Source organism: Lathyrus oleraceus, chromosome 2, assembly GCF_024323335.1.
Source record: "Lathyrus oleraceus cultivar Zhongwan6 chromosome 2, CAAS_Psat_ZW6_1.0, whole genome shotgun sequence".
In the NCBI taxonomy this organism is placed as follows: Eukaryota; Viridiplantae; Streptophyta; class Magnoliopsida; order Fabales; family Fabaceae; genus Lathyrus; species Lathyrus oleraceus.
The window spans coordinates 349,160,039-349,232,127 of NC_066580.1; the positions used below are offsets into that span (position 1 = coordinate 349,160,039).

At 36.8% G+C, this 72,089-nt stretch overlaps 2 protein-coding genes, 1 non-coding gene and 1 pseudogene across 3 annotated transcripts; 3 read left to right on the forward strand and 1 right to left on the reverse strand.

Annotated features, from left to right (window-relative positions):
- Positions 1–20,315: 20,315 nt before the first annotated feature.
- Positions 20,316–20,772, reverse strand: LOC127121409 (sugar transport protein 5-like; annotated as a pseudogene).
- A 1,892-nt stretch (positions 20,773–22,664) lies between these two features.
- Positions 22,665–56,210, forward strand: LOC127123219 (acetyl-coenzyme A carboxylase carboxyl transferase subunit beta, chloroplastic-like). Its single transcript, XM_051053460.1, has 2 exons — positions 22,665–22,876; positions 55,559–56,210. The coding sequence occupies exons 1-2, from the start codon at positions 22,665–22,667 to the stop codon at positions 56,208–56,210; spliced, it is 864 nt and encodes a 287-aa protein (XP_050909417.1).
- TRNAW-CCA (transfer RNA tryptophan (anticodon CCA)) lies at positions 27,920–27,993 on the forward strand. The gene has a single exon. It is a non-coding gene; the product is annotated as a tRNA-Trp (tRNA).
- A 7,868-nt stretch (positions 56,211–64,078) lies between the features above and the next one.
- On the forward strand, positions 64,079–66,268 carry LOC127123220 (acetyl-coenzyme A carboxylase carboxyl transferase subunit beta, chloroplastic-like). Its single transcript, XM_051053461.1, has 3 exons — positions 64,079–64,415; positions 64,524–65,399; positions 65,550–66,268. The coding sequence occupies exons 1-3, from the start codon at positions 64,079–64,081 to the stop codon at positions 66,182–66,184; spliced, it is 1,848 nt and encodes a 615-aa protein (XP_050909418.1). The 3' UTR covers positions 66,185–66,268.
- Positions 66,269–72,089: the final 5,821 nt, after the last annotated feature.

Consider the following 72,089-nt stretch of genomic DNA (forward strand, 5'->3'; position numbering starts at 1 on the left):
TTCAACAACTGTTGAAGCTCCTTGCGTACTTGATCGCAACGCAAACAGTTAACCAAGCAGACGCGGCACTTGTCGTGGTTATGCTCCAAGTAGCTATACTGACACAGCATCCGATGTAATTCAACCAACGACTGCCTGATATGGCTCACATATCTGACCTTGTACTTCCCAAGGCATTCCTGAATCATATTAACAGACTTCCCATGCGCAGGCAATGGGTTCTTGGTGACGTTCGGGCCTGAATCTTCAAAGCTCAGAATCCCAGATCTCATAAGGTCTTGAACCTTAGTCTTGAGTGGGTAGCAATTCTCTACATTATGGCCCGGAGCACCGGAATGGTAGACACAATGCTGGTCTGGTTTATACCACCATTGTGGATTCGCAGGAATGGCAGGAGGATCCCTGGGAGAAACCAATTTCCTTTCCAACAAGGAAGGATAAAGCTCTGCATATGTCATAGGAATTGGATCAAAGCTGATCTTCTTCCTATCATAATTCACGTTAGCTTGATTGGTTGTACTTCCACGAGGCTGGTAAGCCTGTTGCTGTGGACGTTGCTGTTGTTGTTGGTACTGCGGTTGTTGATATTGCTGCTGATGCTGATATTGTTGATGTTGATATTGCTGAGCATTATCTTTAAAGACAGGTGCTATATGAGCCACCTGGTGCTGATGACCAGCACGACGTGCGGGCTTCCTCTGAACAGAGGGTCTTCTATGTTTGGGCTGAGACTGCACAGCATGTGCTTCCCCATCTTTCCTCTTAAACGCTCCATATCGTTTAGAGGAAGAGCTCTCATCCTTCGCCAACCGTCCTTCGCGGACACCTTCTTCGAGACGCATCCCCATGTTCACCATCTCGGTGAAATCAGAGGGAGCGCTTGCTACCATCCGCTCATAATAGAATGAGCCAAGAGTCTTCAGAAAGATCTTGGTCATTTCCTTCTCTTCTAGTGGTGGAGTGATTTGAGCTGCCAGCTCCCGCCACCTCTGGGCGTACTCTTTGAAAGATTCCTTGTCCTTCTGCGACATGGACCTGAGTTGATCTCGGTTAGGCGCCATATCGACGTTGTACTTATACTGCTTGACGAAAGCTTCGCCAAGGTCGTTGAAGGATCTGATATTGGCGTTGTCCAAGCCCATGTACCATCTGAGCGCTGCACCGGACAAGCTGTCCTGGAAATAATGAATCAGAAGCTGATCATTATCAGTCTGAGTGGACATCTTCCTGGCGTACATGACCAGGTGAGCGAGTGGACAGGTGTTCCCTTTGTATTTTTCAAAGTCAGGTACTTTGAATTTGATCGGTATCTTCACACCGGGAACAAGACAGAGCTCGGCAGCAGACTTGCCGAAGAGATCTTTTCCTCGAAGGGTCTTCAATTCCTTTCTCAGCTCGAGGAATTGGTCGTTCATGGCGTCCATCTTTTCATAAACATCCGGGCCCTCAGACGGCTCGGAGTGATAGATGGTGTCGTCTACCCTTGGCATGGTATGCACGACAGGAGGAGCAGGAACAGGGACCGGGCTAGATGCCGGCATATGAGAAAATGTTGGCGCGGGAATATTCGGCATAAAACCTGGAGGCATTCCCCAAGGGAACCCGGGCGGCATAGCATTGGGCACTGGGGCACTGGCTGGCACAGTCGAAGTAGAGACCTCTGAGATGACTGTCCTCTGAGCAGGCGTTGCAGGCGTCGGAGCAGGTTGATTCTGAGCAGCGAGGAGTTGCTCCATCAAAGCGCCAAGTCTGGCGACCTCTTCCTTCAATTCTCGGTTCTCTTGTTCTAGTTGTTCCATGACTCTCGCAGAGTTGACTCGCGTATAATACCGGTGAGTCAGCTTGTCTTCAAAATAAATGAAGAGCACAGTTAGGACAAGAAGACCAGAAAAGGAGTACCTGTTTATGCAAAGATGATGCATGAAATGCTTGTGCAGATGCTTTGTTTTCAAGGAACCCTTAGGGTATTATTTGCAATATTTTGAATAGTTAAAGCATTTAAATTTCTCATGGAAAATACTTCATTCAATATATTGAGACAAAGAAGTACAACGTTTTTGATTATTACAAAGAGAAAAGGCAAATAACATCCTATGGATCCCTAGAAGCTCGGGATGCTGGAAGACGAGAAGTGCACAACTTCTTGATCTCTCTCTCATAGGCCACTTCCATGTCTGCTTTCTCCTTTGCAAGTCGATCATACCTCCTCTTCCAGAATTTGGATGACTGAGGAAGCAGAGAAGTCCAAGTGTCGTTCGGGTCGTCGATCACTCGGTGCTCGAGGAACTCAATCATAGCGTCCTTTTCCTTAAGCTGCTGCAGCAATTCCTCTCTTTCACGGATCCAAGCACGTGAAAGGTCTTCTTCTCTCAACTCCTCTACACGTTGGGTAGGGAGGGTTGAAGGCCCAGCCACATCCAACGGTGTAGGTCTCGGATGATCATACGGCATCAAGTAGACGACAGCTCTTTGTCTGACCCAAGAGGTGTATGGTTCCAAAGCAATGCAGTTCTTTGGACCCAACTCGTTCCTACTCTTCTTGTGAATACTGCGCCAAGCACGGACAAATCTGGCTTTCAGGCCTTGGGGATCTTTACCCTCCTGAAAGAACACACCTTCTAACAGAATGCTATTAGGTTTATCCTTTAGGGGGAACCCTAGCTGACGTCGTGCAAGAATAGGATTGTAGCTGATCCCACCACATGTGCCAAGAAGAGGCACATTAGGGAATTCACCACAATAGTCAATGATCTGGACGGTATCATACACGCGATCATACCAGGTGATATCATCATTGGTGAGAGACATGAGTCTCTGGGACCACCGTAGACATCCCTTGTTCTCCTTGAAAGCAACTGTCTGCGGCAAGTGCGAAATAAACCACTTGTACAGCAGGGGTAAACAACAGACAATGACTCCTCCACCCTTTGCGTTCCTCAAATGCAAAGAGACATAGGCATCGCCCAACAAAGTCGGAACGGGATTAAGAACTGAGAAGATCCTAATAGCGTTCATGTCCACGAACATGTCGAAGTTGGGAAACAACACCAATCCATAGATGAGCAGCACAAACAGAGCCTCAAAGGCATCCTCACTCATGGCCTTCCCATAAAAGGTAGCTTGGGCAATGAGGAACTCGGAAGGAAAACCCTGAATTCCGCCTTTGGTAGTCAGATTAGCTCTAATCAGATCCTCATCTATGTGCAACAAGCTGGCAATCTCTCGAGCGGTCAGAATACTCTCTAGGCCACTGAACGGCACTTGATCCAGAATCGGAATCCCAATGAGATGAGAATACTCCTCCAAGGTTGGCAACAGCTGGAAGTCCGGAAATGAGAAGCAATGATACAGGGGGTCATAAAACTGAGCCAGAGTGCTCATCAGCCCTTCGTCAACCTGAGTAGTCAGCAGAGGTAGAAGCTTCCCATAGCGAGCTTTGAAACCCAAGGGATCTAATACATACGATGTCAGATTCCTTAACTCTTTTACAGCGGGCTGTTTAAAGCTGTACTTCTTCATATGCCTTTTTGGTCTTTCCATGTCTGAAAATTTTGCAAATAACCCTTTTAAGTTCCTTGAAAATTTTCTTTTTTGTGATGACATGAAGTGCAGATGAATGCATGAATATATGAATGCACAATCACACTCAAGGATCAAGCAAGTCACACCAAAAAAAGGTCGTGGGAAAGCTCATCGTATCCCTAATATCAATCATCCATTTTGGTGGATTTAGGTTTTCACCTTATCGACACCCAAGTTCCATTGATATTAACGGTACATGAACCGGCTCGAACATCCTTAATATCAACCATCCGTTTTGGGGGATTTAGGTTTTATACCTGATCAACGCCCAGGTTCCATTGATATTAAGGTTGTCTGAACGACTCAACCACGAATCACGGGTTTGTTGAGAGTCACGAGCATGGAGTCTCGGTTAAGATTGAAAGAATAATGCCTAACCACAAATAACTTGTGTGACATTATTAATTCAACATGACCTCCACCAAGTGAATGGACTCGCAAGTCAACTGGCTAAGGAATACTCCACACCGGTCAACAAGACTATGCCATTCTCCTATCCTAGAGTGCACTCGAGTTCGGGTATAGAACTCATCTCACAGATCACCAAAGCAAATAGCAATTGTATATCAAGCAAATCAAACATTACAATCAATACAGTTATCCGAAATGGTACAAAAATATGTCATATAACAAATAACAATATAGCACAACAAGGGTGAAAAGTAGGCAATACAACCAGGGATCGAGTGAATCCCCAGCAGAGTCGCCACTTTTCTGTAGCGGTGTATTCGTCGCTATATGATCTATTGATTAAATCATAAGCAAAGCATACAATGAATTCGAGTCGCCACCGCACTTTTATTTATCCAAAGGACTGGCTAAAAAGCGAACAAAAGCCTAAGAAGTTTTACACATAGAAAACTAATGAAAAGATCAGAGAGTCTGGGTAAGGGGTAAATTACGCAATGGGAAGGTGTTAGGCACCCATCACGTCCTAGGTACTCCTAGGGAGCCCTTTTCACACTTGTTGTATAAAATTGTTATTTGTTATGACATAAGTATTGTGCAAACATGATTGGGATGATGAGAAAAGAATGTACAAGTTAATTATTTTTGTGTTCGAACGGATGAACCCGTTGCCTACGTACCTTCCATCAAAGTTAAGGATCAAAACGCCGTAGTTCGGCTAAAAGATTTCCAAAAGTTAGTGGATTCAATTTTAAACACAAGCCCTAAGGTCTTACGTTATCCACGGGAGACAACTCAACCTTATACAAACAACGAGTCCACCATGTGAGAACAGCTTCAAATTGCTAGTGAGGGGTTAACCCTATAATAAGCAAGGAATACTTACAATTCAATCAACTAAGGACAAATAGGTGAGATTGACATCAACCAACTAGGATAAATCAAACCTATGGCTAATGTATGAAAACTTAACAAGAATGGACAAAGCCACAAAACACTTGAATGGGTGAAGTTAATTGATTATGAGTATTCACAAAAGGAGGGTCAAAGTATGATTAAGATTGATTCAGAAGAAGTATTATGAAATGGAGTTTGAAAAAGTCAAGGACTTGGGGTCCAGGTTTTTAATTTGAAAGCATGAAGATGTTTGCACAATATCTATCTCAAGTTTGAAAGTAATGTGTGAAAAGGTTTAGGACATAATGGGAATGAATGGATGAAGATGGATTGTAAAACTTCTTAGAAGGTTCACCTCTTGAAATTATATAGAAGATGATTCAAGTGTGTCCTTTGGAATAGGCAATGGGTAATAACAAAATACTCAAACAAATGATACCGGATGCCACTCAATGGTCTTACTCCAATCTCACAAACAAAAGCAGATACCGGATACCAATAGATGGATTTACACCAATCTCCTAAACAAAGAAACAAGGATGTCGGAAGCCAATAGATGGACTTATTCCAATCTCCTAAAACAAAACGAAACTTGGATACCGGATGCCAATCTGTCTGGACTTATACCAATATCCAACATATGATCATAGGAAAGGAAATGCCAACTTGCAGGGACTTACAATTGCATCCTCACATACAAACAAACAATGCAATATATGATCATAGGAAAGCAAATGCCAACTTACAGGGACTTACAATTGCATCCTCACATACAATCAAACAAATGCATCAAGCAAAGATAAGATGAGTGGCCAATGAGATGGTCTTATACTCACTTCCATATCATAGGAACAATGGCCAATGAATGGTCTTACAATTGTCCTCAATGGGCAAACAACAAAGATATGTCATAAAGACAAATGAGATGATCATGCACTAATGAGCAATTAATGATGATAAATGCGTAAAGCATACAAGCAAACATGTGCATATGAGGTAAGCAATCAATCAATAAAGTCATTCAGCACACACTATAACCAAACAATGAGGCTCATACAAAGGGTTAGGCATTGAAGCCAACTGGAATAGGGTTAATGGTGCTCTTAACCTTGCCATTGAGGGACTAAGGTGAAGCAGATGAAAGGATATGAGGGGTGTGCCTCATTGCTCTTATCCCTGGCCGGGGAGAGCATTTGAATATCAGAAGGTGTGGGAGTTCAGAAAGTAGGAACTCTCTCCACAGGTTATTTACTCAATAGATCTTGGGTTTGGATCTCAATGCTACAACCATGTAATGGGAGCAAGGAGAAGACTCACAGAATAGTAGGAGATAGGTTGCATATCTCTTTGATCTACCAATTGCCTTATTAAAAGGACTTTTCCTGCTTGGGACAAATGTAAACACACACAAGCATTGCCTCTTAAGGAGGACTTCAGACAGTTGCCTGGCCAAGTAACAGGCCAGGTCTTCCAGACTACATGAAGAAAAGGAATTATACCTCAATTCAAATTGCTATTAAAGCAAAGCAAAGCAAGTTCTTAAAGAACTAAGCAACTAAGGGTACCTGAAACCAGTCAAACAGAATCAGTACACAACTCAAAGTCAAACCAAAATAAGATTGGGATCAACAGTCAACACAATCAGTTAAATGTGCAATGCACAAGGCTCAAAGTATATGAGCCAAGCAACCTACAAAACAAACAAGTTAGTCATGATAATCAAATCAAGCTCAATCAATTTGTAATGATCTCTTTGGCGATTACTTCTTAACCTGAAAAAATGAACTCAAACATGAGCAACATGACCACTAGGACAAGCCTAGGGTCAAAAAGAGATAAGAATTCCAAAACAGCAAGTGGGATTCAACCAAAATCAAGTTCAAACAATCAAGAAGCAAACTCAATTGGTTTCATGTTCATATCAATCATCATCATCATTTCATAAGCAAATTAGGTCAAGGCATGGCATATAGAAGCTCATAGAAGTCAACAGCAAGACTTAACTCAAAACCAATCATAAACATTTCAATAAATCATCAAATAATTCATGATCAAACATAATCCATAACATGATAAGCATATCAAATTTCAACTCATTTGGATCAAGGGAAGTAGGTCAATGAAAATCAGAAAGGCAAGGCAAGTTCAAGCATGCTCAAAGAAGTCAACCAAACATGTACCAACTTCAATAAATCATAACTCAGTGACAACATATGAGAAATGAATGGGATCAAAACCATGACAAAGCTAAGGTGTCTACTAATCACATGTCAAATTTCAAGTTCATCCAATTAAGTATGACAATTTCACAAATCAAATGAGAACATGTGTCACAAAAAGTCAACATATGATCAAACAGGGGAGAAAATACCAAACAATTAGGAAATGCCATCAATAATTCCAGAAAAAAATCACATGTAAACTAGACATCCATAAGTATGTTCATGCAAAAATTCAAACCAATTTGAGTTCATTAAGCATGGTAATAAAAATCATGAAGTTGGACATCAATGGTGTGACACAAATTGTCACACCCTAATTCAAAAAATCATAACTCACAAACCAGCAATGATAAATTCACAAACTCTACACCAAAATCACCATGAATGTGTCTAGTTTAAGCACAAACAATTTCAAAGGCATTGGATAAGGTATCATCATTTCACAATTGATTTGGCAAAGTGTACAAAATATGGACACATGAAGAAAACCCTAGCACAATTCAAAAATCCATTCATGCAAAAAATCTGGAAAAATCATGATAAAAAACTAGAGATCAAGCAGAGCATTTTGCAAAAAGTCCCATGAATTTTGGATCAAAAATGATTGACTTATGATTTTTGTAAGATTGTGATCAAAATGAAATATAAATTGTGAAATAAAATGATTAAATGAATTTAATGTAACACGGCATGGCATTTTAGTAATTTCTTGGAACTTTAAGTGAAACTCTGCGTTTCACTTAAAGCAACGCTGCGCTCTGATTGGTCCTGGGGAATAAAACAGTGATTCCATGCACAGCATATACAAAACACGATCCAAGCAAAATTTCTGGGTTTTTAACTAGGGTTTTGGTTAGCTACAGTAACATTCATCTTGTTCAACAAATCGTGAAAAATTTTGGTCACAGTTTTTGAAAACAAGCATGGCATTCGAACCATCAAGCAATGCACATTAATAATACAACATCCATATTCACTAAATCAAGCTAACAAGGAAGCATCGAGCAAAGACATGTTTGGATATGAAACTTTAAAACCAGTTTTCTCGTTCATCACACAACCATTTTGCACGATTTGAAGTTCATTGTGACCAGCAAAGCAAGACCTATCTAATGTATAACATGATTTTGAGAAATGAGGGGGTCGAAAACTTACTTGATCTGGAGGGCAGTGGTGAAACAGAGATGATTAGGCTATGAAAGGTTGAAACAGATGTTCAACAAGCTTCTAGATGATGAATGAGTGAAGGATTTTAGCTCAACCAAGCTTGAAATAGCTCCAAACCAACTTTGCCATGGAGGAGCTTGGAAATAACAGCCACGAGTTCCTTGCTTACAGCTGGGATTTGATGCTCCCAAATGCTTCCAAAGTGAAGGTGAATGATGAAGCAACCAAGGCTAGCTCGTGTTCTTTGAAGTTTTCAGCAAGAATTTCAAACAATGAAGAAATTGTGAGTTTGAGAGAAAAGAGTTTTTGGTCTGTTTGTGAGAGTTGTGGCTAGGGTTTTCAGAGTGTAAATGTGACATATATACTCTGTTTAAGGTTGGTTAATCATGGTTAATGGAAATGTAATTGGAAAATTGGTTAATGAGTGTTTTTTGCTAATTTGTGCATTTCCACTCAAATGAAATGCCCATGTGCTAACAGCTGCGAAAATGGGCCTTGTACACACTCCAAACATGTTTTCTGATCATTTTCAATTGGTAGGAGGTGTTGGAATTGATTATTTTGAAAACTCATTTTTTCACCTCACTTGAATTAATTCATGCTACTTCAAAAATGCCATTTTGATTGGTGAACCTTTGGTGAATTATGATGGAATATTTGGAAAGAGGGCATCAAATATGACTTGTAGCAAAAAACCCCACCCAATTTGGCCAAATGGTTTGGAAGATATGGCCTTTTGAAGTTCAAAAAATTTTGAGAATGATTTAATCATAACTTGCCAACCATAAATGGGAAATGAGTGTTCTTGGACTTTTTGGAAATGGGAGAACAAGATCTTCAACTTTCATGTTGGGCAAAAATTCATTTGAAGCTTGTATCGTGATGTAATGTTGAGGAGAAGAATTTTCCATTTTTGGCAAATTCCAATTACAGGTCAACTTTCTATTTTTGGAAATTTCTTGTCTGACTTTATTTTCTTCACTGTGGATGCTTGACATGTTGTATGAGGCTTATATGGACATGAATGAGACCTCTCAGACCAATTCCCACCATCAAATCACTGATTAAATGCACAATTGACCAAGGTTGACTTCAGTTGACTTTGCTAGGGTTTTGCTTGACTGAACCATGTTCTGATGAATTCCAAGCCCCTAACACTTGATATCTTGATCCAAAATGATGTCACAACTCATGTGAACTCTTGATGATTGATCATGGTGCCCAAATTCTGCAAGAATGGCCACCATCTATCTCAATGACTGACTTTAACTGATTTGACCTAATTTGCTTCATCTGCAAGTAACATGGTTAGAATGACAATATTTTTGTACTTTTGGTTAATAAACATATGAAAAGCAATGATATACAAATGCAAAACATGCTTGGTGATCAAGAACCACACTCACAAGATACCCACCCACTAGGAGGGAAACTAGGGCATGCAAGGATCCTTGAGGCAATGATATGGTATGATATAGGCCATGAGGGATCTTAGGGCCAAAATTGGGGTCTTACAATTACTTTCTCTGATTTGGGGTCCGAGAAGTTGAGAACCGTAGAACATTTAACCCAACTTGGCCTATTCAAGACGTAGTGCGGAGACTGTTCAGGTGTAGACCTGATAAATGTTATTACACGATACTATACTCGGACGAGTTTCTCTTAAGAATATTATGGGTTGATGAGTCAGTCATCCTAACCTATAATATCCGATAGATGGAATTAAGACTCTGCGAACTTTTTAGAATATGATCTACAAGTTTTTATCCCTAGTACACTCCTTTGGGATAGTTCTTAACCTGACTCCATGCTCGTGACTCACTATAAATCCTTTGATTTTTGGTTGATCTGATCAAGTCTTGTCAATATCAATGGAACTTGGGTCTTGATAAGGTGAAAACCATAATCCACCAAAATGGATGATTGATCTTGATGATGACTTGATCCATCCCTTGACCTTCATTTTGTATTTGCCTTGTGTGTGATCCCTTGCTCGTGATTGTTGAATTCATGCGTTCATGCATTCATGCACATCATAACATTCATCACAAAAATAAATTTCAAGGAACTGAGGTCTTATTTGCAAATATTTTCAGATCATGGATTGTGGACGAAGGAACACTAAGAAGTACAGTTTCAGATGTCCTAATTTGAAAGAGCTAAGGAAGTTATCATCTTTTGTATTATATCCCTTGGACTTCAAGAAACGACATGGGAAGCTTTTATTTGTGTTATCTATTGATGTGGTTGAAGGACTCTTGAGTGTGTTGGTTCAGTTTTATGACCCTCTCTATCGTTTCTTCACTTTTCCCGACTATCAGCTTGTGCCTACGTTAGAGGAATATGCCCATCTCTTAGGAATACCCGTTTCTGACAAAGTATATTTCAGTGGATTGGAGAAGATTCCCATATCTCATATCATAGCTGGAGCTCTTCATCTGAAGAAATATGAGATTGAGGCTCATTGGGTAAGGAAAAGAGGTATTTTTGGGTTGACTTTTGAGTTCCTCGTTGGTAAAGCTACTGTCTTTGCTCAAGCCGGTAGTGTGGATGCTTTTGAAGCCATCTTTGTATTGTTCATCTATGGTTTAGGTTTGTTCCCTAACATTCACGGTTTTGTTGATGTTAACGCCATTAGAATCTTCTTGATTGGGAATCCTGTACCTACTCTATTGGGAGACATGTATTTCTCTTTGCATTTGAGGAATTCTAAAGGTGGTGGGACTATTGTGTGTTGTGTTCCTCTTATGTACAAGTAGTTTATTTCACACTTGCCTCAGACTCCTGCTTTCTTGGAGAAAAAACAATGTCTACAGTGGTCTCAAAGACTTATGTCTCTCACTAATGATGATATTTTTTGGTATGATTCTACATTGAGTAGTGTGGATATTATTGATAGTTATGGTGAATTCTCTAATGTGCCTCTTATTGGTACACAAGGAGGAATCAACTACAACCCTGCTTTGGCTCGTCGTCATCTTGGGTTCCCCTTGAGAGACAAACCTAATAACACTCAGTTAGAAGATCTTTTCTATCAAGAGGGTAAGGATTCCCAACATTCAAAGAAGAAGATGATACATGCTTGGCATAATGTTCATAGGAAGGGAAGATCCGAGCTTGGTCCGTGCAATTGTGTAGCTTTGGAAGCTTACACTACTTGGGTGAAGAAGAGAGCTTTGGAGATGAAGATGTTGTATGCTTGTGAAAGACTTATGTCTTTGGTTGTGGATGAGCCATCAACTCTCCCTAACCAAGATATAGAGGAGTTGGAAGACGCGCTGACCAAGATGAAGCAAGAGAGAGATATGTGGGAAGAGCGGTTCCATGCTTTGAACCAAAAGCATGAGGAGTTGCAGCTTGAGTCAAAGGATAAGGATGCACTTATTGAACTTCTTTAAGATCGAGCAGTGAAGAGACAGAGAGAGCCAGAGGGTCCATCTTCCTCTAGTATGCCTCATCCTTCCGATGCTTGGAAGAATATTGTTGATCAACTTGTCCTTGAGAAAGCTCAGATGAAGACATCTTTTGAGTCCGAGATTCGACGCATCCAAAGGAAGTACGCAACCTCAGCCAGATCATTTGACACTGTTTCTAGGAGATCCTTAGGATGATTAGTTTCCTTTTCTCTTGTATTTGTACTTTGGTTTCTGAAATTGTACTCAGTGTAATCCTTCCAAATTGTATGAATAAAAAGAGATTTTATGGTCAATCAAATTGTTACTATATTTGCAAATAGAACTTCATGTGTTCCTTAAAATTAGAAACAAACAAAAATACTGCATTACATACACCATATGCGTAGAAGGTTTTCTTCCGCCAGATTGTCTTTTCAGTTATTCTTCTGTACTTCAGCCAAGCTGACTCACCAATACAACACTCGTGCCAATCAACCCAAGATCATGGAACATTTGGAATAAGAGAATATAGAGCTGAAGGATGAGATTGCACGGTTGACTGTTATGATGGAGTTTGTTCTTGCTGTGCAGAATCAGTCTTCACCAACTCCCGCAACTCCTCCCTAGAGGACTGTTATTTCTGAGGTTGGTACCTCAACTGTTTCTGTCGCTGCTAGTCAGTATGGTCCTTCCATGCCTGCTGGATTCCCGTGGGGAATGCCACCCAACTTTATGCCTGAAGGGTTTGCACACACCTTTGTCTCTATGTCGGCATCTAGCCCGGTCATGTCTGTGCCGCCACTAGTTTTAATACTGTACCTCGTGTTGAGGACACCATCTACCATTCTGAGCCATCTGAGGGCGCAGGTGTATATGAGAAGATGGACGAAATGAACGATCATTTCCTTGAGTTGCGAAAGGAGTTGAAGACGTTGAGAGGAAATGACATGTTTGGTAAGAGTGTTGTTGAGCTCTGCCTAGTACCAAATGTGAAGATCCCGATGAAGTTCAAAGTCCCTGAATTTGAAAAGTATAAGGGAAATACTTGTCCACTAAGCCACCTTTTTACGTACGCCAGAAAGATGTCAATTTAAATTGATAATTATCAGTTACTGATTCACTACTTCCAAGACAGTTTAACCGGTGTTGCGCTGAGATGGTATATGGGGTTGGACAGTGCAAGTATCTGTACTTTCAACGATTTGGGTGAAGCTTTTGTTAAGAAGTAAAAATACAACATTGATATGGCGCCTGATAGAGACCGATTGACGTCTATGTCTCATAAGGATAAGGAGAAATTTAAAGAGTATGCTCAGAGGTGGAGGGAACTTGTTGCCTAGATCAATCCTCCATTGGAAGAGAAAGAGATGACGAAGATTTTCCTGAAGACCCTGAGTTCGTTTTATTATGAACGTATGATTCCCAGTGCCCCTAGTGACTTTACCGAAATGGTAAATATGTGGATGAGGTTAGAAGAGGGAGTCCGTGAAAGACGTCTGTCTAAGGAAGAAGCATAGTCCAGTAAGAAGTATGAGAGTGGTTTCTTCAAGAAAAAGGAGGGGGAAACTAATTCAGTATCTGTGGGGGGGGGGGGGGGCAGAGAAGTCCTCATGTCATAAGGAGTTCTCAACCGCGTCAGCATCAACATCAAGTTTCTTCAGTGATTCCAGTTTTTTCCAACAATTCCAACAATCAATCTGTTCCGATTCAACAACAGCGTCAACAACAACCACAACAAAGAACCAACAACAACAACAATAATAATCAACAACAAAATTTTGAGAGGAAGAAGGTCTCTTTCGACCCTATTCCTATGTCTTACACAGAATTATATCCATCTTTGGTTCTCAAGAACCTACTTCAACCCAGAAATCCACCTCAAATTCCCGAGCCACTTCCATGATGGTTCAAACCTGAACTCTGTTGTGCCTTTCACCAGGGATCCCCTGGCCACGACATTGAGAACTGCTACTTGTTGAAGTACGAAGTACAAAAGCTTGTGAAAAGTGGGATGGTGTCCTTTGAGGACCGTGCACCTAATGTGAAAGCTAATTTGTTGCCCACACATGGTAATGCTTCTGTCAATATGGTATATGGTTGTCCTGGAGAGTATAATATTTATGATGTCCGCCATATCACACAGTCTTTGGTTGCAATCCATAGAGATATCTGTTTGGTCAGTGATTGTGAGCATGACCATGATGGTTGTGTGATATGTAGTGTGAACCCTCGAGGATGTGTTATTGTCAAGAGGGATATTCAGAGGTGGATGGATGAAGGGCTTATCCAAATTTGTCAGTCGAGAGATATAAATGATGTGAATGTGATTGTTCCTGTGTTCAAGACCCCTGAGCGGGTAGTAATCCAATTTGATAGCAGCAACAACAACAATGTTAATAGATCGGTATCGCCATTGGTAATATGGTTAGTAGGCCCTATTCTGTATGCATCCGATAAAGTTGTGTCTTATCAATATAATGCCACTATGGTGGAGAATGGTCAAGAGGTTCCTTTACCAGTTGCAGACTCCATGGTAAATATAGTTGATATTACAAAGGTGACCCGTAGTGGTCGTGTCTTCAGTCCGGTCTTTCTGAAGGAGATAGAGGATGTTTCAGTCAGTAAGAAGATGGATATGCCAGTGGTGAATCCAGTTAGGGATCCAATATGTCAGTCTGGTGAATCCAGGAAGCTGAAGACTAACGATGATGATGAAGTTTTGAGATTAATAAAGAGGAGCGAGTTCAATATGGTGGAGCAGCTGCTCCAAACCCTGTCAAAGATTTTGGTACTGTCTCTATTGATGAATTCTGAGGCACATAGAGAGATGTTGCAGAAAGTGATTGAGCAAGCCTATGTTGAGCACGATGTAACTGTGGATCAGTTTGACCATATTGTTGCTAACATCACTTCCTGCAATAATTTGAGTTTTTGTGATGAAGAGCTTTCCGAGGAAGGAAGAAATCACAATCCGGCGCTACACATTTCAATGAACTGCAAGGAGGACGCACTGTCCAATGTGTTGGTGGACACTCGGTCATCTTTGAATATTCTCCCGAAATCAACTTTGTCCATACTTTCCTATCAAGGTGCCCCTATGAGGTACAGTGGCGTAATTGTCAAAGCGTTTGATGGTTCTCGTGAAATCGTTATTGGTGAAGTGGACCTTCTAGTCAAGATGGGTCCGAGTGATTTTCAGATTACTTTCCAAGTAATGGATATACACCTGGCCTATAGCTGTTTATTGGGAAGACCATGGATTCATGAAGCAGGAGCTGTGACATATACTCTACACTAAAAGCTTAAATTTGTGAAGAACGACAAGCTTGTCGTTGTTGGTGTAGAGAAGGCACTTTTAGTGAGCCATCCGTCATCCTTTTCTTATGTCAAAGCTGAGGAGGAGGTTGGAACACCGTTCCAAGCCTTATCTATTGCTGAAATGAAAAAAACTAGGGCACCCATGTCTTCTTTGAAGGATGCACAAAAGCTATTGAGACTGGTAGCACTGATCAGTAGGGTTGTATGATAGAGATTGATGAAAATAAGAATATTTCCGAATTGGGATTTCAACTAGGGTCGTTCAACGTCAAAACTGAAGATGTGCAACCGAGTTTAAACAGTGGAGGGTTCATTCATGGTAATGATCAACACTCAGCTGATGTGATCGAGGATGGCGACGGTGAAGACGAAGCTTGTGCCAACTTTGTGACGCATGGCCAGACTTGCAACAATTGGGTTTCTGTTGACGTTCTTATTATTGTTCACTGCTCTAAGTAATTTGTTTTTCATTTTAAGAAAAAATCCTTCTCTTATGCCTAAGGGAGAAGTGAACATTGTTAGGCATTTCAATTATCATCAATGAAATACAATTTTATTCATCCACGTCTATGATGTTTTATTTTTACTTTTTGCTTTTCTAAAAATGGTAATCACAAAGAACATAAATAAATAATAATTGTCCACTTGCATAATATTTGGTCACAATTCACTTCTCTAAAATCAAAATATCAAATCATTATGCAGGTTGGTTCCCAAACCCATTGAATACAATGATCCTACTCCTTCTCCAAACTTTGATTTCCCTGTGTTTGAGGTTGAGGAAGAAATTGACGATAAAGAAGTATCTGATGAATTATCCTGTTTACTTGAGCATGAGGAAAAAGCCATTCAGCCGTTTGAAGAGCAGATTGAACTAGTCAACTTGGGTTCCGAAGATAATGTGAAGGAAGGTAAGATTGGGTCTCAATTGTGTCCAGAGGCTAAGAAGGGGTTGATTGATCTTCTTCGAGAATATTCATATGTGTTTTCTTGGTCCTATCAAGACATGCCGGGTTTGGATTCTGAGATCGTGGAGCATAGATTCCCATTGAAGCCAGAATGCCTGTCGGTCAAGGAGAAGTTGAGGATAACTCGTCCTGATATGGTAGTAAAGATCAAAGAGGAAGTGCAGAAGCAGATTGATGATGGTTTCCTTGTTACCTTTGAATATCCGCAGTGGATGGCCAACATTGTGACTGTTCCTAAGAAGGATGGAAAAGTCTGTATGTGTGTTGATTATAGAGATTTGAGCAAAGCTAGTCCGAAAGATGATTTTCCTCTACCACACATTGATATGTTGGTAGACAATACAACTAAATTCAGAGTCTTTTCATTTATGGACGGATTTTCCGGTTATAATCAAATCAAAATGGCACCCAAAGATATGGAGAAGACCACATTCATTACGCCCTAGGGAACATTCCGTTATAGAGTGATGCCTTTCAGTTTAAAGAATGTTAGTGCAACATACCAGAAAGCTATGACTACTCTTTTTCATGACATGATGCATAAATAGATTGAAGTCTATGTTGATGATATGATTGCCAAACCAAGTAATGAAGAAGAACATGTTGAGCATTTGTTAAAGTTATTCCAGCGTTTGAGGAAATACAAACTCCGCTTGAATCCCAATAAGTGTACATTTGGTGTTCGTTCTAGTAAGTTGTTGGGCTTTGTTGTCAGTGAGAAGGGTATTAAAGTTGATCCCGCCAAGGTCAAAGCAATACAAGAGATGCCGACGCCCAAAATTGAGAAGTAAGTCAGAGGTTTTCTCAGCCACTTGAACTATATCTCAAGATTTATATCGCATATGACTTCCACATGTGCACCCATATTCAAGCTTCTTTGGAAAGATCAATCTTGTGATTGGACCATAGATTACTAGAAAGCTTTTGACAGTATCAAAGAGTATATGCTCGAGCCTCCGATTCTGTCTCCGCCGGTTGAAGGAAGACCATTGATCATGTATTTGACCGTGCTTGACGAGTGTATGGGTTGTGTTATGGGTCAGCAAGACGAAACTGGAAAGAAAGAATATGTTATTTACTACCTCAGTAAGAAATTCACCGACTATGAGACTCGATACTCTATGCTTAAAAAGACTTGTTGCGCATTGGCTTGGGCTGCTAAGCGTCTGCACAAATATATGTTGAATCATACTACTTGGTTGATATCTAAAGTGTATCCAATCAAATATATTTTTGAGAAGCCTGCTTTAACTGGGAGGATTGCCCGATGGCAGATGTTGTTATCAGAGTATGATATTGAATACCGATCTCAAAAAGATATTAAGGGTAGTGTCTTGGCTGACCATTTGGCTCACCAACCGATTGAAGACTATTAGTTAGTGCAGTATGATTTTCCTAACGAAGAGATCTTGTACCTGAAGATGAAAGATTGTGATGAACCATTGCTTGAAGAAAGGCCAGAAAAAAGGGCTCCCTAAGAGTACCTAGGACACTTTGGGTGCTAACACCTTCCCTTTGTGTAACCAACCCCCTTACCTGTAATCTCTGGCATTTTATTAGTTTTTATTTGAAAACTTCTTATCTTTGGGTTTTGTTCGTACTTTTCCTTTTTCCTTTGGAAATAATAAAAGCGCGGTGGCGACTCTGGTTTTATTGACGTTAAGCTTATCCATATCTTGATGGTCATGAATTTACCAATACAGTTACCTTATGTAATTTTCTTTCTAACCACTAACCTATGATCTTGTTGACCTAATTTATCAATTGTCATTTATCTTTCTTCCTAATTTACCTTATTGTCATTTATCTTCAAGCACTCATCCTCATACTAATCATCATTGTACATATCTCACACATTTTTATCATTTATTATTTACTTATTGTCATTGCATAAACAAAAAGAACAAAAACATGATAAAATCAAAAGATAAAAAATAATGCATTCATCTGTGACACATTGTTGGACTTAGAATATTTCATTAGGACCCTTGCATGTGGACCTTGCCCTAATTTTTGACCCAATCCACTAACTTGGATTTTCATCTGTAACTTGCAACCTTTTATTGTAAGAATGACATTCATGGCACAACCTTAGGGAGACATGCTCTTAAGCCCATTACCCATTTTTTAGCATAGGTCACTTTGCACACACAAGGCTTTCTCTTGGGTTACATTACAATGAGACCCTTTATTTCTCGCATTTGTTACTTTGTAAATATCCATGTGTATCACCATTTCAAAATCAATAAGCAATAAACCCTTGATCCAATGTCAAGTGGCTTTTTTTATCAATCAACTTCAAAAATACATAAATATACAATTATAGTTGTGCTCCACGAGCCTTAAATGGTAGGGAATGAGTAAGGATGAAGCTTTTCCTACCCTTACTCTAAGTATTTTGGACACAAGACACTTGACTTGTTTGTTTAAAATATTCACCTCCGCCCATAGTCTTTAGTACAATTCTAATAAAAAACATTTCTTTTCAAAAACCCTAAGACAAACATCAACTTATCAAACCTTATTTTTGCGCCTTATGGCATCACTCCGAAAACCCTTTTTCAAGGTAAAATCAACCAACACACAAACATTTTCTACCTTGAACTACGAAGCTCTGATTCTTTATCCCCCGATGAATGATACATAGGCACAAGGGCCTCAATCCTTGGCAAGCACAATAATAAAAAACCAAAATATCATTCTTTCCCCATTTTTTCCCAATAATAAGAAAACTTAAAGGTAAATACCCATGCACGTAGACAACTTAAATGGTTCCTATGGAGTACCATGGACGTGAGGGGTGCTAATACCTTCCCCTTGCATAAACGACTTCCGAACCCATATTTGGTTGCGAGACCAATCATTGTCCATATATTATTTCTTTTATTCTTTAAAGGGTTTTATCGACTATTTTCCCTTTCCTCTCTTTTATACATGAGGAATAAATAAAATCCGATGGCAACTCTATGTCATTTCATTTAATGTTCAGTTCAGTCGGTCGACTTTTTTTGCGGTACCGATAATGACCCAAGTGAGTTGGGATCTAATGTCTGAGAATATTTGGTGTGATTAATATCATGGATCTCTCGTCATAGCATTGGTTCATAATCGTTTTAGTCATCCTTTACAGATGTATTTTGTAATGTTTGGACGCCTTCCTGATCTTTTGACAATAATATTCAAGCTCTTATGAGATTGTTTTAGTTGTAACCGTGTTAGTCCTTTTGGTTATGTAGCCCTAATACATTTTATCTCCTTGATAACAACTTATTTTTTTGAATGGAAATTAGATAAAATGGTCGGCTCCAAGCGAGTCAACTTGTATTTTAGCTGAAGTTTGTACCTTATAGGTTTGAATCCCCAGCGAGTCGGGCCTTAATGATTTGAGGGGTCTTGTTAATCTCGAACAAATACCGGTTAACTCCAAGTAGATCATTTTGACTAGTGATAAGTTAACCAAACCGCTTCAATTCAGAGGTATGTTAACTTTGCATGACCGACGTTCAAAGCTCCATGGGGGTTGACGTTAAATGGAGGTCATAAGATTTTATTTTGCATGACCGATGTTTAGATCCCCATGGGGGTTGACATTAAACTTTACATCACCGATGCCATAGGCTTCAGGTTGTTTGGACGTCAGTTAGGCCAGAGATTTTATTAAACTTTACCCGGCCGCAACCGATTATGCTAGAGGCTTCAAGTTGCTTGGACTTCAGTTAGGCCAGAGGTTTTATAAAATGTTATCTGTCTGCAGCCAATTATGCCAGAGGCTTTAAGTTGCTTAGACTTTAGTTAGGCCAGAGGTTTTATTAAATGTTACCCGAGCACAGTCGATTATATGGAAAGTTCACGGCCTTTGGATGAATTCTCATCGGCTCTGGGCTTAAGCTTGGATCATTATGTGACGTCTTGATGATGTTCTCTTTGAGCTCTTCAATAGGATACAGTTTCCTCTTACTTATAAAAGTTAAAAAAGAGGAGGTGCCTCCCGCCCTCACAGAGGAAAGGAGCGACAACCATTGCTTAAAGTAAATTCTAAACTTGGTCATTAGTTACAAACAGAAGATAAGTTGGCTCGCCTTATCTGATAATAAAGATAGTTAAATTTAAATAATAATATTACGTTCTTCTAGTCTCATGGTTTTACCAATAATTTCACTTGACCCATGCTTCCAAAATTGGTCCTGTTAGTTCGTATTTTAATGCTCATGGTGTAGTTTGACATCTTTAGTAGACAAAGAGGTGACTTATTGTTTTTTTATCTCTTTGCATAATATGTAATGGTTTGCCAAAAAACTGCGTATAAGATTGTGCATAATTTAAATATCAATATTTCTCCATCATATTGTATATAAACTTCACGGATGATTTTCTTGGCCATCTTCTCTTTAATGAACTGATACCAAAATCAGTGTTTGCGCCATATAGTATACAAAGACTCTAAAGGAATTCCCTTAATCTCAGGCAAGGAAAGTATAATAAAAATTTCATCACAACAACTTAACCTCCATAGAACAAAAAGGCCGTAAATTTAAAGTGGCATAACATAGTTAAGAATGTTTGAGATAGCACAAATACTATTAAAAATTGCATAGCAACAACTATGCTTTGTCCAATGATTTTTATATTTAATGGAAAAATCTCACTCGAAATTAACACTGTTAGAGGACCCCATGACCAACCAAAATCGGCAGTGTAGAAACACAATAGCACCAATACCAATATTGAGTTTCCCTTTGATATGACCTTTGTACCATGAACACCAGTCACCATTGTCAGCACAATGGATACCGCCATCAAGCAGTCAAACACCATAATTCCTCCGATTATGAACAAAAAGCTTCGATTGAATCGATCAATAATTCTGGTAAAGGCAGGGACAGAAGAAAGACTAACAACAACGAGTATAATGGCAAAAATAAAGCAGTATTATGTCCCACACCAACAGATTGAAAGAGGCTAGGTGCATAGGAAGCAAGACTAATAACACTGAGTATAATGGCAACAAATAAAGTAGTATTATGTCTCACACCAACACCGTATATTAAGACAATGTCCTAAACATTTAGGGCGCGGTTTTCGGACCAACCCAATCAATAGGGCATAAGTGTTGGTCGATTGGCCAGTATAAAAAATTGCCCAGAACTTTTCTAAGAGTTACCAATTCAACTAGAACGACTTCAAAACATTTTTAGAAATATATTATTAAGAAAAATAAGTTTTAAAACTTGTTTGTGTGTGTATGCATGCGAGCGTGCGTGTGTGCGAGCGAGCGTGAGTTTGTGTGTGCGCGTGTGTGTAATTGTCTTAGTACATTAAAATTGATTATATAATTGATTAGGCCATTAAAATTGACCATGGATTGTTTCCTTTCTTAGATTTCCATTCTCCTATATAAAAGAGGGCCATCTCCTACTCATTTTCCATCTAAATTCCAAATTTCTCTATTTCTTTGGAACTTATCTTTCTTCTTTCTCTCTCTACAATATTTTATTTTCACCTAAGTTGCCTTAATGCCTTGTGAATGAAAACTACATGCAAGGAAGAATTTGTATTGATGTCTTTCCATTATTATTAATCTCAAGAGTGTGATATTATTGAGAAATTGAGTTTGGTTCTTGAGATTAACCAGTTTTAAAAATCTTTGTTTGGTTGTAGAACTTAGGTGAGAATTTTTTTGTTTCATTATTAAGATTAGCCTGTAAACTATCTAATCGATTCGTTAGCTCAGCCTGGGTAATGGATTTCTTTTTGGTTGGGGATAAGCCATTGTAAAATATCTAGATCTGCTTGTATCGAAGGTTCGTGGGAATAAATTGTAAAAGCTCAAGTCTATAGTCATCGGCATCATCTCTTAGGGACAAGAGTAGGTAAAAATTCGTTTGGACTTGGATAAATCCCCAGTGTCATCTCTTTAAACCATTATCTCTTAATTTCTTCTATTTACTCTACCATTTTTATTTTCCATGTGTTCGTTTTAATCTAATCTTAAAGAATACTAACACAGTTCACTTTTTAAGTAACAAACTTTAAATTGAATCATGAATTTTGAATACCATAATTCACCCCCTCTTGTGCTTGAAGTCACTTGTCCTACATGTGGCATTAAATACTAATCATCCTAGGTAGAAAAGTGACTTCAAGTTATTCACTAAATAAATCATCATCCTTTAATGGAGAAGGGTATAATTTTTGGAAAGAGAAAATTAAATTTTTCATAGAAGAGATGGATTGAGGTATTTGGAAGGTCGTGGAGGAAGGTCAATTTCTTCTTATACCCGATGTCAATGGAGTTGTAGTAAACAAACCTGAAAAGGATTGGACCAAAGATGATGAATAAAATGTGTTGCGCGATTTGAAAGCAAAAAATATCATCATTATCGCTCTCGTTCTTGATGAGTTTTTATGATTTTCTCACTCGAGAGTACAAACAAAATATGCGACATCCTCCAAATTATCCATGAAGGAAATATTGAGGTAAAGAGGGCAAGGTTGGGCACATTAACTCATGAGTATGAACTTTTCAGAATGAAACCTGAAGAGAACATAAATCAAATGCAAGCACAATTTACCCATATTGTGAGCCATATGAGATCTATGGGAAAAGATTTTCAAATGAGGAGTTGGTTGTTAAAATTATGAGATGCCTAAACTGTAGTTTACAACCTAAAGTCAGTGCAATTTATGAATCAAGGGATTTAGCAACCATGAACGCACACACTCTTTTTGGTAAATTGTTGAAACATGAGATAAAGCTGAATAGACTTGTTGATGACAAAGAAGGTGATAAGAAGAAGAAGAAATGTATTGAACTAAAAGCTACTAACATAAAAGATATAGAATTAGAAGATAAAGATTGTCAAAGCAAGATTGAAAAATACATGAAACTCATGTTTAATAAATTCAAGGAGTTTCTAAGGCAAGAAAATGACCTATAATGTATCCTCATATCACATGCTCATAAAAGTTGATTTAGATCTTCCTCCAAACATAAACATTGAAGTAGACAGCTTGAATTTGATTTTGTAACTTGGAAATATTTCATCTCATGAAAATTGAGCAAGTTATGACCTTGGGAAGTTGACCTCCAAATTAGAGTTTAGACAAAATGACCTATAATATTTCACCATAAAAAATTACTTTCCAAGCAAAATTAGCTCTAGACCTCAACATGAAAGTTGTTTGGAATGTAATTTAGAGTAACTTAGCTCTTGGAATCATTTTGATATGATAAAAAATGTAGGAGATAGGGTCTAGGAGGCCCCAACTTTGATCAGATGAATTCCTCTGGTCAACCACCATCAACCAACTTGTTAACTTGCAATTATCTTGACTTTTGGGACTCATGGGAGATCATATATGCATAAGATGATGAGATTTAAAGTACCCCTTGAAATATTTGATCAATTGTTGAAGAAGCTTGGTGAAGAAGTTACACAAGATACCCAGATGCACTAGGGTTTCCAAGGCAAACCAATTCCAAACTCTTGAAGGATTCTTGATCATAATACCATGTAAAGACCATAGGGACTCATATATGATGCCTAGAGCCTTTGTGGATAATTTCATTGTTGAGTTCGTAGCAATGAGGGTCTTAAACCCTATATGTGAACTTGATAAATCAAAGGTGATCATGTACCCTACCTACTAAAGAGTTAGACAAATGCAAAGACATATTTTTGGTATTTTAGTTAGTAAAGATAATAAAATAACAAGTATGATACATTCACATAGTGCTTGGTGACCTCTCCCAAGACAAACCCAATGGGTGAGGGGTAAGGAGGATGCCAAGGTATGATCCCAATGCCAATGCATATGATGAGATAGCATGAGGGATCTTAGGGCCAAAATTGGGGTCTTACAGCTACCCCTATTTAAGGACATTCTAACTGAGGAGGTAAAGGTTAAAATCTTCATATCGACTCGGTAGAATGGGCTTAAATAACAACATATAGAAACAAATTTTGGTCCCTAGGAGACCTCGTGATGCATATGATATGAATGCTAAAAATAAACTCTTTGTGGGGGGATATTGCCACAAAGGGAAAAGAATTCAGAGAGACCGAAAGTCTGCAAGAGCGTAATTCAATTCCATAAGGAAAACTCCTTGGGGAGATAGAGACTCTGGGGGATAACGGGTTGTGCATAGGCCAGGCTACGACTTAAAAACTGCTGGGGGACACGAGGAATTTCATGAAAATGGAAAGACTCAGCCAGGGAGAAAAGGAACATCTGCAGGGGAAGCAGATAGATCAGAATAAAACTAAAATATTCTGACCAAGCAGGAACAACGATTTCACTAAGGAAATACGCACTCAACTCAACTGGGGAAGAAACAATCTTCAACACAGGAGGAGCAGAAATATATTATCCACAACCAGTTACTGGGTACAGAGATAATAAAATTTGACAGGGAGGATATTCGTTACCGGTTAGGGTAAACATATAAAGGATGACTCACTGAGGGCCGCTAGGAGGTGTATTCATTACTGGATACTGGGTAAGAATAGACTTGTTGGGGAAAAGCTGAAAATAGGATTTACAACTATCGGTTATTGGGCAAAAGACCAAAAAGGAGAGAATATTCGTCATTGTTTAAAGTGAACATATCAAGGATAGACTCAGCAGAAAGAAAATACGTCATCGGCTAAGATGAACATATCAAGGATAAACTTTCTTAAGGATGTTAAGGAGGATATCCGTCATCGGTTAGGATGAGCATATCAAGGATAAATCGCCTGAACAAAAAAAGTAGGAATTACATCTATCAAATGTTGGATAAAATACCATCAAAGAGAATATCTGTCACCGATTAGGATGAACATATCAAGGATAAACTCCGAGGGGAAGACTAGGGATTACATCTATCAGTTACTGGATAGAAAAACGCAAAGAGAATATCCGTCACCGGTTAAAGTGAACATATCAAGGATAAACTCTGCAAGGGGAGCAAAAGCAGGATTTACAACTACCGGTTACTGGGTAGAAGACCGCAAAGAGAAGGAAACCTGCCATCGGTTAAGATGAACATATCAAGGATTAACTCTCTAGGAAACAAATAGGGATTACAACTACCTTTTTTCTGGGTAGAATACCAAAAAGAGAATATCCGTCACCGGTTAAGATGAACATATCAAGGTTAAACTCAAAGCAGGGGAATAAAATATCCGTCACCGGTTAGGATGAATATATCAAGGATATACTTCCTAGGGAGACATGAAAACGAATCCGCTAGGAAAAAAGGGGTTATTTTTGCCGGGTATTGGGCAAGAAGTAACAAACTACAAATCAAGAAGAATATTACCAGTTACTGGGTAATAGACTCTTAGGGGACCATAAATATATATCTAGGTAAAATCTAGAAGAAACGGTCAATCAAGACTCAAACCAATGAGGATATAACTCAAGGGGAGTGGTTCCATCCAGATAAAAAACTGGGGAGGAAGCTGAAATAATAATCATCCACGAGGAAATAACTCAATGGGGAAATGAGAAAGGTTAGAGTCTTTTTGCTTAAGGGGCTGACACTCTACAATTGAATGAGGACAGACACACCAAATCTGTATGGGGATAAAGTACCACCATGACATAGGATCAAATCACAAGAATGAATCACCAGGTGTGATGATGCAATAATGAAGTTACATGAGTGTATATGTATCTGTATATGTATGTGTGTATATATATGATGATGATTATGTTGACAAAATGATCACAAAGGATACAAAATGTCTCTGATCTGAATCATTGATACAAATCCTAGCCAATCCACAAGAGAGGGAAACAACTGCCGGAGAAAAGATCATCATCTCAAAGGCTCGACCCTAGCTGGGGAAGAAGAGAGGAGGTCTACTGAGGAAACTACTACCAATTCTGCGGGGAATTTTAGATCAACACCATATCAAATGGGAGACAACCCTACAGGGGAGCAAACACAAATAGCTACTCAGAAACCAGGAGGAAACTCTGACTGGGAGAGAATCTGATGGCGACTTGTGGGGAATCAAAGTTCTGCCGAAACTGCTACAACGAAATATCTATCCTCAGTTAGAGAACAAACACAAACTCGGTTGGGGAGAACATCATATTAACAACTGGGGAAATCAACAAACATCGGGTGCTAATCATGTTGTCGGTGGATGAAAGAGGAATCGCACTTACTGCTTGGGGAGAACCAATAATGCTCCACACTTAAGGCTTATTGCTTTCAAACCACTGTTGATACTCCTTTTAATGAAATCGATTGCTTAAAATTAATGCTTTTATATGTTTAAGAAAATATTTTTTTAATTAAAGTTTTAATTTCAAAAATGATCATAATAATATTTAAAACTATTTGGCTGAATTAAATAAGAGTAGAAACAATTGGATAAAAGCTCAACTTTATTTAATAGAATGGTAGTTTGTAAATGACAAGACTCCATAGATCTTTTACAAAAGTTGAAAATGGTAATTTACATGGAAAAGGGCTACATTGAATACAATGATCACTAATTCTTCTACCAACTCTTGATATCCACTGTGCTCTTGATCGTTACTGGGAATCATAATCCGATGATGTGCTCAAGTAACTCTTCAAAACTGAAGATCAACAGGATGTAGTTACTTGCCATAATCCCTAATTTTTGCATAAATTACCCCAAGGTGGGGTACTCAATTTATGTCTCTAACTTTTTCCTGGATCACCCTTTCGGGTTTTCAATCCACCGAGACGCTCATTTTTGCCTAAGCCGCCCTTTCGAGTTTTCAACTTAGCGAGCAGTTCTTTTCCTTTTTTAGGCGAAGTATTTCTTGACTGCATCTGCGTTCACAGGACGAGTGAACTCTTCACCATCCATAGTTGCAAGAATCAAAGCACCGCCTGAAAAGGCTCTCTTAACAACATATGGGCCTTCATAATTAGGAGTCCACTTGCCCCTAGAATCTGGTTTGAAAGATAGGATCTTCTTGAGCACAAAGTCACCTTCTCTAAACACATGATGTCTGACCTTCTTATCAAAACCTTTCTTCATTCTCTACTGGTATAACTGACCATGACACATGGCAGTTAATATCTTTTCTTCAATCAAATTCAACTGATCATACCTGGTTTGACACACGCAGTGATGGGATCTCAACCTCTACGGGGAGCACAACTTCCATGCCATATACAAGAGATAAAGGGGTTACCCCTATTGAAGTGCGGATGGATGTACGATACCCGTGCAAAGCAAACGGGAGCATCTCATGCCAATCCTTATATGTTACAACCATCTTCTGAATAATTTTTTTAATATTCTTGTTTGCAGCTTCAACAACCCCATTCATCTTAGGTCTGTAGGGAGAAGAATTATGGTGTGCAATCTTGAAGTCTTTGCAAAGAGCTTCCACCATATTGTTATTCAAGTTCGATCAATTATCAGTAATGGTCTTACTTGGCACACCATAACGACATATGATTTGATTCTTGATAAACCTCACAACAACTTGCTTGGTTACATTCGCATACGATGCCGCTTCAACCCATTTCGTGAAGTAGTCAATAGCCATCAAAATAAAATGATGTCTGTTCGAAGCTTTGTGCTCAATCATGCCAATCATATCAATTCCCCACATGGAGAAGGGCCACGGGGAGGAAATGACATTCAACAGTGTCGGAGGAACATGAATCTTATCTGCATAAATTTGACACTTGTGGCATTTCTCCACAAACTTGCAACAATCAGATTCCATTGTCAGCCAATAGTAACCTGCTATATGTAGTGCAGCTTGGTAGCGCGTTTATTTTGGGTACAAAATGTCACAGGTTCAAATCTTGTCATCCATATCCCTAATTATTAGTTATCGTATGAACAGTAACAAGAGATCAATTATGAGCGATTCAAATTGGACATACATACTCAATATGAATAGTTCTCCATATTGAGTTTGTATGCATGCAAAAGGTGTATTGCCATCATCTTACATAAAATGATTAAAGAAAGCGCTCTTAGTTCAGTTCGGTAGAACGCGGGTCTCCAAAACCCGATGTCGTGGGTTCAAATCCTACAGAGCGTGATACCACTCTTCTAAAATTGAGACTAAAATAATGGGATAACAGTCTAAGTCTAATCCAAAGTGTTAATTTGATCTCCTGTCAATTAGGATTAAAACAAAAAAATAGGAGGTCAATAAACAAAAGAGACAGTACTAAATCAAATATCCAACTGATCGCCACGTCAGTATTGTAAATAGGTCGTTACAGCGTGATACCACTCTTCTAAAATTGAGACTAAAATAATGGGATAACAGTCTAAGTCTAATCCAAAGTGTTAATTCGATCTCCTGTCAATTAGGATTAAAATAAAAAAATAGGAGGTCAATAAACAAATAATCTAGCAAAGAATATACAAATAATAATAAGATATATATAATAGAATTTATATATGAAAAATAGAATAATTAAAAATATTATTTTAATATTTAATTATAATATAATTCTTTGAATAAAAGAAATAAAATAATAATATTTAAATATTAAAATAGTACTCTATAAAAAAATATCTAATTAATTGTTATACAATTCAATTTGGATTCAGACTTCCCCAAAAAATCCCAGTGGTTTTATTAATAAAAAACATTGAATAATATTCCTATATTCTGTATTATTCTGTATTACAAATTACAAGAAATAACGAAGGAGGATTTGAAATGCGAGATCTAAAAAGTTATCTCTCTGTGGCACCAGTGGCAAGTACTTTATGGTTCGCGGCTCTAGCAGGTCTCTTGATCGAAATCAATCGTTTATTCTCAGATACATTGACATTCCCCTTTTTTAGATTCTAGTTATTGGCACGGGAAAGGGTGCTGAAGATTAGAGATCCAATAAAATATTTGTGACTCAATCCCTCTTCGTTCGATTTTTCTAATTATACTAGAATTAAAATAAGGAAATTAAAAAGGTGGATTTGGCCTCAGCGAAATTTGGAATTTTTACCAAGTTTCGTTTCAATGGAATTGAATTAATACTTCAATTCCATTGCTATTAATAATTATTATTAATAGTCAGACCATAAATGGTCTTGTTAGGGTAGGTAGGGACAATAATATCATACAATATATTTTCATCAAAACTAAAGTACTATACTGTGATTTGAAATCTATTTCGAAAATTTGAAATCTATTTCGAAAGCATTGTAGTAGTGAATTATTACTGTACTATATAAAATTCATTGGAACAAAATATTTCAGAATTTGATTTTGAATTATCAACTTATATTTTTTTCGTTCCTTTTTTCTTCTTCCCTTCGAATCTTAAAATCGAAGAGTTAAGTGAATAAAAAAAACCAAAGGAGGTTCATGGCTAAGCGTAAAGATATCCGAATAACTGTTATTTTACAATGTACTAGTTGTGATAAAAAGAGTGTTAATAAGGAATCTAGAGGGATTTCTCGATATATTACTAAAAAGAATCGACACAATACGCCTAGTCGATTGGAATTCAGAAAACTCTGTCCCTTTTGTTGCAAACATATGATTCACGCAGAGATCAAGAAATAGAGAAAATGGATTACTTGTGTGTCACCCTTAGGAGGTAAATTAAAAAAAATATAAATAACATCAAAATGAATTATATAGATACTAGAGAAATTATCTTAAACATGAAATTATAAATATATATCATTATATAGCATCGATTTTCTTATATAACAAATATATTAGGAGAAAACAAAGAATATAACTAAAATAAATCCTTTTTTTATAACAAACGGGATTTTCGGTATAGGAGTAAACAAACCGTGGATAAATCTAAGTGACTATTTGTTAAATCGAAGCAATCAATTCGTAGGAGTTCGCCCCTAATCCAATCTGGGGATCGAATTGGTTATAAAAACTTGAGTTTACTTTTCAAATTTTTCAGTCGACAAGGGAAAATTTTATTGAGACGTGTTAATAAATTGACCTTAAAACAACAAAGATTGATTACGATTGCTATAAAACAAGCTCATATTTTATCTTTGTTACCTTTTGTAAATTTGTCATCTTTTGTTAATAATGCAAAAAAAGAACTTATGGAATTTCTTTTTTTTTTAATTATTATTCCCTGTTTCTTTCATTTTTAACTAGTTCTTTTTGAAAAATAGATAGAAAAACGAAAAATATTTCAAAATCCAGGACAAGTAAGGAAAAGAAAAAAGATTTTCTTATTCTTCACGTCAAGGATTACGTCCCGAATCATTAGATAGGAATCCGAAAATGAAAAGAGAAACAAAGAATATCACTATCGTGTAAACAAATAGTTTTAAAGTAAGCATTATAAAATCTCAAAGATAATTAAAAAAACGACATAGAAAGAGAATAGATTCTCTTCTATTTCATATTATGTTTCCTTTGAGACTCAGTTTATAAGAAATGAAGTTATTTCAAAAAAAAACTTAAGAAATTGGTTTGTAGTAAGAGTTGAGCCTTTTTTACCATTACCAAAAATTGTATTTCATATCTACAATCAAGATCCACGTATTGGTGGTAGACTCAAATCGAATAATCGAATTTTTATTTTTTTAATGGAAAAAAAGGAAATGATGAGATGATCCATATTTTTATTGTCTATCCAAAAATTACAAGATTTGTAATCACGAATTCACACTGTAAGACTTATCTGATCTTTAAAAATCTTCAAATTTGAATTTTCTAATAAATTCTGACTTTTTTAGGACATTATTCAAATTAAATATCTTATCAAAAACTTACAGCAGCTTGCCAAACAAAAGCTAATAGAAAAAAAAGTAAGGGTATTACTAGCATAAAATCTACAATTGGATTCAAAAAAGCATAAGCTTCAGGTAATTTCCCCAAGAAAAAACTACTTGAATAAAGGGCAGAGTTAACACAAATACAGACCAAGCTAAAGATATTAAGCATAACAAAAATGTTGTTCTTTAAGAAAATGAATTGTATTTTTTTTCATTATCTTCTTATTATATATATTATTATATATATGATATGATTTATATATATATATATATATATATATATATATATATATATATATATATATATATATATATATATATATATATATATATATATATATATATTTATTATTATCCACTTTTTTTGTATTACACTTTTATATTCACAATGAAATATAATTGTATAATACAAAAAATAAAGGTTGATTTTATTTTCAATTTATATTACAATAGATAATATATAGAATAGAAAATGGGGTGTGGCCAAGCGGTAAGGAGGCGGGTTTTGGTCTCGTGATTCGGAGGTTTGAATCCTTCCGCCCTAGGGGAAACCGATTGATGATATCACTGGTTTTCTTCATCAAGCCATAAAAAGGCTTCTTATATAGGGGGTGGGGGATTGGGTCCCGTTAGTAATAGGTTTGAATCCTTCCGTCCCCCGGTGATGATATCACTGGTTTTCTTCATGAAGCCATAAAAAAGGCTTCTTATACGTTTCTAGGGGAGGGGATATATTGTTCATCTAAAGTTGCTCAACCTACATATTAGGAAAAAGTCAATAAATAAAGTTGATCCATAAATACCGTAGACCCTATGAGCTTTTCTACTTATTTTCAATTAGTATATCTTCAAAATATACTAATTGAGAATCGAATTTGATAACTATTCTAAAAAAAATTATCATCTGAAAGACCCCAATTTTGACCCTAAGATCCCTCATGCATTTCATCATAAGCATTAGCATTGGGATCATACTTTGACATCCTCCTTACCCCTTTCACTGGGTTTGTTTTGGGAGAGATCACGAATCACTTTGAGATTATATCATACTTGTATATTATCATTTTACTAACCAAAATACCAAAAATATGTCTTTGCATCTATCTAACTCTTTTTGTATGCAGGGCATGATCTCATTGATTCATTGATCACATCTAGGGTTTGAGACCCTCATGAACAAATAGCACACCCAATAATTGACACAAGAATGGTTATGAGTTATATCTATGAGTCCCAATGATCTCTACATGTTATATTGATCAAGTTTACTTCAAGAGCGTGTGGGTGATTTGCCTTGGAAACCCTAGTTTGACTGGGTATCTTGAGTAACTTCTCCAACAAACTATCCCACCAATTGATCAAATTTCTCAAGTGACACTTCAAGTTTCATCATCTTATGCATATATGATCTACCATGAGCCAAGAAAGTCAAGATAATTGGAAGTTAGCAAGTTGGTTGACGGTGGTTGGCCAGATGAATTCATCTGATCAAAACTAGGTCTCCCTAGACCCTATCTCCTATAATTTTTACCATATGAAAATGATTCCAAGAGAAAACTTACTACAAATGACATTATAAACAACTTTAATATTGAGACCTAGAGCTAGTTTTTATTGGAAAATCATTTTCTATGTTGAAACATTATAGGTCATTTTGTCTAAACCCTAATTTGAAAGTCAACTTCCCAAGTCCATAACTTGCTCAATTTTTATGAGATGAAAGATTTCAAAGTTTCACAATCAAATTCAATGTGTCTACTTAAACTTTGATGTTTTAAGTGAGAGCTAATTCAACTTCTTTTAACATGTGATATGAGGCTACATTATAGGTCACTTTTGACCTATACCATTGATCAAGTGATTTTGCCAAACTTCAAAAATGCATAACTCTATCATTTCAAATCCAAATGACATGAAATTGGTGACCATTTTGAAGTTCTTTTAGAGAGATACAACTTTGATGAAGACACGTTTCTCATTTGAAGCTCCTATGAAAAGTTAAGCAAGGTGGAATATTGAGACATATGGATTGACACTTAGAAAATTTTTGATATGTCAAATTTTTCCAAACTTCCGCCTCAAATATATCCAAGTTCCAATCTCCAAATCAGAAAGTGTTCAACATCAAACTTGTTCCTCTTGATCTCACCTTTCCAAAGAGCTAAAATTCATGCATTTTGGATGAGAAATGCATAGGCTGCACATGGCTTAAACAGGCTAATCTCATTTGGCATGGATCAAACTTCAAATGACAATGCTCAATTGCCTTGCAATCCAATCCATCTCCAAAGCATCTGAACTTCATTTTGGACTTTCAAACAACCATTTCATGGGCCTATGCGCGCCCATGCACCATGCTTTCATCATTTGCCAATTTTGGAAAGTGAAAGTGAGTGTGCAAATATCATCCAATTTCTCTATAAATTGAAGCCCTTATGCTCAGAATTAACACACACACTGCGCCAGCTTTGAATCTCCATTGAAAACCCTTCACATTAAGAGGATAACCCTGATAAATTCATTTGAATTTGAGCTTGAATCTCCACTGTTTTGGAATTCAATTCTCCAGGAGTCCATTGATTTTAAGCCTTTCCATTCCTCTTCTGCAAGCAATTGAAGTGAAACAAAGCACGATTCAGATCAAGATCTAGCAAGCTCAGACCTCAATTGAAGGAAATTTGCAGAAAATTTGATCTCTTCAATTCTCCTTGATTCTTGCTCAATTCCATTGATTCTTGTGTTGTCTGAAGTCCTACCAATGTAGGCAAGGTGTTTGAGGCTAAATGGAAGCAACTCAAATAATGAACCTCATTTTTCAATTCCACATATCTCTCAATATAGTTGGAATTGGAAGAAATGGAGGTGATATTCGTGCTCAGTGATGTTTTCTCTTAAAAATCATGTCCCTATTTGAAATTTTGGTGATGGTTCATGATGACCAGTCCGGCGAAGCTCGCCGGAGAAGACAATCGGAGCTCTGGCTCCGGTGAGGAGGTGTCTTTGGTGTAAATCGTGTGATCCAACTTCCATGTTTTAATCTTAGTCGTGCATTGTGATTACTCATGTTACAGCATTGTTGACTAAGGCATTGGTGGAATGCGCGCTCTGGATCATCAGATCTGCCACCTCAATTAATGAGGGAGATCTGATGGTCCACATATTTTAGCATTTTCTGAATTTCCATTTAATTCCATTTTCTTCAATAATTCATAATAAATTTAATATTGATCCAAAAAAATATGGGACTTTCACCAAAAAAATTCAAATATTTTTCTCTTTCATATTCTGAATTAATATTTATTTTTGGATCATTATTAATATTTTTCATGAATTAATTGATTTTTCATTTGATTTTAATTGTTTAAAAATATTTTTAAGTGTCCAAAAATTATGAAATTTTTTATCCAAGGTACTTTAACCTTGTTTGACCTATGATAAATCTCATGGCCATTTATTTGGTGTTTTGATGAGATTTTAGGATTTGGACAAAACATATTTAAATTTAATGCATTATTTTACTATTTTTAATTGAATAAATGCCATTTTAATTGTGTTGACCATTTTGATTGACTTAATTGAGTTTCTTATTTGTTGTTGGACCTTGGTCAATGTTGATTTGACTTTATCAAGTTAATATTATTGGATTTAGGGGATTGATGGAATGTACATTCCATCTCCCAAAATGAATGAATAATATTAATTTGGTAAAAGTCCTCCTTGGACCAATTTGTGATCTCATTCATCCTTTTCCCTCTTCATCTAATTCCCCTTCTTCATTCATTCATTTCAATTGGTCAATGACATCTCAAAGTCCTAATGCTAGTTGATTGAAAGATTAACATGAGTAAGGATGAGATTATGCCACACCTTTGCATATTTTTGTGTGTGTGGTATGTTTAATGAGCATAGTTCATAATACTCTGTCTCCAACATGCATTAACACCAAAAGTCTATTGCCCGACCTCAAATATTTATGACTTCTACATAAGTCCAATTACGATTGCTTAACATAGCGCTAAATTTGTGACATAAAAGGAATAAGCATTCTAGTTAGTGAGATTGTAAGTCTCCCCTCTTCCATGGTATTATGTGGAAACTTGGCCTTCTTTCCTTCCTTTGGAAGATGTTTTGGTTCAATGATCCATGCTTGTGGTAATTGGGTTGAGTGTTCTCCAAAGAATGTCTTGAAATCAAAAAGCAAAACAAAACTAACTACTAACTTACTAACTATTAACTTTTACTTTCAAGCTTTTACTTTTAATGCAATTTATTTTTAGCACTTTATTATCATTTGCCATTATACATATCATTCTAATTGTTTATGTTAATGCAATTTTTACTTTGTCCACTTGGACCATATTGTGTGATATACTTTGTTGCTTTGTTTGTTTGATTGGTCTTTGACCATGAATACATATAATAATAACAAAAACCCTAAAAGACTTTTGAGTGGACTGTTGTTTTGATCATGCTCAATTGGACTTAGAATTTAGGCAACATTCCTTTGCTAATGGACTTGGCCAATGCCAATTTGTTGAAGAACCAAGCACTTGCAAGTTTGAATTCATTTGATACATCATTCAAGATCTCTCCAAATTCATCTGCAACATTGATCATTTCTAAGCTGTTCTGTTGAACCTGTGACTTCTGGATTTCATCTGCTATATAGGCTATTTTGAAGAAGATCTCTGAAGTGGATAAGCTTGGATGAGGCCATCTTTACTTGATGCCTTTGCTCTTCAAGATTGATATGATTGTGCATTTGTGTGTTGCTTAATTCTAAAAATTCCAAGGGAATTCTGGGTTTCTATTGACGTACTTATCTATTGGATTGCTCCCATTTGGTTAGATCTTTTCAACTTTAAACTTTTAAATTTTTGTGCATAGGGTAGTCTCTTCATCTTCTCCCCATTTCTTTAATTTCAAAATCTCTCCCTCCACTTTCAAAATTTTCTTTGTGTGAATTATTTTTGTTCTAAACTTTGACCACTTTTGCAAAAGGTAGAAACTTTGGCCTTACGCTATTGCATTTTCAAACTTATTTTCTTAAATCAAACTTGTAAATGAACTTAACTATACTTGACTTAAATCTTCAAAAAAGCCAAAAAAAATAACTAACTCATTCAAATCATTTTAGGCCTCTGTGCCTTTCAAGCCAAATTTTTCTTAAAACCAACATACTCACTTTGAAATTTTTAGCACGAACTACGAGGTTTTTATCCCTCATTTTTATGTTGGTACGTAGGCACAAGTCCGAAGATCTTGTCAAACACAAAAATATAATTAATGAATTCTTTTCTCATCCCCCCATTCTATTTATTTGTAAACATCACTTTATACAAAATACATATGCATACAAAAAGGGCTCCCTAGGAGTACCTAGGACACTTTGGGTGCTAACACCTTCCCTCTGTGTAACCAACCCCCTTACCTGTGATCTCTGAATTTTATTAGTTTTTATTTGAAAACTTCTTACTATTTGGGTTTTGTTCGTACTTTTTCCCTTTTCCCTTGGAAATAATAAAAGCTCGGTGGCAACTCTTGTTAATTGATCTCTAGCTTGCCAATAGCTTGATGATCATGAATTTCCCGCTACAGAAATTAAGTGGCAACTCTGCTGGGGAGTAGTCTCTAGTGGGTTTAGCCTACTTTTTATGTGAATATATTTGTATATATGTGATGTTTGTATATATGTACGTGTGATATAATCTGCTTGTTGTTCTTGGTGATCTCTGAGTGGTGAGATAAGTTTTAACCCGTACTTGAGTGCAATTAAGATAGGAGGATGGTATAGTCATGTTCGACTTGTGTGGAGTAGTCCTTAACAAGTTGGCTTGAGATCCATCTGTTCAGTGGAGAATCCTTTGGATTTGGAAATGTCACACAAGTATTTGTGGTTAGGCATGATTATCTCTAATTGGGTCTGAGAAGCTGAGGAATTTAGAACACCTAACCCATCTTGGCCTATTTAGGACGTAGTGCAGAAATTGTTCAGGTGTAGACTTGATAACAGTTGTTACGCGATATTACACTCAGACGAGTTTCTCTTGAGAATATTATGGATCGATGAGTCAGTCATCTTAACCTGTAATATCCGATAGATGGAATTAGGACTCTGGGAACTTTTTAGAACATGATCTACAGGTTTTTATCCTTAGTTCACTCCTTTGGGATGGTTCTTACCCGGACATCATGCTCGTGACTTGCAACAAACCCTTGATTCTTGGTTGATCCAATCAAGTCTTGTCAATATCAATGGAACTTGGGTGTTGATAAGGTGTAAACCATAATCCACCAAAATGGATGATTGATCTTGACAATGACTTGATTCATCCCTTGACCTTTGTTTGTCTTGTGTGTGATCCCTTATTTGTGATTGTTGCATTCATGCATTTCATGCGCATCATAACATTCATCACACAAAAATTTCAAGGAACTAAGGTATCATTTGCAAATATTTTCAGACCATGGATTGTGGACGAAGAAACACTAAGAAGTACAGTTTCAGATGTCCCGACTTGAAAGAGTTAAGGAAGCTAGCATCTTTTGTATTAGATCCCTTAGACTTTAAACAACGTCATGGGAAGCTTCTATCTATTTTGTCTGCTGATATGGTTGAAGGACTCTTGAGTGTATTGGTGCAGTTCTATGATCCTCTCTACCATTGTTTCACTTTCCCAAATTTTCAGCTTGTGCCTACCTTGGAGGAGTATTCTCATCTTTTGGGGATACCTGTTTCTAGTAGAGTACCTTTTAGTGGATTGGAGGAGATCCCCCGATCTAGTATTATTGCTGAAGCTCTTCACTTGAAGAAGTCTGAGATAGAGGCTCATTGGGTGAAGAAAGGAGGGTTATTTGGGTTGCCATCTGTTTTCCTCATCAAAGAAGCTACCACTTTTGCTCAAGCTGGTAGTGTGGACGCTTTTGAAGCTATCTTTGTGTTTCTCATCTATGGATTAGCTTTGTTCCCTAACATTGACGGTTTTGTTGATGTTAACGCCATTAGACTTTTCTTGATTGGAAATCATGGGCCTACTTCGTTGGGTGATATGTATTTCTCTGCATCTAAGGAATTCTAAGGGTGGTGGAACGATTGTCTGTTGTACTCCTCTTCTGTACAAGTGGTTTATTTCTCACTTTCCCCAGACGCCTGCTTTTATGGAGAACAAACAATGTCTAAGGTGGTCTTAAAGACTTATGTCTCTCACTAATGATGATATAGTTTGGTATGATTCGTCCTTAAGCAGTTTGGAGATTATTGATAATTGTGGTGAATTCTCTAATGTTCCTCTCATTGGTACACAAGGGGGAATTAGCTACAACCCTGCTTTGGCTCGTCGTCAACTTGGGTTTCCCTTGAGAGACAAGCCTAATAACACTTTGTTAGAAGGTCTTTTCTATCAAGAGGGTAAAGATCCCCAACATTTGAAGCAGAAGATTGTGCATGCTTGGCATAATATGCATAGGAAAGGAAGATCCGAGCTTGGTCCGTGAAATTGTGTAGCTTTGGAAGCTTACACTCTTTGGGTGAAGAAGAGAGCTATGGAGTTGAAGATGCCTTATCCTTGTGAAAGACCTATGTCTATGGTTGTGGTTGAGCCATCAACTCTCCCTAACCAAGATGTAGAGGAGTTGGAGGACGCGCTCATCAAGATGAAGCAAGAGAAGGATATGTGGGAAGAGCGTTTCCATGCTTTGAGCAAGAAGCATGAAGAGTTGCTATTGGAGTCTAAGGACAAAGATGCACTGATTGAGCTACTTGAAGACTGAGTGACGAAGAGACAGAGAGAGCCAGAGGTTTCATCTTCTAGCATGCCTCAGTCTTCTGTTGCTTGGAAGAAAATTGTTGACCAGCTTGTCCTCGAGAAGACTCGGATGAAGGCTTCTTTTGAGACCGAGATCCGTCGCATTCGAAGGAAGTACGCGCCTTCAGCCAGATCTTCTGACACTGTTGTTAGGGATCCTTAGGATGACTAGTCTCCTTTTCTCTTGTATCTTTTTATTTTGGTTTCTGAAAATGTACTCGGTGTAATCCTTCCAATTTATATAAATAAAAAGAGATTTTTGGTCATATCAAAAGTATTGTAATTTCTATTTCAATTTTTATATTTGCAAATGATATAATAATTTCCTTGGAAAATAAAAATAAGCATTGCATTTCATGCATCATTTGCATAAGCAGGTTTTTGCCAGGTGTCTGATTGGTGTTCTTCTATGCTTTATCCAAGCTGACTCACCGGTACAACACTCGAGCCAATCGTCCAAAGATCATGGAATACCTTGAGCAAGAGAACCGAGACTTGAAAGAGGAGATTACCCGATTGACTGCCATGATGGAGTCAATTCTTACTGCCCAGAGCCAAGCTTCTCCAACACCTGCAACTCCTCCGCGAGGACTGTCATTTCTGAAGTGGTTACCTCAACTGTGCCTGCTGCCACCGCCCACTTCGCTCAGAATCTGCCTGCTGGATTCCCTTGGGGAATGCCACCTAATTTTGTGCCAGACGGTTTCGCTCCCACTTTTGCTTCCATGCCGACATCTAGCCCAGTCATGTCTGTGCCACCTCTCATTGTGCACATTTTGCCGCGTGTAGAAGACACCACCTATCATTCCGAGCCATCTGAGGGCCCGGATGTCTATGAGAAGATGGATGAGATGAACGACCAATTCCTTGAGTTGCGCAAGGAACTGAAAACGCTGAGAGGCAAAGATCTGTTTGGGAAGAGTGCTGCTGAACTGTGCTTAGTGCCCAATGTCAAAATCCCAGTGAAATTCAAAGTGCCTGACTTTGAGAAATATAAGGGAAACTCTTGTCCACTCAGTCATCTTGTGATGTATGCCCGCAAGATGTCAACCCAGACAGATAATGATCAACTACTGATTCACTATTTCTATGATAGCCTGACAGGTGTTGCACTATGTTGGTATGTGGGGTTAGATAGTGCAAGCATCCGCACTTTCAATGATCTAGGAGAGGCTTTCATGAAACAATACAAATACAACGTGGATATGGCGCCGGATAGGGACCAACTAAGGTCCATGTCTCAGAAAGATAAGGAGACATTCAAAGAGTATGCCCAGCGTTGGAGGGAGTTGGCTGCCCAGACCACTCCTCCTTTGGAGGAGAAGGAGATGACGAAAATCATTCTGAAAACCATGAGTTCATTTTACTATGAACGCATGATTGCCAGTGCCCCCAGTGATTTTACCGAGATGGTAAATATGGGGATGAGACTTGAAGAAGGGGTCCATGAAAGACGATTGTCAAAAGATGAATCATCAACTAGCAAGAAGTATGGGAGTAGTTTCAGTAAGAGGAAGGATAATGAGACCAACGCAATAACTAGTGGGAGACAGAGGAGGCCTCAAGCAAGAAGAAATCCACCACCCCGTCAACATCATCATCATCAAGTGTCTTCCGTTATTCTAGTATTTTCAAATCAACAAACAACACCAATACAACACCAATAACATCAGTATTAAAATCAACGTCAACAACAACAATTGCAACAAAGAACAAACACCTACAACAACAATTCCAACAACAATCATCACCAGCAACAGAAGTTCGAGAGGAAGAAGGTCTCTTTTAACCCGATTCCTATGTCGTATGCAGAACTCTACCCATCTTTAGTCCTCAAGAATTTGATTCAACCGAGGAATCCACCGCAGATCCCAAAACCACTTCCATGGTGGTATAAACCTAAACTTTGCTGTGCTTTTCACCAGGGTGCACCTGGGCACGATATTGAGAACTGTTATCCGCTGAAATACGAGGTGTAAAAGCTTATGAAGAGTGGCATGGTGTCTTTTGAAGACCACGCGCCTAATGTGAAAGCTATTCCTTTGCCCGCTCATGGGAATACCTCAGTAAACATGATGGATGGTTGTCCTGGTAAATAGAAGGTTTTTGATGTCCGGTTTATCCGAAGATCTTTGGTGCAGATGCACAAAGATATCTGTTTGGTGAGTGACTGTGAACATGATCACGAAGGTTGTGATATTTGTAGTGTGAACCCAAGAGGGTGTGTTGTCGTGAAAAGGGACATCCAGCGTCTGATGGATGAAGGCATGATCCAGATTGTTCAATCTCGTCATATAGATGACGATGTTAATGTCATTGCTCCCGTTTTCAAGCAACCAGAGTGGTTGGTGATTCAATACGATAGCAGCAAGAACGTCAGCAATAGATCAGTTTCGCCGTTGGTAATACGGTTGGCGGGACCGGACCCGTACGCATCTGATAAGGTTGTACCGTATCAATACAATGCTACGATGGTGGAGAATGGTCAAGAGGTCATGTTGCCTATGACCAGTTCAGTAGTGAGCATTGCAGATGTTATGAAGGTGACCCGCAGTGGTCGAGTTTTTGGACCGGTGTTCCCGGAGAATAAAGAAGAATTGATTATTGGTAAGAAGGCTGAGGTGCCTATTGTAGATCCAGTGGGCTGTTCAAAGGATAAGTCTGGTGAATCCAGCAATTTGAAAGCCAATAGTGATGATGATGAGGTACTCCGACTGATCAAGAGGAGTGAATTTAACGTGGTTGAGCAACTGCTCCAGACCCCCTCAAAGAATTCTGTGTTGTCTCTGCTCTTAAATTCTAAAGCGCACAGAGAAGCACTCTAGAGAGTTCTTGAACAGGCATACATGGAGCAGGATGTTACTGTAGCTCAATTTGATCATATTGTGGCTAACATCACTTCATGCAACAATTTGAGCTTTTGCGACGAAGAACTCCCTGAGGAGGGAAGGAATCATAATTTGGCTTTGCACATCTCGATGAATTGAAATAAAGATGCTTTGTCAAATGTGCTAGTTGATATTGGGTCGTCACTCAATGTGCTTCCAAAATCAACATTGTCAAAGTTATCTTATCAAGGAGCTTCCATGAGGTACAGTGGAGTAATTGTCAAAGCCTTTGATGGCTCGCGCAAGACAGTCATTGGAGAAGTGGACCTTCTAGTCAAGATAGGTCCAAGGGACTTTCAAATTACTTTCCAGGTAATGGATATTCACCCGGCCTATAGTTGTTTATTGGGAAGGCCATGGATTCATGAGGCAGGGGCTGTTACTTCCACTCTGCATCAGAAGCTCAAATTTGTCAAGAATGGCAAGTTGGTGATTGTGGGAGGTGAGAAAGCGTTGTTGGTTAGCCATTTGTCATCTTTTTCATATGTAGAAGCTGAGGATTAGGTTGAACTCCGTTCCAAGCCTTATCTATTGCTACTGAGAAGAGAGTTGGGGCACCTATGTCCTCTCTGAAAGATGCTCAAAAGATTGTTGAAGAAGGTCCTGTTGATTAGTGGGGGCGTGTGGTAGAGGTCGCCGAGAACAAAGGAAGAAATGGTTTGGGGTTCCAGAAAGGCTCATCAATCGTCAGGTCTGAAGAGATGCAACTCACCTTCCGTAGCAGAGGGTTCATTCATGGGAATGAACAACACTTAACTGTTGTGCTAGAGGACAATGAAGAGGAAGACTGCACCAATTTTGTGACGCATGGACAGACATGCAACAATTGGACTGCTGTTGATATTCCTGTTATTTTGCATCGATCTAAGTAATTACTTTTATATTTTAAAATTCTTCTCCTATGCCTAAGGGAGAAGTGAACATTGTTGGGCATTTTAAATTGATCATCAATAAAATTAATTCTATTCATCCACATCTTTGATGTTTTGTTTTCTACTTTTTGCTTTATTCTGAAAATGGTAATCACAAAAAACATAAATAAACAATATAATTGTCCATTTGCATAATATTTGGTCACAAATTCACTTCTCTAAAATCAAAATATCAAATCATTATGCAGGTTGGTTCCTAACCACATTGAATACAATGATCCTTCTCCTTCTCCAAGTTTTAAATTCCTTGTGTTTGAAGCCGAGGAGGAAAGTGATATAGAGGTGAGTGAGGAATTGTCTCGTCTTCTTGAGAAAGATGAGAAGATTATTCAGCCGTTTGAAGAACAGATTGAGCTAGTTAACTTGGGTTCCGAAGATGATGTAAAGGAAGTCAAGATTGGGTCTCGACTGTGTCCAAATGCTAAGAAGGGGTTGATTGATCTTCTTCGAGAATATTCAGATGTGTTTGCTTGGTCCTATCAAGACATGCCTGGGTTGGATTCTGATATTGTGGAGCATAGATTGCCATTGAAGCCAGAATGCCCTCCAGTCAAGCAGAAGTTGAGAAGAACGCACCCTGATATGGCTGTGAAGATCAAAGAGGAAGTTCAGAAGCAGATTGATGTTGGTTTCCTTGTGACCGTTGAGTATCCATAATGGGTGGCCAACATTGTGCCTGTGCCAAAGAAAGATGGAAAAGTCCGCATGTGTGTTGACTATAGAGATTTGAATAAAGCCAGTCTGAAAGATGATTTCCCTCTGCCACACATTGATATGTTGGTAGACAGTACTGCTAAATTCAAAGTCTTTTCGTTTATGGATGGATTTTCCGGATCTAATCAAATTAAAATGGCACCTGAGGATATGGAGAAGACCATATTCATTACACCCTGGGGAACATTCTGTTATAGAGTGATGCCTTTTGGTCTAAAGAATGCTGGTGCAACTTACCAGAGAGCAATGACTACTCTTTTTCATGATATGATGCATAAAGAGATTGAAGTTTATGTCGACGACATGATTGCTAAATCAATTGATGAAGAGGAACATGTTGAGCATTTGTTGAAGCTATTCCAGCGTTTGCGGAAGTATAAACTCCGTTTGAATCCCAATAAGTGTACTTTTGGTGTTCGTTATGGTAAGTTGTTGGGATTTATTGTCAGCGAGAAGGGTATTGAAGTTGATCCTGCCAAGGTCAAAGCAATACAAGAGATGCATGCGCCCAAAACTGAGAAGCAAGTCAGAGGTTTTCTCGGCCGCTTGAATTATATTTCCAGATTCATTCCCCACATGACTGCCACATGTGCACCTATATTCAAGCTTCTTTAGAAAGATCAGTCTTGTGATTGGACCGAAGACTGCCAGAAAACATTTGACATTATCAAAGAATATCTGCTTGAGCCTCCGATTTAGTCTCGACCTATTGAAGGAAGACCGTTGATCATGTATTTGACTGTGCTAGAAGAGAGTATGGGTAGTGTTCTTGGTCAGCAAGATGAGACTGGGAAGAAAGAATTTGCAATCTACTATCTCAGTAATAAATTCACCGACTGTGAGACTCGGTATTCAATGCTTGAGAAGACTTGTTGCGCATTGGCTTGGGTTGCTAAGCGTTTGCGTCAGTATATGTTGAATCATACTACTTGGTTGATATCCAAAATTGATCCAATCAAGTATATATTTGAGAAGCCTGCTTTAACTGGGAGAATTGCCCGTTAGCAGATGTTGTTATCAGAGTATGACATAGAATATTGATCTCAGAAAGAGATCAAAGGTAGTATCTTGGCTGACCATTTGGCTCACCAACCAATTGAAGATTATCAGTCAGTGCAATATGATTTTCCTGATGAAGAGATTTTGTACTGAAAATGAAAGATTGTGATGAACCATTGCTAGATGAAGGGCCAGAACCTGGTTCCCGTTGAGGCATGGTATTTGATGGAGATGTTAATCAATATGGAAATTGCATTGGGGTAGTGATTATTACTCCTCAAGGCATGCATCTACCATTTACAGCCAGATTGACTTTCAAGTGTACAAACAATATGGAAGAATATGAAGCTTGCATCATAGGGCTTGAAGAGGCCATGAATCTTAGAATCAAATATTTGGATGTCTTCGGTGATTCGGCTTTGGTTGTGAATCAGATCAAAGGAGAATGAGAGACAAATAAACCTGATTTAATACCATATAGAGATTATGCGAGGTGGATTTTAACCTTCTTTACAAAGGTTGAGTTTCATCATATCCCTCGAGATGAAAACCGGATGGCAGACGCTCTTGCAACATTGGCATCAATGATTGTTGTAAAGTATTGGAATGAAGTTCCCAACTTATCTGTAATGTGTCTTGATAGGCTAGCTCATGTGTTTGCTATTGAAGAGATCAAGGATGAGAGACCGTGGTATTACGACATCAAGTGTTTCCTCCAAAGTCAGATTTACCCGCCTGAGGCATCTTTGAAAGATAAGAAGACTTAGAGAAAATTAGTCGGTAATTTCTACTTGAATGGTGAAATACTGTACAAGAGAAACTTCGACATGGTTTTGCTCAGATGCGTGGATAGACACGAAGCAGACTTGTTGATGACCGAAGTGCATGAAGGTTCCTTTGGTACTCATTCCAATGGACATGCAATGGCGAAGAAGATCTTGCTAGCAAGTTACTATTGGCTGACAATGGAATCTGACTGTTGCAAGTTTGTGAAGAAATGCCACAAGTGTCAAATTTATGCTGATAAGATTCATGTTCCTCCGACATTATTGAATGTTATCTCTTCCCCATGGCCTTTCTCCATGTGGGGAATTGATATGATTGGGATTATTGAACCCAAAGCTTCGAATGGACATCGTTTCATTTTGGTGGCAATTGACTACTTCACAAAATGGGTTGAAGCGGCATCGTATGCAAATGTAACCAAGCAAGTTGTTGTAAGGTTTATCAAGAATCAGATTATATGTCGTGATGGTGTGCCAAGTAAGATCATTACTGATAATGGATTGAACTTGAATAACAATATGGTGGAAGCTCTTTGCAAAGACTTCAAGATTGCACATCATAATTCTTCTCCCTATAGACCCAAGATGAATGGGGCTCTTGAAGCTGCGAACAAGAATATCAAGAAGATTATCCAGAAGATGGTTGTCACGTATAAGGATTAGCATGAGATGCTCCCTTTTGCTTTGCATGGGTATCGAACATCCGTCTGCACTTCAACAGGGGCAACCCATTTCTCTCTTGTATATGGTATGGAAGCAGTGCTCCCCGTAGAGGTTGAGATTCCTTCGTTGCGTGTGCTCATGGAAGCCAAGTTGACTGAAGCTGAATGGTGCCAGACTAGGTTTAACTAGTTGAATATGATTGAAGAGAAGAGGTTAACTGCCATGTGTCATGGTCAGTTGTATCAGTAGAGGATGAAGAAAGCTTTTAATAAGAAGGTCAAACCTCATGTGTTCAGAGAAGGTGACCTTGGGCTCAAGAAGATTTTATCGTTCAAGCCAGATTCTAGAGGAAAATGGACTCCCAATTATGAAGGCCCATATGTTGTCAAGAGAGCCTTTTCAGGCGGCGCCTTGATTATTACGACTATGGATGGTGAAGAGTTCACTCGTCCTTTGAACGCAGATGCAGTCAAGAAATACTTCGCCTAAAGAATAAAAGAACAACTCACTAAGTTGAAAACCCGAAAGGGCGGCTTAGGCAAAAATGAGCGTCTCGATGGATTGAAAACTCGAAGGGGCGATCCAGGCAAAAATTAGAGACATAAAAACATAAATGATTTCCCGATAAGTTGAGTACCCCACCTTGGGGCAACTTATGCAAAAATTAGGGATTATGGCAAGTAACTACATTCTACTGATCTTCAGTGATCTTTGAAGATTTGTTTGAGCACAAGGGTTGACATAAGTTCATCTCCAGCAGCGGTCAAGAGCACATTGGATATCAAGAGTTGGTAGAAAGATTAAGGATCATTTGCATTCAATGTAACCCTTTTCCATGTAAATTACCATTTTCAACGTTGTAAAATCTATGGAGTCTTGTCATTTACAAACTACCATTCTATTAAATAGAGTTGAGCCTTTATCCAATTGTTCCTATACCTATTTACTTCAGTCAATAGTTTTAAATTTTTGTTAAGATCATTTTAAAATTAAATTTTTAAATCAAATAAAGTTTTATTTAATATATATTAAAGCAAGAACTTTTCCAAAGCAAGTAAAAAGAATATCAACAGCATTTCAGTAAGAAGCAAGTTCTTAAATGTGAAGCATCTGAGGTTCCCCAAGCAGTTAACTCTTCGGGTATCCCTAGACGTTTGTGTTGATTCAGTTCCTCAGCAGAATGTTTGATCCCCATTTGGAGCTTATTTTCTTTTTCCCCAGCTGAGTTGGTTGCGGCATGTCTTTATCCCCAACAGAGTTTCGGCCCTCCCCAGCGGAGTTCGTGTTTCCTCAGCAGATAGATCATCATCAGAAGATGTTTGATCTTTCCCCAGTAGATCGCTTTGGTGTCCCCACCAATCATTCTATCTTTGCTCCCAATCAGAGTGTTCTCCTGGTTTCTGAGCAGCTTTATGTTGATTCTTCCCCCAGTAGGGTTGTCTCCCATTTTATGGTGTTAACCTAAAATTCCCTACAGTCTAGATGTTTTATCCTCAGCAGATCTCCTTCCCCAGCAAGGGTTGAGCCTTTGGGATGTTGATCTCTCTGTTCTTCAGCAGTTTGTCTCCATGATTTTTATGGATTGATCGAGGATTGTACCGGTGGTTCGATTCTTTAAGACACCTTTGTATCCTTCGTGATCGTTTTGTCAGCATAATCACCATATATACATATACATATACATTCATATAAATTCATGATTTGCATTTCCTACATCTTCATATTTGATTTGATTTGAGATTTTCATTCTCTGTTATGCCGGTACTTTATCCCCATACCCAAATCTGGTGTATGTCCTCTTTTTATTGTAGAGTGTCAGCCCCTAAGCAGAAAAGACTTTAACCTTTCTCTGTTTCCCCACTGAGTTTGTTTCCTCATGGATGATTGTTATTTCAGTTTCCTCTCCAGTAAATTTTCTGGATGGAATTACTCCCTTTGAGTTATATCCTCATTAGGGTGAGTCTTGATTGACCGTTTTCTTTCTAGCTCTTACCTAGATAAATATTTTGGTCCCCTAAGAGTATATTATCCAGTAACTGGTAGTATTCTTCTTAGTTGGCAGTTCATTACTTCTTGCCTAATACCCGACAAAAGTACATTTTGGTCTCCTCAGTAGAGTCCCCTGAAAGTATATCCTTGATATGTTCATCTTACCCAGGTGACGGATATCCTTCCTTCCCCCACAGAAGTATATCCTTGATATGTTCACTTTAACCAGTGACGGATATTCTCTTCTTTTGGTATTCTACCCAGTAAAAAGGTAGTTGTAATTCCTATTTTGGTTCCTCAGAAAGTTAATCCTTGATATGTTCATCTTAATCAATGACGGGTTATCTTCTCCTTGTTGGTCTTCTACCCAGTAACCAGTAGTTGTAAATCCTATTGTTCCCCTGAGCGGAGTCTATCCTTGATATGTTCACTTTAACCGGTGACGGATTTTCTCTTCTGTGGTATTCTATCCAGTAACCGGTAGTTGTAATCCCTACTTTTATTCCCCTTTTCAGAGTCTATCCTTGATATGTTCACTTTAACTGGTGACGGATTTTCTCTTTGATTGGTCTTCTACCCAGTAACCGGTAGTTGTAAATCCTACTTTGTCCCCTCGCAGAGTGAATCCTTGATATGTTCATCCCAACCGGTGACAGATTTTTCTCTTTGACGGTTTTCTATCCAGTTTTTGATAGATGTAATTCCCTTTTTTTTGTTCAGTTGGTATATCCTTGATATGTTCATCCTAACCGATGACGGGTATCCTCCTTAACATCCCCAGGAAAGTATATCCTTGATATGTTCATCTTAACCGGTGATAGATTTTCTTCCCTGTTGAGTTTATCCTTGATATGTTCATCCTAACAGATGACAGATACTCTCACCTTTTGGTCTTCTGCCCAGTAACTGGTAGTTGTAAATCCTATTTCCTGTAGTTTTTCCCAGCAAGGCTATTCTTACTCAGTAATCGGTAATGAATACTCCCTCTTGGCTTTTCCTCAGTGAGTCATCCTTGATATGTTCATCTTAACCGGTGACGGATGTTCTCTCTGTCAGATCTTTATTATCTCCTTACCTAGTAATAGGTAGTAGATAATAGATTTCTTCTCCTCCTGTGTCGAAGTTTATTTCTTCCCCAGTTGAGTTGAGTGTGTTTTTCCTTAGTGAAATCGCTTTTCCCTGCACGAGTCGATTATTTCAGTTTTATCCTAACTTATTCGTATTCCCTGCAGATGTTGTTTGTTTCCCCGGGTGAGTCTTTCCATTTTGTATGGATTTCCTTGAGTCTCCAGTAGTTTTAAGTTATAGCTTGGCCTACGCAACACCCTTTTTTATTCCCCCCAAAGTCTCTGTCTCCTCAGTGAGTTTTCCTTATGGAATGCATTATACTCCTGCGAATTTTTGGTCTCTCTGATTTCTTTTCCTTTGTGGCAACATTTCCCCACAAAGCATTAACTTTTGCATTCACATCATATGCATCATGAGGTCTCTTAGGGACCAAAATTCGTTTCTCTATGTTGTTATTTAAGCCCATTCTACTGAGTTGAAATGAAGATTTTAACCTTCTCCTCCTCAGTTAGAATGTCCTTAAATAGGGGCAGCTGTAAGACCCCAATTTTGACCCTAAGATCCCTCATGCATTTCATCATAAACATTAGCATCGGGATCATACCTTGGCATCCTCCTTACCCCTCTTTCATTGGGTTTGTTTTGGGAGAGATCACCAAGCACTTTGAGATTATATCATACTTGTATATTATCATTTTACTAACCAAAATACCAAAAATATGTCTTTGCATCTATCTAACTCTTTTTGTAGGTAGGGCATGATCTCATTGATTCATTGATCACATCTAGGGTTTGAGACCCTCATGAACAAAGAGCACACCCAAGAATTGATACAAGAATGGTTATGAGTTGTATATATGAGTCCTAATGATCTCTACATGTTATATTGATCAAGTTTGCTTCAAGAGCTTGAGGGTGATTTGTCTTGGAAACCCTAGTTTGACTGGGTATCTTGAGTAACTTCTCCAACAAGCTATCCCACCAATTGATCAAATTTCTCAAGGGAAACTTCAAATTTCATAATCTTATGCATATATGATCTACCATGAGCAATGAATGTCAAGAGAATTGGAAGTTAGCAAGTTGGTTGATGGTGGTTGGCCAGATGAATTCATCTGATCAAAACTAGGTCTCCCTAGACCCTATCTCCTATAATTTTTACCATATGAAAATGATTCCAAGAGAAAACTTACTCTAAATTACATTCTAAAAAACTTTCATGTTGAGACCTAGAGCTAGTTTTTCTTGGAAAATCATTTTCTATGTTGAAACATTATAGGTCATTTTGTCTAAACCCTAATTTGAAAGTCAACTTCCCACGGCCATAACTTGCTCAATTTTTATGAGATGAAAGATTTCCAAGTTTCACAATCAAATTCAATGTGTCTACTTCAACTTTGATGTTTTGAGTGAGAGATAATTCAACTTCTTTGAACATGTGATATGAGGCTACATTATAGGTCACTTTTGACCTATACCATTGATCAAGTGATTTTGCCAAACTTCAAAAATGCATAACTCTATCATTTCAAATCCAAATGACATGAAATTGGTGACCATTTTGAAGGTCTTTGAGAGAGATACAACTTTTATGAAGACACTTTTCTCATTTAAAGCTCCTATGAAAAGTTAAGCAAGATGGAATATTGAGACATATGGCTTGACACTTAGAAAAATTTTGATATGTCAAATTTTTCCAAACTTCCACCTCAAATATCTCCAAGTTCTAAGCTCCAAATGAGAAAGTGTTCAACACCAAACTTGTTCGTCTTGATCTCGCCTTTCCAAAGACCTAAATTCATACATTTTGGATGAGAAATGCATAGGCTGCACATGGCTTAAACAGGCTGATATCATTGGCATGGATCAAACATCAAATGACAATGCTCAATTGCCTTGCAATCCAATCCATCTCCAAAGCATTTGAACTTCATTTTGGACTTTCAAACAATCATTTCATGGGCCTATGCGCGCCCATGCATCATGCTTTCATCATTTTCCAATTTTGGAAAGTGAAACTGAGTGTGCAAATATCATTCAATTTCTCTATAAATTGAAGCCCTTATGCTCAGAATTAACACACACACTGCGCCAGCTTTGAATCTCCATTGAAAACCCTTCACATTAAGAGGATAGCCCTGATAAATTATTTGAATTTGAGCTTGAATCTCCACTGTTTTGGAATTCAATTCTCCAGGAGTCCGTTGATTCTAAGCCTTTCCATTCCTCTTCTGCAAGAAATTGAAGTGAAGCAAAGCACGATTCAGGTCAAGATCTAGCAAGCTCAGACCTCCATTGAAGGTAATTTACAGAAAATTTATTCTCTTCGATTCTCCTTGATTCTTGCTCAATTCCATTGATTCTTGTGTTGTCTAAAGTCCTACCAATGTAGGCAAGGTGTTTGAGTTGCTTTGAGGATAAATCGAAGCAACTCAGATCATGAACCTCATTTTTTAATTCCATATATCTCTCAATATAGTTGGAATTGGAAGAAATGGAGGTGATATTCGTGCTCAGTGATGTTTTCTCTTTAAAATCATGTCCCTGTTTGAAATTTTGGTGATGGTTCATGATGACCAGTCCGACGAAGCTCGCCGGAGAAGACAACCGGAGCTCTGGCTCCAATGATGAGGTGTCTTTGGTCTAAACCGTGTGATCCAACTTCCACGTTTTAATCTTAGTCGTGCATTGTGATTACTCATGTTACAGTGCTGTTGACTAAGGCATTAGTGGAACGCGCGCTCTGGATCATCAGATCTTCCACCTCAATTAATGAGGGAGATCTTATGGTCCACGTATTTTAGCATTTTTTTGAATTTCCATTTAATTCCATTTTCTTCAATAATTCATAATAAATTTAATATTGATCCAAAAAATATGGGACTTTCACCAAAAAAATTCAAATATTTTTCTCTTTCATATTCTGAATTAAAATTATTTTTTGGATCATTATTAATATTTTTCATGAATTAATAGATTTTTCATTTGTTTTTAATTATTTAAAAATATTTTTAAGTGTCCAAAAATTATGAATTTTTTTATCCAAGGTACTTTGACCTTGTTTGACCTATGATAAATCTCATGGTCATTTATTTGGTGTTTTGATGAGATTTTAGGATTTGGGAAAAACATATTTAAATTTAATGCATTATTTTACTATTTTTAATTGAATAAATGTCATTTTAATTGTGTTGACCATTTGGATTGACTTAATTGAGTTTCTTATTTGTTGTTGGGCCTTGGTCAAGGTTGATTTAACTTTATCAAGTTAATATTATTGGATTTAGGGGATTGATGGAATGTACATTCCATCTCCCAAAATGAATGAATAATATTAATTTGGTAAAAGTCCTCCTTTGACCAAATTGTGATCTCATTCATCCCTTTCCCTCTTCATCTAATTCCCCTTCTGCATTCATTCATTTCAATTGGCCAATGACATCTCAAAGTCCTACTGCTAGTTGATTGAAAGATTAACATGAGTATGGATGAGATTAGGCCACAACTTTGCATATTTTTTGTGTGTGGTATGTTTAATGAGCATAGTTCATAATATTATGTCTCCAACATACATTAACACCAAAATCTATTGCCCGGTCTCGAATAGTTGTGACTTCTACATAAGTCCAATTACGATTGCTTAACATAACGCTAAATTTGTGACATAAAAGGCATAAACATTCTAGTTAGTGAGATTGTAAGTCTCCCCTCTTCCATGATATTGCGTGGAAACTTGGCCTTCTTTCCTTTCTTTGGAAGATGTTTTGGTTCAAGGATCCATGCTTGTGGCAATTGGATTGAGTGTTCTCCAAAGAATGTCTTGAAATCGAAAAGCAAAACAAAACTAACTACAAACTCACTAACTATTAACTTTTACTTTCAAGCTTTTACTTTTAATGCAATTTATTTTTAGCACTTTATTATCATTTGCCATTATACATATCATTCTAATTGTTTATGTTAATGCAATTTTCACTTTGTCCACTTGGACAATATTGTGTGATATACTTTGTTGCTTTGTTTGTTTGATTGGTCTTTGTGTTGGTGTAAGCCCTAGAGGCCAATACTTTTGGTACTTGTATCGAATTATTTATTAATAATAAAAGGCTTTTTCTTTATTATGTTTGTTTAATAAAGTCCCTAGAATAGCTAGTCCGTTTAATGAATCAAGTGTGACTTAATCATGAGATCACATTAAACATAAGGACACTATTCTTAAAGTATCCGTAGTCGAGCTTTATTGTGAAGTGGGATAACATTAAAGCATTAAGACTATTATCTATATAGACTGATGATCACATCTCATGGATCATGGATAAGGAGTTATCAAGTCTTAAACATAGGTATGAATATTAAGAGTAATGTTTATACTAGATTGACCCGCTATGAGAATACTATATAGAATGTTATGCAAAGTGTCATAAGTTATTCTCATGGTGATAATGGTGTATACCACCCTTCGACCTAAAACCATTATGGACCCTAGATGTAGAGTCGAGTGTCTTATTACTGATCAAACATTATCCGTAACTAGATGACCATAAAGACAGTTGATGGGTACTCCACGAAGCATGCTAAGGGACATGAGTGACCTAGATGGAATTTGCCCATCCTGCGTAACAGGATAAATATCTATGGGCCCAATATTGAACTGGACAAGGATGACACGGTCTATGCCTTGTGTTCAATATAGACATAGGGGAAAAAGGGTAATTGTACACATAAGTATTATCACAAAAGGATTTGTCAGATCATATGACATTTTCGTGTCTTAGGTAGCCGTGATGTGTTGCTAGATACCGCTCACTGTTTATTATGTTAAATACGTGATTTAATATAATTGCCAATGTCGCGAAAACCTACAGGGTCACACACAAAAGGACGGATTGATGAGAGATAGAGTAACTAAGGAATACCGTAATGTACGGTGCCCTTAAGTGAATTGTAGAACATCGTAAGGTACAGTGTACTTAAGTAGAATACGAAATAGGGTAAGGTACCACGCGCTTAAGTGATTTTGGCATATTATAAGATATGGGCCACATACACTTGAGTGGGATTTTTAGCTTGCAGCCCACACAAGTCCTTGCGTAGAAGCATTTGTGCAGTTGCAATTTCGTTTCTCTCTCTCTCTCTCTCTCTCTCTCTCTCTCTCTCTCTCACTCACTCAAAGCCTTCATTCGTAGCAGCTAGCACTGAGATTGAAGGAATCCGTTCGTGTGGACTGAGTAGAGGCGTTGTCATCGTTCAATGTTCGTGATTGCTCTGTAGATCTGCATCAAAGGTTACAATCGCCACAAGAGGTAACGATTCTATCACTGATCATGCCCATTCATAAGGATCACTAAAGGAGAAATTTTAAATTCCGCTGCGTTATGGATCGCTCTTCTCCTTCACTTTGACCATGAATACACATAATAATAACAAAAACCCTAAAAGACTTTTGAGTGGACTGTTGTTTTGATCATGCCCAATTGGACTTAGGATTTAGGCAACATTCCTTTGCTAATGGACTTGGCCAACGCCAATTTATTGAATAACCAAGAACTTACAAGTTTGAATTCATCTGATACATCATTCAAGATCTCTCCAGATTCATCTGCAGCATTGATCATTGCTAAGTTGTTATGTTGAACTTGTGACTTGTGGAATTCATCTGCTACATAAGCTATTTTGAAGAAGATCTCTGAAGTGGATAAGCTTGGATGAGGCCATCTTTATTTGATGCCTTTGCTCTTAAAGATTGATATGATTATGCATTTGTGTGTTGCTTAATTCTAAAAAGTCCAAGGAAATTTTGGGTTTCTATTGACATACTTGTCTATTGGATTGCTCCCATTTGGTCAGATCTTTTCAACTTTAAACTTTTAAATTTTTGTGCATAGGGTAATTTCTTCATCTTCTCCCCATTTCTTTAATTTCAAAATCTCTCCCTCCACTTTCAAATTTTTCTTTGTGTGAATTATTTTTGTTCTAAACTTTGACCACTTTTGCAAAAGGTAGAAACTTTGGCCTTACGTTATTGCATTTTCAAACTTATTTTCTTAAATCAAACTTAACTATATTTGACTTAAATCTTCAAAAAGTCCAAAAAAAGAAGTAACTCATTCAAATCATTTTAGGCCTATGTGCCTTTCAAGCCAAATTTTTGTGAAAACCAACATACTCACTTTGAAATTTATAGCACGAACTACGAGGTTTTGATCCCTCATTTTTATGTTGGTACGTAGGCACAAGTCCGAAGGTCTTGTCAAACACAAAAATATAGTTAATGAATTATTTTCTCATCCCCCCATTCTATTTATTTGTAAACATCACTTCATACAAAATACATATGCACACAAAAAGGGCTCCCTAGGAGTACCTAGGACACTTTGGATGCTAACACCTTCGCTCTGTATAACCAACCCCCTTACCTGTGATCTCTGACTTTTATTAGTTTTTATTTGAAAACTTCTTACTATTTGGGTTTTGTTCGTACTTTTTCCCTTTTCCCTTGGAAATAATAAAAGAGCGGTGACGACTCTTGTTAATTGATATCTAGCTTGTCAATAGCTTGATGTTCATGAATTTCCCGCTACATCATCCAATTACTATTCATCTATAATATTTTCATGTAAATAGAGGAAAAAAAGAAAGATCTATGCAAAGAAAGTGGTTCAATTCAATGATGTTTAATAGGGGTTTAGAATACATGTGTGGTTTAAGTAAATCAATAGATAGTTTTGGTCCTATTGAAAATAACGGTGTAAATAAAGACCCATCTAGTTTAACTGATATGGATAATAATATTGATAGCTAGAAGAAAAATAGTGAAAATTCTAGTTATAGTCATGTTGATTCTTTAGCAGATGTCAGCAACATAGATAATTTATTATCTCATAAAAAAAATTCAGTTAGGGATAGTAATAGCAATATATATGACATATATTATGCTTATGATACTAATGATATTAATATTACTAAATATAAATGGACTAATAGCATTAATCGTTGCATTGAGAGTTATCTTCGTTATTAAATCTGTGAGGATATTGACTTTAATAGTGACATTTGCGATAAGGTCCAAAGTACTATTATAATTTTAATAAGGAGCATAAATGATATATCAGATATAAATGATATATCAGATACAAATGATACAAAAGATACAAATGGGATATATCATCCATTTGATATATCCGATACAAATGATACAAATGAGATATACGATCCATTTTTTATATTAGATATAAATGATACAAATGATATATCAAATACAAATGATACAATTGGTACAAATGATATATCAGGTACAAATGATACAAATGATATATCTGATACAAATGATACAAATGGTACAAACGATATATCAGATATAAATGATACAAATGATATATCAGATACAAATGATACAAATGATATATATGGTATATACGATCGAGATGATATATATGAGACTAATATAAAGGATATATGTGAGAGATATAGTGAGATATGTCGTAGAAATAGAGAGAAGAGTACTTTTGTTCCAATAGATTATAGAGATCCCAATTGTATGGAAAAATTAGCTCGTTTATGGGTTCAATGCCAAACTTGTTATGGACTAAATTTTAAGCAATTTTTCCGACCCAAAATGAATATTTGCGAACACTGTGGCGAGAATTTGAAAATGAGCAGTTCAGATAGAATCGACCTTTCGATTGATCGAGATACTTAGAATCCTATGGATGAAGACATGGTTTATGTGGATCCCATTAAATTTGATTCTATTAAAGAATTGGGTTCGGAAGAGGAATCTTCAAAAGATCGTTTGGATGAAGACATGGTTTCTGTGGATCCTATTAAATTGGATTCAATTAAAGAATTGGGTTCAGAAGAGGAATCTTTGAATGATCATATGGATAAAGACATGCTTTCTCTAGATCCCATTGAACCCCCGTTCTCGCTGACCGGGCAGTGGACCCCCGGCTAACTCTGCGTAGTGTGTTCGGTCGCCGAAATTTAATTTGGTTTTAATTAATTAAAAGAATTAAAATTAATAATAATAATAATAATAATGTGTTTATTATTATTGTCTTGTGGTGATCGGTTATGGCCTTAGTTTTTCTTTATTTTATTTTGGGTTTTTAAAATACGACCTGTGTGTCGTGCCTCTCTTTTAATCTCTTAATGTAACTTCTTTTCTCATCTCACTCCCTCGTATGTAAAACGAGTTTCTTTTATGTAATGTAATGTTATGCAGAAAGAGAAGAATTCAATATCAAAGGAGGACAACCTTGAAGATCTTGCTTGGAGAAGCTTAAATCGTTATTAGGTTAGCTTAGGTTCTCTCATTGGCTTGGGAGAACAATTGCGCTAGGGGCCATAACTGTTTCATTATGTATGTTGATGCATGTGAATGTATGTTGATGCATGTGAGAGCCGATTTATATGATAAATGAGCCGGTGAGATCAGAATAATTATAAATTCCCTCAAATTAAATATTAAGTTTATGTTTTCCAAGTTTTAGCACTCATCAAGACTAGTATCAGATAATATAGGTTTCGCCTACGCGAGGTGCATGTTCTATATTAGTAAGGTGCGATGGGATAATTGTAATATCCAATTGCTAAAACAATGGGTCAAACTTAACTAAACAAATTATAATAAGATTATATATGTTTAGAAGCAAGAGTTGGAAATGATCCATGTGATGGATTGGAATAAGGAGTTATTCATCCAACTAAAATACTCGAGAGTTGTATTAGATACTTGGAAGGAGTTCCTACCTAAATAACCTAGTTTTGTGTAATCCGCCTACGCGGACTTAAAACAAAGTGAAATGTGGATCTTGACCCACTAGAAAATCTTCAAACGGGATTTTCCGAATCAAATGGTGAGGGTCATTTGTTTTGAGTAAAATAGTGGGAGCATATTTAATTAAAGGCCTAATTAAATATGTTATTGATACTTATATTTTCATTATTTTCATGTAGATTACCATGACAACAAACACCTCTAACAACATTTTGCGATCAATCCTTGACAAGGAAAAATTGTCTGGGACAAATTTTCTGGATTGGCACCGAAATCTGAGGATTATCCTCAAACATGATAGAAAGTTGTATGTCTTGGAGAAACCTGTTCCTGAAGAGGAACCTCCTAGTTCTGCACCTAAGGTAGAAAGAGATGCTTATAAGAAGCATGTCGATGATGCCAATGAAACTGCTTGTCTCATGCTAGCTACCATGAACTCAGAGTTGCAAAAGCAACATGAGAACATGGCAGCGTTCGATATGATCCAACACCTGAAGATGCTCTATCAAGAGCAAGCAATGCATGAAAGGTTTGAAGTTTCAAAAGCCCTTTTTCAAGGCAAGTTAGCTGAGGGAGCCCCTGTAGGTCCCCATGTGCTCAAGATGATTGGGTATGTGGAAAACCTTGAGAGGTTGGGTTTTCCCCTCGGAAAGGAACTTGCGACTGATTTGATCTTGCAATCGTTTCCAGATAGATTTAGTCAATTTGTCCTAAATTTCAATATGAATGATATGGACAGATCTCTTCCTGAACTTCTAGTCATGTTAAGAACTGCTGAGCAGAATCTGAAGTCAAAAGGGAAGTCCATTCTGATGAACGAAAATGGAAAGAGACAGAACAAAAGACCCACCAAGAAGGGTGATAAAGGGAAAGGCAAGGATGTTGCCAAACCCAAACCCACTGTTGCTGCTTTGAAGCCTAGTGGAGGCATAACAAAGGAAGACACCTGCTTCCATTGCGGTAAGACCGGACACTGGAAGAGAAACTGCCCAAAGTACCTGGAAGATAAGAAGAACGGAGTAGAGACTTCAACTTCAGGTATTTTTGTTATTGAAATTAATTTATCTACTTCTACATCATGGGTATTAGATATTGGATGCGGTTCTCACATTTGTACCAATGTGCAAGGGCTAAAAAGGAGTAGAGATTTGGCAAAAGGTGAAGTTGACCTATGAGTTGGCAATGGAGCAAAGGTTGCTGCTTTAGCCGTAGGAACTTATGTATTGACTTTACCTAGTGGTTTAATAATTCAGTTAGAGAGTTGTTATTATGTACCTGCAATTAGCAGGAATATTATTTTCGTTTCTTGTTTGGACAAGTTTGGTTTTTCATTTATAATAAAGAACAATTGTTGCTCAATTTATTTGAATGATATATTCTATGCTACTGCACAAATGAACAATGGACTATATGTCTTTGATCTTGAAATGCCTATTTATAACATTAATACTAAAAGGATGAAAGCTAATGAGTTAAATCCAACTTACCTTTGGCATTGTCGATTAGACCACATAAATGAGAAACGCATTTCCAAACTCCATAAAGATGGACTCTTGGACTCTTTTGACTATGAATCATATGAGACATGCAGATCTTGTTTAATTGGAAAGATGATAAAGTCTCCATTCACAGGAAAAGGTGAAAGAGCTAATGATCTTTTGGCCCTTATACATACTGATGTATGTGGACCACTGAACATACCAACCAGAGGAGGTTTTTAGTACTTCATCACATTTACTGATGATTTCAGTAGATATGGTTATATGTATTTAATGAAACACAAATCAGACTCCTTTGAAAAGTTCAAGGAATTCAAGAATGAAGTACAAAACTAACTAGGTAAGAATATTAAAACTCTTCGATTAGATTGAGGTGGTGAGTATTTAAACCTAGAGTTTGATGACTATCTGAAAGAATGTGGGATCCTATCCCAACTTTCTCCTCCTGGAACACCCCAATGGAATGGCGTATCTGAGAGAAGAAATCGAACCCTGTTAGACATGGTCCGATCCATGATGAGTCACGCTGATCTTCCAAACTCCTTTTGGGGACATACATTATTGACATCAACTTACACACTTAACTGTGTTCCATCCAAAAAGGTTGAGAAGACACCATATGAGATATGGAGTGGTAAGAAACCACATATGTCTTACATGAAGATTTGGGGTTGTGAAGTTTATGTGAAACGACAAATTTCAACTAAGCTTGAGCCCAAATCTGGCAAATGCTTATTTGTGGGGTATCCTAAAGAAACAAGAGGGTATTACTTCTACAATCCTTCTGAGGGCAAAGTGTTTGTCGCTCGAACTGGAGTTTTCTTAGAAAATGATTTTATTTCCAAAGGAATCAGTGGGAGGAAAGTAGAGCTTGAAGAAATTCAAGAATCACAAAGCATTGATACACCTATGGAGGACCTAGAGCAGGAAACACAAGTAGTTGTTGAAGAGCAACCTGCTCAAGTAGAACAAGACCAACGTAGGTCAAGCAGGATACATCACATACCTGAGAGATATGGATATCTCATAACTGATCAAGGTGATGTATTACTCATGGATCAAGATGAGCCTGTGACCTACCAAGAGGCTATAACTGGTCCCGAGTCTGAGAAGTGGCTAGAATCCATGAAATATGAAATGGATTCCATGTACACAAACCAAGTTTGGACCTTGGTAGAGCCTCCTGTAGGATTTAACCCTATAGGATGCAAGTGGGTCTTCAAAAAGAAGACTAACATGGATGGTAACGTACATACCTATAAGGAAAGACTGGTTGCAAAAGGATATAAACAAATTCATAGGGTTGACTATGATGAAACCTTTTCACCAGTTCCAATGCTTAAATCTGTTCGGATTTTACTTGCTATCGCTGCATATCATGATTATGAAATATGGAAGATGGATGTCAAAACTGATTTCCTTAATGGGAATCTTCTTGAGGATGTGTACATGACACAACCTGAAGGATTTGACATACCAGAAGAAGCCCAAAAGATATGTAAGTTACAAAGATCAATCTATGGATTGAAGCAAGCTTCCAGAAGCTGGAATCTTTGTTTTGATGAAACAGTAAAACAATATGGATTCATCAAGAACGAAGATGAGTCTTGTGTCTACAAGAAGGTTAGTGGGAGCATGATCATTTTCCTGGTATTATATGTAGATGACATATTACTCATTGGAAACGATGTCCCTACCCTGCAACAAGTAAAGTCTTGGTTGGGGAAATGCTTTTCTATGAAAGACCTAGGTGAAGCAGCCTATATATTAGGAATCAGAATCTATAGAGATAGATCACAAAAACTGCTTGGCCTAAGTCAGAGTATGTACATAGACAAAGTGCTGAGACGCTTTAATATGCATGATTCCAAGAAAGGATTAATACCTATGCAACATGGCCTATGTCTATCAAAAACATAATCCCCTTCAACTAAGAAAGAAAGGGATCGCATAAGTAAGATTCCATATGCATCTACAATAGGATCTATCATGTATGCCATGTTATGTACTCGACCAGATGTCTCGTATGCTTTGAGTGCAACGAGTAGGTACCAATCTGATCCTGGTGATGCTCATTGGGTAGCTGTCAAGAATATCCGTAAGTATTTGAAAATGACTAAGGACTCATTCTTGATATATGGAGGTCAGGAAGAGCTGGCTGTAATTGGATACACCGGTGCTAGCTTCCAGACAAATAAGGATGACTTTAGATCGCAATCTGGTTATGTGTTTTGCTTAAACGGTGGCGCTGTGAGGTGGAAAAGTTCAAAGCACGATACAGTAGCTGATTCTACAATCGAGGTCGAGTATATTGCTGCCTCAAGTGCAGCAAAGGAAGTTGTTTGGATCAAAAAGTTCATTAGTGAACTTGGCATAGTTCCTAGTATTGTGGATCCCATTGGTCTCTATTGTGATAACAATGGTGCTATCGCACAAGCTAAGGAGCCTAGATCTCACCAACGCTCCAAACACAAACTTAGGCGTTATCACCTCATTCGAGAGATAATAGATAGAGGAGATGTGAAAATATGCAGAGTACCTACACTTGACAATATTGCTGACCCACTGACAAAGCCTCTTGCGCAGCAGAAGCATGATGTCCATACTAGATCTATGGGCATTAGGGGTATGCTTGATTGGCTCTAGTGCTAGTGGGAGATTGTGGGTGTAAGCCCTAGAGGCCAATACTTTTGGTCCTTGTATCGAATTATTTATTAATAATAAAAGGCTTTTTCTTTATTATGTTTGTTTAGTAAAGTCCCTAGAATAGCTAGTCAGTTTAATGTATCAAGTGTGACTTAATCATGAGATCACATTAAACATAAGGACACTATTCTTAAAGTATCCGTAGTCGAGCTTTATTGTGAAGTGGGATAACATTAAAGCATTAAGATTATTATGTATATAGGCTGATGATCACATCTCATGGACCATGGATAAGGAGTTATCAAGTCTTAAACATAGGTATGAATATTAAGAGTAATATTTATACTGGATTGACCCGCTATGAGAATACTATATAGAATGTTATGCAAAGTGTCATAAGTTATTCTCATGGTGATAATCGTGTATACCACCCTTCGACCTAAAACTACTATGGACCCTAGATGTAGAGTCGAGTGCCTTATTACTGATCAAACATTGTCTGTAACTAGATGACCATAAAGTCAGTTGATGGGTACTCCACGAAGCATGCTAAGGGACATGAGTGACCTAGATGGAATTTGCCCATCTTGCGTAACAGGATAAATGTCTATGGGCCCAATATTGAACTGGACAAGGATGACACGGTAGATGCCTTGTGTTCAATATAGACATAAGGGAAAAAGGGTAATTGTACACATATGTATTATCACAAAAGGATTTGTCAGATCACATGATATTTTCGTGTCTTGGGTAGCAGTGATGTGTTGCTAGATACCACTCACTGTTTATTATGTTAAATACGTGATTTAATATAATTGCCAATGCCCCGAAAACCTACAGGGTCACACACAAAAGGACGGATTGATGAGAGATAGAGTAACTAAGGAATACCGTAATGTACGGTGCCCTTAAGTGAATTGTAGAACATCGTAAGGTACGGTGTACTTAAGTAGAATACGAAATATGGTAAGGTACCATGCGCTTAAGTCATTTTGGCATATTATAAGATATGGGCCACATACACTTGAGTGGGATTTTTAGCTTGCTGCCCAAACAAGTGGTTCTATAAAAGAACACTTGTGTAGAAGAATTTGTGCAGTTGCAATTTTGATTCTCTCTCTCTCTCTCACTCAAAGCCTTCATTCGTAGCAACTAGCACTGAGATTGAAGGAATCCGTTTGTGTGGAGTGAGTAGAGGCATTGTCATCATTCAACGTTCGTGATCGCTCCGTAGATCTGCATCAAAGGTTATAATCGCCATAAGAGGTAACGATTCTATCACTAATCATGTCCATTCGTAAGGATCACTACAGGAGAAATTTTAAATTCCGATGCATTATGGATCGCTCTTCTCCTTCACTTTGACCATGAATACACATAATAATAACAAATACCCTAAAAGACTTTTGAGTGGACTGTTGTTTTGATCATGCCCAAATAGACTTAGAATTTAGCCAACATTCCTTTGCTAATGGACTTGGCCAATGCCAATTTGTTGAAGAACCAAGAACTTACAAGTTTGAATTCATCTGATACATCATTCAAGATCTCTCCAGATTCATCTGCAACATTGATCATTGCTAAGTTGTTATGTTGAACCTGTGACTTGTGGAATTCATCTACTACATAAGCTATTTTAAAGAAGATCTCTGAAGTGGATAAGCTTGGATGAGGCCATCTTTATTTGATGCCTTTGCTCTTCAAGATTGATATGATTGTGCATTTGTGTGTTGCTTAATTCTAAAAAGTCCAAGGGAATTCTGGGGTTCTATTGACATACTTGTCTATTGGATTGCTCCCATTTGGTCCTATCTTTTCAACTTTAAACTTTTAAATTTTTGTGCATAGGGTAGTCTCTTCATCTTCTCCCCATTTCTTTAATTTCAAAATCTCTCCCTCCACTTTCAAAATTTTCTTTGTGTGAATTATTTTTGTTCTAAACTTTGACCACTTTTGCAAAAGGTAGAAACTTTGGCCTTACGCTATTGCATTTTCAAACTTATTTTCTTAAATCAAACTTGTAAATGAACTTAACTATACTTGACTTAAATCTTCAAAAAAGCCAAAAAAAAGAACTAACTCATTCAAATCATTTTAGTCCTTTGTGCCTTTCAAGCCAAATTTTTGTTAAAACCAACATACTCACTTTGAAATTTCTAGCACGAACTACGAGGTTTTGATCCCTCAGTTTTATGTTGGTACGTAGGCACAAGTCCGAAGGTCTTGTCAAACACAAAAATATAATTAATGAATTCTTTTCTCATCCCCCCATTCTATTTATTTGTAAACATCACTTTATACAAAATACATATGCACACAAAAAGGGCTCCCTAGGAGTACCTAGGACACTTTGGATGCTAACACCTTCGCTCTGTGTAACCAACCCCCTTACCTGTGATCTCTGACTTTTATTAGTTTTTATTTGAAAACTTCTTACTATTTGGGTTTTGTTCGTACTTTTTCCCTTTTCCCTTGGAAATAATAAAAGAGCGGTGACGACTCTTGTTAATTGATATCTAGCTTGTCGATAGCTTGATGTTCATGAATTTCCTGCTACATCATCCAATTACTATTCATCTATAATATTTTCATGTAAATAGAGGAAAAAAAGAAAGATCTATGCAAAGAAAGTGGTTCAATTCAATGATGTTTAATAGGGGTTTAGAATACAGGTGTGGTTTAAGTAAATCAATAGATAGTTTTGGTCTTATTGAAAATAATGGTGTAAATGAAGACCCATCTAGTTTAACTGATATGGATAATAACATTGATAGTTGGAAGAACAATAGTGAAAATTCTAGTTATAGCCATGTTGATTCTTTAGCAGATGTCAGCAACATAGATAATTTATTATCTCATAAAAAAATTTCAGTTAGGGATAGTAATAGCAATATATATGACATATATTATGCTTATGATACTAATGATACTAATATTACTAAATATAAATGGACTAATAACATTAATCGTTGCATTGAGAGTTATCTTCATTCTCAAATCTAAGAGGATATTGACTTTAATAGTGACATTTGCGATAAGGTCCAAAGTACTATTATAATTTTAATAAGGAGCACAAATGATATATCAGATATAAATGATATATCAGATACAAATGATACAAATGCGATATATGATCCATTTGATATATCCGATACAAATGATACAAATGAGATATATGATCCATTTTTTATATTTGATATAAATGATACAAATGATATATCAGATACAAATGATACAAATGGTACAAATGATATATCAGGTACAAATGAATCAAATGATATATCTGATACAAATGATACAAATGGTACAAATGATATATCAGATACAAATGATACAAATGATATATCAGATACAAATGATACAAATGATATATATGGTATATACGATCGAGATGATATATATGAGACTAATATAAAGGATATATATGAGAGATATAGTGAGATATATCGTAGAAATAGAGAGAAGAGTACTTTTGTTCCAATAGATTATAGCGATCCCAATTGTATGGAAAATTTAGCTCGTTTATGGGTTCAATGCGAAACTTGCTATGGACTAAATTTTAAGCAATTTTTTCGACCCAAAATGAATATTTGCGAACACTGTGGCGAGCATTTGAAAATGAGCAGTTCAGATAGAATCGACCTTTCGATTGATCGAGATACTTGGAATCCTATGGATGAAGACATGGTTTATGTGGATCCCATTAAATTTAATTCGATTAAAGAATTGGGTTCGGAAGAGGAATCTTCGAAAGATCGTCTGGATGAAGACATGGTTTCTGTGGATCCTATTAAATTAGATTCAATTAAAGAATTGGGTTCAGAAGAGGAATCTTCGAAAGATCGTTTGGATAAAGACATGCTTTCTCAGGATCCCATTGAATTGGATTCAGGAGAAGAATCTTCGAAAGATCGTGTGGATTCGGAAGAGGAAGAAGAGGAAAAAGACCAATCTTATATCGATCGTCTTGATTCTTATCAAGAAAAGACAGGATTACCGGAGACGGTTCAAACAGGAACAGATCAACGTGAGGAAATCAACCGGTTGTTCGAAGATATTATGAATCAACTTGACTTGTATTTGCAAACTGCGAAAAATCGTGTGGATTCGGAAGAGGAAGAAAAGGAAAAAGACCAATCTTATATCGATCGTCTTGATTCTTATCAAGAAAAGATAGGATTACCGGAGGCGGTTCAAACAGTCATAGGTCAACTAAATGGTATTCCTTTAGCACTAGCTGTTATAGATTCTGAGTTTATAACGGGTAGTATGGGATGCGTAATGGGTGAGAAAATCACTCGGTTGATCGAATATGCTACCAATAAACTTTTACCTCTTATTATAGTATGTGCGTCCGGAGGAGCGCGTATGCAAGAAGGAAGTTTGAGCTTAATGCAAATGGCTAAAATTTCTTCTGCTTTATATAATTATCAAATCAATCAAAAGTTATTCTATGTAGCGATACTTACATCTCCGACTACTGGTGGGGTAACAGCTAGTTTTGGGATGTTGGGGAATATCATTATTGTCGAACCTAATGCAACCATTGCATTTGCGGGTAAAAGAGTAATTGAACAATTGTTGAATAAGGAAGTGCCTGAAGGTTCCCAATCGGCTGACCTTTTATTCGACAAGGGCTTATTGGATGCAGTCGTACCACGTCATCTTTTAAAGGAGATTTTAACTGAGTTATTTCAGTTCCATGGTTTCGATCCTTTGACTGAAAATTGGACTGAAAATGAAAACTAATGCAGACATTTTATTTATGTTTTTCAAATTTGATGACGAGATCAAATCCGAATAAATAAGAGGCTATGGCTATGATACAAAAATAAAATTAGAACACACAAGAGTAAAGTAATAAGATAAGAATAAAAAATAATATGTATAAAAAGATATGAAATTGAGGTATCCCATTTTATGATAAGCTTACCATCCCTTTTTGTTCCTTTAGTAGGCCTACTATTTTCGGCAGTTGCAATGGCTTCTTTATTTCTTCATGTTGAGAAAAGACTTTTATTTTCCATAAAAAAAATCAACTAAATATATGAAAAAGATAACCCAGAATATTCAAAGGATTACTATATATATAATATATATATATATTAGTCCAATTTTTGTACGATGGGACTGTAAAGGGTATTATAGTAACTGTTTTATCGCTTGTTTTTGCTAGAAAATTAATTTGTTGGGCAGAAGGTCTTCCTGCATATCGTTTAGAAGACTCATGGATTTCCTTTGTAGCAGGGTCCCAAAACAGTTTCACTATTTTGTGTGGTTATTTCAAATTTTTACATTCATTTGGGAGGAAGTTTTTCACTTACATTAAGATGAAGTTGTCCAGTGTGCCATGAGAAGAAAGGGTCAGGCTGCTTTTGTATGCAATTGTAAAGATCTTTCTAACGTTATATCGAATGATATTTAGTTATCGTTCCGACTTTTCTGGGTAACAAAGGTAGAAAAGTCAAATTGCGGTGCAGACGGTGATATTGACAATTGCTCTTCTAGTCACACAATAAAGAAATAAATGTGTTATATTGTTCAACTTCTATGAGGGAATAAATCTCTTTTCATATTAACAACCAGATAAAATCATTGAATCTTTTATTTTTGGTATCCCTAAAAGAACATCCTTAAGAGGTGATGATCAAGGAAAAGGAAAATATCAAAGACAAGAGGAAGTCTGAATTCTAAATGGAGAGATTCAAGTTGAATAAGTTAACTTAGAGAATCAATATATATCTTAAGAATGGAGGACCATTAAGACCACTCCATTCAGAATATTAATGGAGATATTTCTAAGGGAATTACATCTCAACACTCCCTTAGCAAGGTATGTAATCTTATGGCCATTGTTTCACAAATTAAGCCAAAATAAATTGATGAATCTATCATCACATAACATTGGTCTCTTGCTATACAAGAAAGTTTAGATCAATTTTGAGAGAAACAACATTTAGGAACTCGTTCCCAAAGTTAATTGAGTGATTGAAACCTTAGTGGATATTTCACAATAAGCTTGATGTTTTTGGGAATATTTTGAGAAATAAAGAAAACTTGTTACCAAAGGTTACAATCAACATGAATGCATAGATTTCAATGAAACTTATGACATCTAGCTTGATTAGAAGCCATAAGGATGATCATCGCCTTCTCATACATTATACTTTCTTAAACCCTTCCAAATGGATGTAAATAGTGTGTTCTTAAATAGTTGCATCCAAAAGGAAGTGTATGTTGTCATCCTCTCGTTTTTAAAACTTTTCTTAGTTATGTTTTCAAAATTAAAAATGCTCTCTACATAAGGATTCCTCTATTAAATAGTTTTCTAAAAGTTGTTGTGGAACATCCTCAAGCGATAAGAAAATTGGTGGTAGAGACGGGGGGGGGGGGGGGGGGGGTGTTTTATGGGGAAAAATGACACAATTTGTCCATCCCGGGGGTCTTGAGTAATTATGAAAATCTCGCTAGCTATAGATCAGTGTGTCTTGTCCATATGTGATGTCATTGTGTTTCTCCGTTTGATCACTATTAGATATGTTGAGTGAGATAGTAGAAACATTAAATTGGATTCCCATATAAGAAGCTAAAACTATCTAGGATGTATATTTTTGTTTCAAAAATAGGGGTGTGAATTGAGATACAATGGTGAATTATGTTGAAGTTCTTGATGCTTTTATGTTTCGGTCTGAGGATGTGAGTGATTGCAAACACGCTAACGCTTAAGTCAATGGCAAATGAGAGTGAGATATTTTAGGCTTAGAATAATATGTACTTTGTTGTAAGGCCTTTGTTAGGCTTTTATAATAGGATTTTAGGGGTTTTAGGGATCCATAACTTTCTACATAGTCATAGTTGTATGAGTAGACAAATTTTAGAGGATCCTTAAAAGTGTGATCTCACAGCTCTTGGCTTTATGGATGCTCTGATCAACTATCCTTCTAAGGCAAGTCTATCTTAGGTTCCAACATACTAGAGCCTTCATTATGAATAATTTCTATAAAGGAGTGACATTAATGGCTTGATGTTAGGTGGGGGAAGTTAGTATTATTTAATTTCTGATCCAATGGTTCTTAAAGCTTTCTCCAACTTTGCTCTCATATGTTCACTACTACAAAATACCTTTGGTAATACTATATTACTACGGCCTTTTAAGCAACCTTAGTAATAACTCATCTTAACACGCCTTAACTTATTTTTATTTTACTAAAAGATATTTTATCACGGTTCATAATAACAATCATGGTGATGGATGAAAGGTTACATGCTTCGAATTCCAGCACCAACAATTTTTTTATTTCTTCGTTACAAAAAGGGTTTGTCCATTACCCTTAAAAATATATAAAATTAAAATACTTATAAACACGGTTAATACCAAAACTGTTGTGAATAGTACTAACATTTTATCATGGTTTTTATTAACAAATATTGGTGATAATTTTTACATATATATAGGCCGAGTTATCAAGATCCAATCGTCTCGCTCAAAACACAAAACTCTAACATCTCTCTCTTTCACATCCAACAAACTCGTCTCTCTTCTTATTCCATATAACTCATCTTTCTTCTTCTTCATACTAAAAGGTAATAAAGTTCACCATTGTTTTTTGTTTATCTTTCTTCTTCTTCTTCTTATAAAAGGTAATCATGTTATTCATAAGCTTTCTTCCATTTTTCTTTGTATATGGTCTAATATTCTTACTTTTGAAGAAATTTCAAGGTATATCATTCCTCCATACGCTTTCTTCTATTTCAGTTTCACATGATTCTCGTGTTTTTTTGGGTTGTCTCTACTTGGATCTCATTTTTTGAAATGGTCAATTCATGTTTAACAGATCAAAAGACAATATAAAGGGGAAAGTAGTTACCATATTTGTTCCAAGTACGATTGTGTTCTTCTTTAAAAAAATCAAACTTTCCAAATCTCGTTTATTTATGTTTAACATTATATTTGTATGATTACAGTGTCATGATAGTTTATGTTTCAAATCTGGTTAACATGTTATTTGTAGGATTACAATGTCATGCTAGTTTATGTTACCAAATTTGGTTAACATGTTGTTTGTCGGATTATAATATCATGCTAGTTTATGTTATTGAATTCGGTTAACATGTTGTTTGTAAGATTACAATATCATGCTAATATATTTTGACTTGTAGATAAGGTGAATGAAAAAAATGAACTCAAGAAAGCACATACTATTGGTGTGATTCATAAATTATTTGTGTTCCTGTGAAGAAAAAATACAAGGAGGATGAAGCGGAAGTGAAAGCTGCAAACTTGTGTGAAAGACCTAAAATGACATCCATTCAAATTTAACACAAGTTTGCAGTTCTCACTTCAGCTTCACCCTCATTTCATTGTGGATGTCATTTTGAGACAAGTAGATCATTTCTTTGTCTTCATTATCCAAGAATATTTTCAATAAAAGGTATGTTTGTGAAACATATTATATTGTCATGTTTTTGTATGTCCTAGAACAAACTTGTTTTGTGCGGCTATATGTGATTTAGTTCGGCTCTAATTTCAGTTGAGTTTATTATATCGTATGTATATTGCTTATTTCACTAACCACTCATTGAACATATATGCATTCATTTAAATTGACTTAGAAAATGATAATCTGAAAATTAAGTTATATTTGAAAACCAACTTAGATCCATCAATGTTTTTCGAATTACATGCATCTTGTAATTCATCCCTCGCTCTTTAACATATAAAATTTGATTTAAAGCGCCAAGTTCTTCAAAGCAATTGTTCATTTTCTTCTAGTTTATTTTTAAGAGCATCAAATTTATTGAAAAATTCCGATTCATTGTCATCATAATCATCATCATTTAAGATAACAATGATGATAGTGATAACAATGTATCTGAATTAGTCAATAAATTGATGCTTTTTAAAATAAACTAGAAGTGAATGAACTATTATTTTGAAGAACTTGGAGCATTGAACCAAATTATATATGTTAAAGAGCGAGAGATGAATTACAAAATGCATGCAATTTGAAAAACAGTGGATCATCTAAGTTGTTTTTCAAAAATAAGTTAATTTTTCAGATTATTATCTTTAAATCAATTTGAATAGTTGTATATGTTTATTAAGGGGTAAGGAAAAACAAACAATCACCATTGTTTTATAATAATCTAATATACATACCGTCACCGTTGAAATATATAACTGTGGTGAAATGTTAATATTATACGCGCTATAATTAAATTGTTGTTGTTGGATTTCGAACCCATGAACTATATATATCACAATGGTTATCTATTCTATTTATATATATATATATATATATATATATATATATATATATATATATATATATATATATATATATATATATATATATATATATATATTAAATTCAGTGCATCAAACTATCTTGCAACACTTCATCTTCATGTATGCCACATCATTTATTTTCCTATGTGGCATCTCTCAAAATTCATCTTCAATTTTTAAAAGGTCAAAACATATTGTTTCTCTCTATAAAAGCTCATGGGTTCGAATCCAAACAAATGCAAAAAAATACAATTATATAATATTTGATTATTAACTTTATTTATTTCAAAAAATATCATACTAATTTACTCACAATAAATTTATTATTACTCCAACTAAATATATTTAAAAATAAAATAAAAGAGATGTTCAGATCCTTACACTTTAAAATATTTTTTGTTTTCTTAAAATTATATCAACAAAAGAACCACTTGAAAAATACTTTTAATGTTAAAGTATATATTCCACAAAAAATTATTTCAATTGGTGAAATAAAATCTTGTATGTCACTCTCAAGTTATAAACATACATTTTTTTATTCATAATTAATTCATATTATTGTCTCACTTATTTATAATAAAATATTATAATATAAATTTATTGTTCATATTTACAAAATTAAAATTCTTAATATATATTAAACTTAATACAAAATAAATAAAAATTAATTAATAGATGCGCATCGCGCAGGTCTCAATCTAATTTACCATAATTGTTGTGATAGGTAACACACTATCTAATTTATCACTACGATCAATCGCTCGTGATAGTAAACAACATATTTACAACAACACCCTACCTAACCACAGTTTGTTAACCGTCATAATATCAATTTTTCAACCGTAATGAAAGGGTCTTTACGTAATAGTGATTATTAAGGACAAATCATACCATAGTCTTTAGACCTTCGAAAAACTCATTGGATATTTTAGATGGATCTGAAAATCTTTGACACAAGTTCTTGAGATGGACCTAAACATGCTATGTCAAAGTTTATTGGGCCTTGACCCAATTCAGAACAATAAACAACTTTTCTTCATTATCTTGCTCAAATTTCACCATTTAATTAAAAAGTCTCAACTTAATTTGGAACTCTTACCCTCTTCATTCAAATATAAAATTAATCATAATATTGAGATTAATGGTTGCTGGTGTGTTTAAGTTTATTTGGAATAGTTCTACTACATCTCTTGTATGGTAGTGTTTAAGTTGTTAGATCCGTAAAATTTTTGCGGTGGTATTCCAATATTATGACATTTTTGTGACATGTTCCTTCTATTGTGGATTTTCATAAACCTTCATTTCTTTGTTTTTCTAGGTTAAATGTTAATTCTCATTATTTCATGAATTATTTGTGTTCATATC

What these genes read in the sequence shown, in the direction of transcription:
- LOC127123219 (XM_051053460.1), top strand. Translation starts at nt 22,665, where the DNA reads ATGAACGCACACACTCTTTTTGGTAAATTGTTGAAACATGAGATAAAG. An exon ending in AAATTCAAGGAGTTTCTAAG is followed by an intron (nt 22,877 to 55,558) that starts GCAAGAAAATGA and finishes TGACTTTAATAG; the next exon opens with TGACATTTGCGATAAGGTCC.
- LOC127123220 (XM_051053461.1), top strand. Translation starts at nt 64,079, where the DNA reads ATGATGTTTAATAGGGGTTTAGAATACAGGTGTGGTTTAAGTAAATCA. An exon ending in CATTAATCGTTGCATTGAGA is followed by an intron (nt 64,416 to 64,523) that starts GTTATCTTCATT and finishes ATGATATATCAG; the next exon opens with ATATAAATGATATATCAGAT. An exon ending in AGACCAATCTTATATCGATC is followed by an intron (nt 65,400 to 65,549) that starts GTCTTGATTCTT and finishes TGGATTCGGAAG; the next exon opens with AGGAAGAAAAGGAAAAAGAC.